Below are 72,089 nucleotides of genomic sequence, written 5' to 3' on the forward strand. Positions count from 1 at the left end.
GAATGGGTTGGTCAATCTTAATGCGGCTACCCCTCCGGTGCCAGCTGCGGACTCAAGGCTGGAGCCGATCAAAACAATCCCAGATAAGGACTGTGTTTAGATTGTTCCTCCCCATTCTAAGGCCACCTGGGTTGGCTGGCAGACTGTTTACTTAGCCTGGCAGGGCGAAGGACACTGTCTCCGCTGAACTATGGACACGCACACACATACACTTACACTGATAACCACACACTTATCCCCCTCCCTTTCCAACGCCTTCGATGCTTGTTTCCTGTGGGGGAACACGGCGGGTCTACGTGCCGCGCTGGATAAGATAGCGCTGTGCGAGGCGGCTGCTGGGTTTGCTTCACATTGCTCCTTACCCATCACCCTACCATGTGGCTTGTTATGTCTTCCCAATGTTGTGTTACATTTATGTGCTTTTTTTTGTGCAGAGGAGTTTTTTTGTTTCCTGTTCTCGTGCTGTCCTACCATGGAGGCACAGCATGAGAAGAGGTCTCTTTTTTTCCTCTTGTACTTTCCCATTGTAATGTACATTTCAATGTTTTTCTCTCCAATGCTACCAATCTCCGACTTGTATCCCCATGTGATGTCTGTGTGTCTATGTAAGGTCGGGGGGGGGGGGTCCCATTTCACTGCAGGGCCCCCCTGCATGTGACGAATAAAGCCTTGATTGATTGATTGATTGAAATTTTTTTCTCATCCTACTCCACAAATAAAAGGGGCGTTATCACTCTTATACACAAAAATCTTCCCTTCAATGTTACAGCCACTCACAAGGACAATGAAGTAAGATATATATTGGTTAAAGGGATGTTACATGGGGAAACTGTTCTCCTAGGTAATATATATGCGCCGAATGCACAGGATGAAGAGTTTTGCACAGTATTATTTAGTCAATTAGTGGACATGGACTGTGCTAATATAATATTAGCGGGTGACTTTAACTGTGTTCTATGTCCCAAAATGGATAAATATCCCCCACAATCTATTCTGACAAAAAATTCCAAAGCCCTCTGGCAAATTATAAATGAGCTTGACCTTATAGATGTCTGGCGACACTATAATCCAGTATCTAAAGAATATACTTTCTACTCTAACCCTCACTTGTCAGCATCTCGTATATATTATATTTTTATGTCCAAGTGTATCAGTCAGTTAGTCCAGCAGGTAAATATTGGTCATATAGGTCTCTCTGACCACGCTCCTGTGGTCCTAACCATTCAACCCATGAGACATATTGAGCACTCCATGTTTTGGAAGATGAGTACGCTGTCTCTTTTGGATGAGAAATTTATACATTTCATAACAGAGCAAACAACATTATTTTTAGAAATAAATGATAAAGGGGAGATAGACACGAGAACTTTATGGGATAGCTATAAGGCTTACATGAGAGGGATGATTATTTCATATACAAGTCATAAAAGAAAACAACGATTAACAAGGCAGAGATCGAGAATAATATAAAAAAGCTGGAGAAACAATATTATGTAATAAAATCAGCTGAAACATTAAGTGAGCTTAATATAGCCAGGGCATCTTTGCATAATTTGATAATGCAAAAGGCTGAAAGAGACGTCCTTCTTGCCAGACGACGGCTTTTTGAATCAGCTAATAAGCCTAACCGCTTTTTGGCTCGTCTTGCAAGGAATACTCCATCAAGTTCTTTTATTACAGCTATTGTGGATGTGAATGGTGAAAGGCAAGTAGGAAACAGTCAGATTAATGAGTGTTTTAGAGAATTCTATACAAACTTATATCAGTCTGAGATAGAGCTGGGCGATAGAACGATAACGATATGTATTGCGAAATAACTTTTTCTCGATAGAAAAATTAAACTATTGCGATAGGCCTCATCTCTCAGGTCCTCTTAAAAAAAAAAAAAGAACAGCCAATCCAAATTAAGTAGCGCAGAGCCGAACCAATCACAGCCGCAGCGTCACGTCACGTGACTTGTGTTACGGGTTCAAAATATTGGGGATGGATACAAGAGGAAAGCCAAAATAACAACACTGGTCCGGCCGGGCCAAGTCAAACGATGATTTTAATGCACACGTGTGGGAGACGAATACTGCACGCAGACAGCAAAACTCTCTCCCTGAAAACCACACAACAATAGTTTATATATGAAATCAGGGTATTAGCACGCCCCCTCATGCGTCAAGTAGGTACAATACAATCAATGTTGACAACTTTTAACACATTGGAAGAACATCTTCTTCTTCCCGAGGCCAGATCCTTCCCAGTAATCTTCCACTCTGCTTATCCCCTGGAGCAAACCGTCTCTCCTGCAAGCATAATCAAACAGCTACAAGGCCTTGCAAACTGTTTTCTAAATATTTGAACTCTCCCCTTCACATGAGTTTAACTACTGCTTGTGTGTGTGCGTGTGCCTAGGCCTCAGCACTCACCCTGTCTATAAGGACAAAGGCCAACTCTTCATGTGTGCAATAACCTAACTGAAACCATACATGTGATATGTTGAATAAATGTTCTAATCAAATGCCACTATTCAAAGCTTAATAAAATAATATAAATGAATGAAGGATAATGATATCTGACATAGTATATGTGTTTTGTAAGCGTGTTCCTTCCATAGCTCAAGGTCCATAACACAATAGATTGTTCGGTCCTCGCGCCGAACAAAGTTTCCGACCCTCCACTAGTTGATCGAGCCCCCTCATTGGCAAGCACAAAAATACAATGCATGTATATAAAAATGATTATCACTGCTCCTGTAATAGAAAATGTTAATATAGGATTATGACGATACCTGTAATAGGAGTTGTAACATAAGACCGACAGCCTAAAGAAATTCTTTAATGAGCTAACAATTAATGATGATGATTAAATGAAATAATGATTAATTATTGCCAATACACACTACTTAAAGGTTAACAAAAGATATAACTAAATAAAAGATCATAAAACAACATGATGTAAGTGTCGTGTAAGCATGTGCGGCCTTCCAGCTCGAAGTCGCTTCACTCAATAGATCAGCCAGACATCACGCTGACTGTAGCTTTTAACCCTTACTGACTTGAGCACAACTCCATAATAAGCACCAAGCAGCAATATGTATAAAGATGATCATGGTTACACCTGCAATGAAAGATCGTATGATTATACCAACACCTGTGAATAGAAGATTAACATGAGGTTATAACAATCACTGTCATCAGAATCAGAATACTTTATTGATCCCTGGGGAAATTCTTTGTTACAGTGCTCCATTATACACCAACATTAACAAAACAGACAACACGCTAACTAAGAATAGTACAATCTATCTATCTATCTATCTATCTATCTATCTATCTATATATATATATATATATATATATATATATATATATATATATATATATATATATATATATATATATATATATATATATATATAAGTCACACAATAATAAATAGCAGGAAAGAAACATAAGTCACACAATAATAAATAGCAGGAAAGAAACATAAGTCACACAATAATAAATAGCAGGAAAGAAACACAAGTCACACAATGATAAATAGCTGGAAAGAAACATAAGTCACACAATAATAAATAGCTGGAAAGAACCGTGTGGTTGTAGCAGTAACCAGTATGTTAAGCAGATGCATTATACAGGGAGATGGCCACAGGCAGGAATGATTTCCTGTGACGTTCAGTGGTGCTTTTCGGCAATCTCAGTCTCTCACTGAACGTGCTCCTGTGACTGACCAGCATGTCATGGAGTGGGTGGGAGGTGTTATCCAACATTGTCTTTATTTTGGACAACATCCGCCTCTCCGACACCACCTTGAGGGAGTCCAGCTCCATCCCAACAACATTGCTGGCCTTACGGATCAGTTAATTGAGTCTGTTGGCATCTGCGACCCTCAGCCTGCTCCCCCAGCATGCCACAGCATAGAGGATCACACTGGCCACAACAGACTTGTAGAAAATCCAAACTTTAATGTAATGTCAATAGCTTCAATACATGCTTTAATGCAATGCTTATTATATGATTCTGATGCAATGATAAAATAACAGTAAAATATATCTTCTCACTTGTTACTTGTGCCAAGGCACACATGTGTATTTGTTTTTGCAGCCAGGCTGCCCAGGGGTCCGTTCTTCGTACCTCGCTAAGTAAGCTAGCCGGATTTGATTGTTGACGATTTCGCGTGATCTTGGATCGTTCGGTTCTCCGAAGCTCATCCGGGACTTGCTGTCATAGCAACAGATCCGTAAGCGTAAACCTGCTCGGGAGCAGGCTTACTTTATGTAAACAGGATTAGATCGCGGCCACTCAGGTATGTCCGCTTCATTCATATGAAATCAACAGCGATATTTCTCCACTGTTTTTCCATAAATAAATATTATCAATGTAACTAAAGATAATGCAGTATTTGATTCTTTTATTGATTTCATACAGATACATACAGATCATTTCCTTAAAAAAGGGAAATGTACTATTAAGCATTCTATTACATGTATTTGATTATTTCAGATGTAATTCATGTTTTAGGGTAGTAATAGTAAATTACTTCGTGTAATCAAGATGAGGGACCACGGCTATAAAAGCGAAGGTGGATTTGGGAAGTCTGTCGCAGCCATGTCCTACCCGTTTGTATGCGAGCAACCCATTGCGGAAGGTGTAAGATTGATAAGGAGAGTTCTCAGAATTCAGCGTATATTGCGGGATAGACAGGATCCTTTAGCTCAGCGCGACAGTGTGCTCATAGAGAGATATCGATTTTCCCGTGAGGGTATTATGTACTTAACCAACTTGTTGGATCCCTATGTTAAGAGTTCCACTCACCGTAGTCGTTTCTGCGTTTCTTTGCGAGTGGCACGTTTCAGGAACAGGTAAAAGTGATGGAGTGTCATGTGAAACTACACACAAAAACACACAATGCCAATAAATTACACAGTACCAAAAGCATTTTAATTAAGGCAACAACCAAATATTTTATATTGTACAAATAGAATTATGAGCTCATTTACCAGTTATGAAGGTGCTGCTACTGCCCCGGCTGCTGGTCTAAGGAAGAGCTGCCCCCAGGGATGCCCTCCACAATGGGTCTGGTGGCATTCAACCCTAGGGCCAGCTCCTCTGCCGGGGTGTGACGAGGGGGTGCAGGACCACCACCTGTCTTTATTTGCTCTGCCTTTTTCTTGGTTGCTGTTATAAACAAACAAACAGATTATTTCAGGGTCTCTTTTCAAGAGACTAAAAGCAATATAAGTGATAAATATTACCATTCTGTAGAATATTCTTATATTTCACTTTTACTTGTTCCCATGTTCTAGTGGGTCCTGTTGTGGCTGTAATGTGAAAGAGGATATAATATGATATAATATAATATGATATCATGTAATATAATATAATAAATTACGAGTTTAATTTGTCAGCAACTTTCTGCCAGCCCTCTCTCCTTGCTTTTGCAGCCTTTGCAGTGTTCCCTTGCGTTTTAATTAAACTCTGAAACTCCTGACATCCCTCAATCAAGAGTTCTTGCTCTGCTGCCGTAAAATACTGAGCGCGCTCCTACGACATCTTCGCCGACCAATCACAGGGTTGCCGATCAATGTTTCTACTATCGATACATAGCCCCTTTTAAGCCACCCAGTGATCTCACATTACTTCATCCAGCTATACTAATCGTCAACAACAGGTGTGTTCGGAGAACCGGATTAGCGAGCTCAAAGTTAGCGTGATGATTTGATCTTGGATGTGTCATTTGATCTTGGATGTAGTAAGCGAGGTACGAAGAACGGACCCCAGGTAATGGAGGAAATGAGTGTGCCGACTAGAGAAAAATCAACCGAGAGCGTGAGCGAAGGTTACCGAAGAAAAAACCGATGATGGTTCCAATTCCGGAGAGCTTGTTGAACGGAAGGGCCATAGAAGTTCCGTAGTGTGAAGGTATTTCGGCTATTTCAAGTCTGACAAAAAACAGAGTAGCGCGCACTGTAAATTGTGCCGAAAGCAAGTCTGGAAAGACAATAAACCGGTGCATGCTCAATCTCTGACTGAAAGCTCTAATTCGTCATTCGGCTTTTGTCAGACTAAAGTAACCGTTAAAACTGTTTGAAAAGCTAAGCTATACAACAAGGAGAGATTGAGAATTTCCTTTTAGTTCTCAGTTTATTTGATATTGACAAAAGTTAGTCAGTTTTGTCTGTTCTTCTGTAAAACAAACGAAGATTTATTTTTAGAATTAAAATTTTGTTTCTAAGTGGAATTGACAATTTAGTAGTCTGTTTTATTTGTTCTATTTTGAAACTTAAACACTTTAGCGGCTGAGTTTTGTGTAGTTTGCAATATTTGCCTTTATTTATCTGAAACTGAAGTCTCATGTTCCTTAAGTACATCTACCCTGTTGAACTTATTATGGGAAATAAATATTTAAATCAAAACAAGCTGCAGATTATTTCACATTTTACTTGTGAGCAACGGCACATTTAAATCTTACAAATATAGTTATTTGGCTTATATCGTGATATATATCGTTATCGCCTGAAATGAAAAAAACATATCGTGATATGAAAAAATCTTATATCGCCCAGCTCTAGTCTGAGATGGACATAACAAGGCTTAACTCAGGCTTTTTCCTAAATGACTTAGCATTCCCTCAGCTCTCTGAAGAACAGGTTAGCCTGCTGGAGTCACCCATAACATTGATAGAGGTGGATAAAGCTATATCTGCACTCCAGTCAGGGAAATGTCCCGGGGCAGATGGCTTTCCAGTAGAATTTTTTAAGGTAATGAAAGAGAAGTTAAATAGTTTATTATTAAGGGTTTTTAATAAAGCATTTGAAGAATCGAAACTCCCAGAATCTATGTACCGGGCTAATATAACATTGATAGCTAAAAAAGATAAAAATCCGGAGTCATGCTCATCTTACAGGCCTATTAGCCTTCTTGGTGTTGATAATAAGATACTTTCAAAGATATTGGCTCTTAGGCTAGAAAAAGTAATGTGCTCTATTGTGCATGCTGACCAGACAGGCTTTATTAAGGGGAGGAATTCTTACAATAATACCCACGTTTATTTAATATTATTCACTTTTTAAATTTTCATCAGATCTCTGGGGTTGTTCTTTCTATGGATGCCGAAAAGGCATTTGATAGAATTGAATGGGAATATATGTTTGAAATACTGAGAAGATTTGGGTTTGGAAAAAACTTTCTGGGGTGGATCAAAATTATATACAAATCACCAATAGCATCAGTGTTAACTAACGGCTTGTTATCCTCCCCAATTACATTGAGCAGAGGTACAGCACAAGGTAGTCCATTGTCACCATTACTATTTGCTTTGGCCATTGGGCCTTTGGCCATGGCCATTAGACAAAATTCGAGTGTTCCTGGAGTTAAAATTGGGGATAGACAACATAAAATTCTGCTTTATGCAGACGATATTCTTCTGACACTGACTGACCCTGCTAACTCTCTACCTGTTCTTACTAGGTGTATCAAGGACTTTGGTCTTATATCTGGATACAAGGTAAATTTTGATAAATCTGTTATAATGACTTTGCGTAGTGGAAGGGACATTGAACCTTCATATGTTAAACCTTTTCACTGGGCACCATCAGGTTTTGTATATTTGGGAGTTAAAGTTACACTAAATGTTGGTCACTTATATAGAGAAAATATTAATGGAATGGTTCAAGATCTTCGAGAGATGCTGACAAGATGGAGGGCACTCCCGATATCATTTTTGGGAAGAATAAATCTCATTAAGATGGTAATCCTACCGAAAATACTATATCCCACAGGCATGTTGTTTGCAATTTTGAAATCAGAAGATATTAAAGCAATTAATAAGGCTATGGTGGATTTTATTTGGGCAGGAAGAAAACCCAAAATTAAATTGGAGACACTACAGTTACCGAAAGATCTGGGCGGGTGGGGAGTGCCAAACATAGAAAATTATGTTCTCTCAATACAAGCGAGGATTATCTCTTCCTGGATACATGAATATTCTGACCTGCCATGGCTAAATATTGAGGAAGTATTATGAGCCCCCGCATCCTCAGGACCTTCTATCGCTGTGCCATTGAGAGCATCCTCACTGGATGCATCACCACCTGGTACGGCAACAGCACCGCTCACAACCGCAAAGCTCTCCAGAGAGTAGTGCGGTGTGCTGAACGGATAATTGGAGGTGAGCTTCCCTCCCTCCAAGACATCTACAGGAAGCGGTGCCTGAGGAAAGCGGGGAGGATCATCAAGGACTCCAGTCACCCCAGCCACAAACTGTTCAGACTACTACCATCAGGAAGGAGGTTCTGCAGCATCCGGTCCCGTACCAGCAGACTGAGAGACAGCTTTTTCCATCAGGCCATCAGACTGCTGAACACTTCATAGACACCTCACCCTCACTACTGGAACTTCAACATTATGCACTCCATACTGTATATAAATACCACTGTTTTGCACATACCAACCTCTGTATATTTTATATATCTTATTTTATTGTTTACTTTATTTCATTTGTAAAACATGTATATACATACTATATACACACTCAAACACACACACGTAGAAAAACATATTTAGTATACACATTCAGTAATGTATATACCTTTACATATTGTACATATATTTATTACTTTTTAGATTAGCCATTTTTATATTTTGCTTGTTTTACATTATTGTATTTTGCACAACTCTGTTGCTTGTGAAGCTCGCACACAAGAATTTCACTCACATGTACTGTACCAGTGTACCTGCACATGTGATGTGACAATAAAAGTGATTTGATTTGATTTGATTTGATTTGTAAACCATCCTCACCTGTTAACTTTTTAGGGAAACGTCTAAATGACTTACCTCACGTAATAAAGTATAACCCAGTAATATATAATGCTTAGTGGACGTGGGGAAAACTGAGAAAACTTTTTAACAGTAGTCTTCCGTTTAATATTTTGTCAACGTTTATAAATAATCCAGACCGTCTGCCGCAAAACATAGGGTCGAGCTTTGTGGGATGGCATAAAGTAGGTGTAAAGAGGTTTTATGACCTCTTTTATGACATGGTGAGTTTAAATCATTTGAATCCTTTAAGTCCCAGTATTCTATGTCAAAGACTGAGTTTTATAAGTATTTGCAATTGAGAAATTATGTGTTTAAAAAATGCTAAATCATTACAAATCTCAACAGCCTCTTTTCGGTTGGAGAAATTCTTTTTGGATAATAAGGAGCATAAACATTTTGTATCAAAGTTTTATTCAGAGATTTATGCCCTAATTGTGGATAAACTGGCATGGTTGAGAAAATCTTGGGGGACGTTGCTTAAATGTGAAATAGATATACAGGCATGGAACAAAATCCTGCTCCTTCCATCTAAAATCTCTGTGTGTAACCGATTTAAAGAACTGCAGTACAAAATTTTGCACAATGTATATATTTCTCCGTATATTTATAATAAGTATAATATGGGAACATCTCCAAATTGTCTCAAGTGTAAGGTCAGAGTGGGCACTAGATTCCATTGTTTGTGGGAATGTGCTATTATTCAATCATTTTGGAAAGAGGTCTGTGCCAATATTAGTACAGCCATTGGTCATCAGGTGACAGAAAACCCATTAATGTGCTTATTGGGATATATCCCTGTCTCACTGGTACAAGATGAGCATGTAATTCAGTCACTGTTAATGTTGGCCAGGAAAAGCAGGGCTCTAGAGTGCGACCAATTTGGTCGCAAATGCGACCAAATTTTTCAGTGGTGCGACTAAAAAAAAATATTTGGTCGCACCGGTGCGACCAAATATTTTCAGGTAACAAAAAAAAAAAAAAAAAAAAAATCCCTGCAACCTTCCGTGTGGTCGACAACAGACACACATTATGCCCTATCGTGGACTAAACCAATCAGAGAGGACCTCTCTGATTGGCCGTGGTCCAGTTGAAAGTGCAGGTGGAAGAGAGAGGTGAGTAGCTTGAATAAAGCGATATCAATTCATTAACGGATTCCACACAAAGACGTAAACGCAGAGCGGACCCGACGCATCAGAATCAGCTTTGTCTTTCTCGGCTTTCTCACCCCACGGCCCGAACACGGACACGCTGTCGGAGCTTAGCGGTTCTGATGCATCGGGTCCGCGCTGTGTTTCCGTCTTTTTTGTGCTGATTCTGAGCTGCAGGTTTTGTCTCTCCAACCAAAATCGGCCGAGCCAGCAGCAAAAGAAGCAGCAAACTACGCTTTACATTTGATCAATGTCGTCATGAATTCCCTCTTACTTTTGCTGTTTTGCTTCCACCACGATAAAAATCACACTTCCTGCACAGCTCTCTCTCTCTCTGTACTTCAAGAACAGTTTCCCGTCTCAAATCTGTTTTCTGCCTTATTCATTCGCTTATTACCCACCAGTCTACCGTTGTTTACAGCGCTGTCGGCCGCTGTCTTTTTCTTTTCTTTTTCTTTTTTCACTTAAATGACCTCGGACAAGAAAGCCTAATTTCTGCTGTTCAATACTGAAAAAATTTAAACTTCTTAAAATTATGCAAAATTGCAGAATATTTTTAAGGTTATCTGCTATAAAAAACCAGACCAGGAAAATCTCCTTCATGTTTTTCTGTGTTTTATTCTCAGTTACTTTGACACAAAGGCCTCTGCTGTGATGTTCACAATTCTGATGAAGTCTCACATGTATCAGTGCTGATAAATGATCAGAATTATAATATTTCTGACTGTCTGAGGCTAAATTGAATCGAATCAGGACTTTGAGAACCGGAATCGAATGGATTATAGAAATCAGTGATGATACGCAGCCCTAGTGAGCAGCCTAGACCTGACAGAAGTGGATGTAGCTGTGGGTAATAAGAAAAGATGAAAAGAACTATTGATAACTTTTTTGTTAAGTTAAGGCCTGATCCGTCTGAAATTCATAGCCAGCTCTGACACGGTGCCATCAATCTTTGAATGCTGAAAAAGCACAGTGTATCCAGGAAACACATTATATGCTGCAATAAATGCACTGCCCAAGTGTCCCCTCTCCCCACTGCCATTCAGCAGCATGCAACAGCAAACAGGTCGTCAGAGGAGGCCAAGATGATGATTAAGTTTAATATTTTCTACAATATTGACAAAGCACTTTAAGCACAAGTTTGTTAGTTAATAATTTAGAAATGAATATTGTCTGTATGGACTTCCCCCCCAAAGAAAGTGCACATGTAAAACTGCGGTGTTAAGCAATGCGGTTGAAAAATTTGAGTGCGCCTAACTTTTGTGCCGGTACGCCTAAATTTTTCAAGTTAGGCGTACCGGTGCGCCCATGTCAAAAAGTTAGTCTAGAGCCCTGAAAAGTATTATGTTGAGATGGGTGGGGGCTGAGCCTCCCTCCATTTTTCTCTGGAAGTCGCTCATCATTGATGTTATGACTTTGATCAGGTTGGGACATTATATTGATGGGAGCTCCCGAATTTTTGTGGACAAATGGAAGAAACCACTGGAAGCAATGGGAGTAACTTGTAAACTGGACCCTAATGGACAATAATCTATGGACATAATGTTGTAATATTTTAGTGCTGTGCAGTGTTATTGTTATTATTTTGGACGTGGACCAGTCCTGTATTTGTTGGGGAAAAAAGTTAAATAAAAGTATATAATGAAACCAAACTGATTATCCAGAGAAGAGATGAACACACTAACTCTGTCAAACAAGATTCTTTCTAACACCTTAGATAAAATACTGGCTAGTGCAATCGGCCTGTAGTTATCCAAACAGCTCACTTTTGCAGCTTTGTCCTTTATAACTGGTACCAATAAAATACACAGCATTGAGTCTGGTAATATGCCATGAATCATAAACCCAGTGAAACAGAGTGCTAGAAGAGGAGCTAGCCTTAAACTAGCATGTTTTAAATGTTCTGCAGTGATGTGATCCAACCCAGAGGATTTGTTATCAGACAACCTATGAATGGCTTCATATACTTCATGTGTCCTTACACTTATTGTGTCATTACTCATGTCAAAATTGTCCTCATAGGGTTCACTTTTTATACAGTTAAACAACACACTATAATGCTGTCTCCATAATGCTGCGATGTTATCTGCCCCAGAAACACCTTCAAAAGTTGATGGTAGAGATGATTTACAGTTATTAAGAGCTTTCACCTCTTTCCAAAAACCTGCCATATTATTACACAGCATTTTCCTGGCCAAAGAATCTGCTCTCAGCATTTGCTCATTTTTAGTTATAAAGCGAACAGCGTACTTATATCTGGCATTCCCACATTTTTTCTGTTCAAATTCTGGGCCTTGTTTAGGTCTTCCAGCCATGGCCCAACATTTATAAGCTGTGCGAGCTTCATCATGGCACATGGATACATGTTCTTTCCAGCCAGGTCTGATGTTGGGTTTCTTATGCTTATATTGTTTATCAAGCAGTGTACCACTTTCATACAGAGCAGTCACTCTATCATCATACATGGAGCAGAGTAAATGTTTATGCACAGCATTCTTACAGTTGACATCCTTGCACAAAATAGCTTCTTTGGGCAAAGAAATGTTGTTCAGATGTATATCGGTATTACTATGATAAGCTAAGAGATCATCTTCACTACAGGCTGACCAGTCTAATTTTGCACTGTTAGCAATATTATTTCCAGTTGTTGCTGGCATGTGTTCCACATTCACAGTAAAACCAAAAGGTATATGGTCTGACACAGTTACCTCATACCTAATAGTTATGTCAGCTAAAGCTGCATGTCCATCAGCTGTACAGATACAGTGGTCCAGCCATGATGTACTATGCCAGGCTTCACTTATGTATGTATAGCTATCTGCAGGCAGTAGCACTTTGGTAGACAGGATAAGATTGTTCATTTCACAAAAGTGAGTTAAGTGGTGTAGAATTAAAGAGATTATTTTACTGCTACTGTTCAAGACCATCATCTTATCGTTGCATTAATTATCATTTCATCAAAGCATTTATTGAAGCTGTTGGCATTATGTTATAATTTGTATTACAGGGGTTATCATAATCAAATATTAACATGTTTATGACAGGTGCAGTTATAACCACTTTAAAATGATTGAGTTAAATATATATATCAAAACTCATATGCTGAGTATATTGTTACAAGTAAAATAGTAGCTGAGCAAAGGCCTGAATGTATTCAGCTTCTTGTTGCATTTGAGTTTGCCTAGCAACAGGTGACACAAGGAGGACAAGTCCATGGGGACCTCAAAGGCCTGAGATCATCACCATATTTGGATGGATGCCAGAAAGGGGAACTTCTGTGTCTGCAGTTATCTCTTAAAATACATGAATGTTCTCTACATGCAAATTATGTGCTTGTAAACGCAAGAGGGGGCGTTACAATACCCTGATGTTATAAAAGCAATCTAGAGTGTATTTTGGGTAGAGATGTACAACTGATGTTTTGCAGTTTACACCTCTCCACGCGGCGTGCATTCATTAAAATCAATTGTTTGACCGACCTCTTCTGGACTATCATTGTTTTACTCTCATCCTCAATTACGAACTCGTAACAGTGGTTAGCAAACCGAGAGCTGCTGTCTGTGAGATCAGCATTAAAATCACCCAAAACATATATACTGTAGGTATCATTGTCTTGAATAAATGCATTAATAAAAGCCAGCCTACTGAGGTATTCTTGCTCATTTTGACAAGATTCATAGGGAGTATAAATATTAAGAATGATAAAACTACTATTATTCTGTGTATATTGTATACCAATACACCAGTCTACATCCAGTCTAATGGGCTTTATCACAGGGTCTATTTTTTTGTCCCAGAGCACAGCAACCCCTCCAGGTATTCTGCCTCTGACTATTGCTGTGCTGAGATCAGTTGTTGATTCCCCCACTCCCAAAAAACTTGCATTTAGACAGTTAAGTTTTCCCAGGTCCTGTTTGGACAACCATGTCTCCTGCAAGCATAAAATGTCACATTCTGCAAGCAGACTGTCCACAACAATCCGTCGAGCTTTATCCCCTGCACTCTGTCCCAAACGTAGACCACGACAGTTGTAAGATAATACCCGAATAGACATCTTCATGTTGATACTTTGGTGCCAGAAGGCGCAGTTATCTCCCCTACTGGATCCCCTGAGCTTGGCACCACCGTACCGGGCTTACGAGGTTCATAAAAACGCTGGACCAGAGCCCCTTCAGGCCAAAGTTCAGGATTGTACATTTCACCTACATCATTACATTCAGCAGTAACCTTGAAAGAGCCGAACCTGCTACGTTTACTAGCAATTTTTTGACAGGTCACATCTCTTTTGAGTTTCTCTCTCAAATACAGCGCAAGAGTTTCTGCATCTACATCCAGAGCAAATTTAGTGGCAAACACGCTCACCAATTTAGTTTTCACAGTTCTGATAGTACTCACAGCGCCAGTGCCGATAATCGATACAGGTCCAGGCCTCTTATTATGTCCAGTGGTAGCAGCATGCATTCCAGAGCCCGAATTAACCTTCTCCAGCTTGTGAGGAGGCTTGCCATTTTTCATATATATTCTTCTTTTATAATTACCTTCTAGTCCTCTGGAATGATGCCTGTGTCTCCAACATCAATGTTCTCCCTCTGATCCATCAGCATTTTGATGTTGTTTACGTGTTTTTTAACTTCTAGTCCACTGCATGGACTTTTGAAAAGGACTGTTACACTTATAATTATGTCATCCATTTCTTTCAAGAGTCCGAATATGTGCCTGCCTAATTTCTAATTTTGGGGAATTCTATGTGAAATAAAGAATATAAACAATAAACATGTATAAACTTCATTATTTCACAAGATTTAAAGAAAATCTTTAAATCTTCGCACCAAGATACACAATACCAATGTCAAAGCAGTAATACTAAACACAAGTTACGTAGTGTAACAAAGTCGAATCATAAGCAGAAACAATAGAAATCAAACTGCAACTCAACCATAAACAAAAAGGACCAGAATCCTAAGACCATATATTTGTGCACTTAATATATATAAAAACTGAAAGCACACAAATAACACTCACACTCACAGACTGTAGCACACGTACCTGTTTTTGCAAAGATCATTGGCGTTCTTCATTATGTGGCTTAAACATTGGTGGAGAATGGGTTTATCAAAGTTGTCTCTGTCTAACTGTCCAGTGATAAGTTGAAAGTATCTCTCCAGAAGCTCTTCCAAAGTTGCTCTACAGAATGTCACTGAAATGGACTGTAGAAGCACAAGAGAGCCATCACATATAATCATCAAGAGCTTTTTGTTTGCCCTGCTTCCATACATTCTTGTAAGCTCTGTTTGAAAAGCTTGAAGAAAATAGGTTACAGAAGCAGTGGTGTGATCACATGTCACATATGTTGCTATTGGTAATGATGATGATCCCTTGAATGGATTTCTCACAATGACTTCATAGACTGTTACAACGCGGCTCAAGCCTGCAACATAAATAAGACGAATACCAGAGTGTTTGTGAGAAGAGGTTTTATCTTAAAATGGTATAGCAGGATGGCTAAAACGGATGGCGCCACCAAGGAGAATACTAGTGAGCTTCTTGAAAGCCTGCTTCAGGTATGCTTTTATCCACACCTGACTAGGTGTGGCCAATTAGCAACAGCTGAACACACTGAGGAGATTAGGGGCTGCAGACCGGCGTAACACAGATGGAGCAGCAGAAGCACTATCTTTACAGATAATGCTTCCTATGGCATCAAAATGAACGATGTCTTCTTTGCACCTCTGGTAAAAGACTGGAAGAGTGTTTTTGGACCACAACATTATCCCTTTAGGATGTCGGAGGACTCTCTGACGGACATTTGGAAGTCCTTGCTGTCTGTCTATCAACATTTGCAGACTTGCCATCTCATTTAAATGAGGTCTCTGTTTTTTGTGGGACCATGAAATATTTTTAAGGACATCTTTAGATGGTGCCTCATCCCAACACCCTGCTTCTAACACGTGTTGTGGAATTTTATTAAGATTTTATTAATTTTATTAAGAGAAGTATTAAATTCCGTTCTTTTGAATTCTTTTGGCGACAGAGAAAGACTGGACTCAGAGTGGTAAAGCTCAAAAAATAATCTTTATTTATTATTTCCGGAAATGGAGACCCGCAACACGTACACATATGCTCAGGTCTGAAAGCATTAGAAGCCAGCATGGTTATATAGTTCTGCTGCACGTCACACACACTAAGGCTGTGTCCCAATTCAGGGTATGCACGCTTGAAGTACGCATTTCAAGTGCGAATACGTCACCGCCACGCGACGACGGCTATCCCAATTCAAAGTGTACTTCAAATGCATACTCCAAATGCATACTCCAAATGAGCCGTCGATTTCCCCAAATATCAAGCGTGGTCCGGTGCACGCTTCGTGGTCCCATATATCCCACAATTCATAGCGCAGCGGTGGGTGTGGATAATTTTGCCGCAAAATACGGCAGAAGGGAGCGGCTGAAGAGTGAACTGGCAAAAGTAAGTACTGAATATTATGTCACTTATTTATGTGCGAATGTTTAATAATGAAGAACATTAAAACATTACTGTTGGCCACATGTCGGCAAAGTTATGTGACATTAGTGATGTTTGTACTTTCAGCGTCAGCTTGGTGTTAAAGCCTCTACTTCTAAATATATACATATAGCTGACCTTAATCTTACAGAGAATGTGATGATTTCATGGATAATTAAAGTCAGTCATATATCCGCAAACACAACAAGCTGAAAGTCAGTGATGCTGCTCGGTTTGCAGTCCTGAATATCACGGCACAAGCAGGATTCACTGCACTGTTGATGTTAGCTATGTTATATTGCTGCCTCTGTTCGGTGGTGTCGAGCCAAACGGACTTTAACGTGTGTTTGAACGAGCTGTCGGTTCACTCGTTAAGCTGAAAGAAAGATGCTTTAATCACAGGAGTCACACATGTGTCCACTGTACCATCTGGGAACTCTTCTTGTTCAGCACTCGTAATAACACAAACACTAAATCCTCCTTCTCTTGTGCTGTTTTGTAGCAGTGTATACACCTGAGACTGTCACCTGTCTGTCTGTCTGTCCTGAACTCTCTCTCTGTTTCTTTCTCTCTGATTGTAGAATAAAAGTATGAACATGTATTTATAAGTTACACTTGTGTTTGAATCCTGCAGCTTATCACATATTTGATTTCCATGTGTGACAACTGCAAGTGTCCAGAGTGAGGACAGACTGAGGGACCCACTGCTGCACATCATCTGTGAGGCTTTGCACCCCTGATGATCCACCAGGACAAACTCAGCAGTGTGTGAGGAAGAGGAGGAGGAAGAGCCAGCAGCAGCTGACAGATGGAGAGAATAGACAGACTGTTCCCTGTTTGTGAAGGACTGCTAGGAAAGTTTAGAATAACTAATTGTCTGTCCTGAATCAGTCTTATTAGGTAATGTTCAAATAATGTTATCATTCCAGTGTTTTCAGTGTGGGAGAAAGTACTCAGGGCCTTCAAGTTACACACTATGAAAGGCAGAAACAAGTTTAATATTCAGAAACCTAAAGTATGTATCAGCAGCAGAATGGAGCTAAAAATAAATGTTTGTTTCAGTTCTATGAAGCTTTGAGTATTTTGGATTAGTAGTACTGCTGTGTTTGTTGCATCATATTGCTGTAACTGTTTATATGCTTTATATATTCTGAGCTAAGTTGATCTATAGTGTTACATCATATTCTATAAGGATGTTATGTGTTTGTTTACTTTCTGCCCAGTTTGACCCATTTAGCAGAAGTCAGCCTGTTTAAGGCTCTGATATCTATTCTGTATGACTTAAAGCAGTTATGACATGGTCTGATTTTCTCACCCAATAAAGAAATATTTCATATATCAGTCTACTCTTCATTCTATCAGAAACAGTTATCACAGCTCGTACATTTGCTTTTTACACATATATGTAAGCATTGAGCCAAATTTAGTAATGCCAACATACTGAAGGAACAACATTTGTCTCTTATATATGATACATCTATATATGCACTGTCAAAGATACTTGTCTTTGAGTGAAGATTTAAGGTGATAGGACTTATAAATAACTGGAACTTGAATCTTTACTGAAGCTCATTATTAGACACAGAGTTCACTCACATGTGCTGTACCAGTGTACCTGCACATGTGATGTGACAATAGAAGTGATTTGATTTGAGACTTCAAACTCACTGCTGTAATAACTTATGATGATTAATATAATAACTATAATATTGGCCATATCATATTTACACTGACTTTAGTCTCATGCACAACATTAGCTAATTGTTATTTAGTAGCTAATCTTAAATGACTGTCCAGTACAGAAATGAAGGCCAACAATCATGTTTTACAGTCCTGTGGTCTCAGCCTCAGATACTTATTAAATCACACAAAGCTCATGTAGAAACAAACAAAAAAATGAAGGAAATATGTTCTTCTTCATTTCTGTCAACCACACATTTCCAGCTATCATGATTGCTAGGCAACCTGGGCAGTGTGACAGAGGCTGGACCATTCCATTTCACAAGCCTCGCACTTCCGGCCTTAGCGGTCTTTGAGTACGCGGCCCTTGAGGACCATTGAGGCTGCATAGTTTAATGCAGCCTCAACCCCTTAATTTGGGATACAGCCTATAAATACCCAGGCAGGAACATGAGGGAATGAGGAACAGGTGGGAACACAGCTGGGAGAAATTAGACTAAACGAGACAGAAGAAGCGAAACTAGAAATACTGACATAAGATATGAACCTTCACAATAAAACAGGAAATCCACAGACTGAACACAGATAACTCTGACCAAGAACAGGAGGACACTGTACAGGGGCCAGAGTTACATCAGGGGCAAAGGAACAAGCTAAGAAATATAGAACAGAAACCAAAACACCAGCAGTCATAAGCCAAGAACCAAAAGGAAAGCAAACCAATAAATAATAATATAGAATCAAAACACTGGGCCACAGGCCCAGGACCGTGACAGGCGGTTTCTTTCAGGGCAGGAGGCTGGGAAGACTTCGCGGTCTGGGATACAGCACGCAGTTTCACACACTCTAAATTCTGCACTTGATGGTGTTGTTGTAAATGCTGAAAATACTAGTAGTCCTCGAACCTTTGTTGGGACTCTTTCCCAAAATTCTCTACAGAATACATTATTCTGACACTTTGAATCCAAACCGTCTCCGAATAATAATAGTAATAATAATAGTAATAATAATAGTAATCTCCAAATGTTTTCTTTTTACAGACCAGCTCCTCTTTGATACTTGGTCTGTATCAAAGGAGTTGTGTTCAGTGAAGGAGAGAGGTGAGCCGCATAGAGACAAAAGTGGACGAAAGAGAGGCAAACTTGCGGCTCCACAACATATACTATATCAATATAAATGATAGTGTCACATCTCATATCTCATATAAAAATATATCGATATATTTAAAAGCTCGATATATCGCCCAGTCCTAGTGGTTAATCATCTAGTTAAGAGCAGCACTGTGAGTAAGAGGATGACCCATTGACAGTTTTTCATAAAGCTTTAATCTCTTTGCTCTGTGTTGTTTCCTTTTCCAGAACCATCTTTCACAGCTGAGTCTGGACAGGACATCACTCTGACATGTCGAGCTCCAAACAACAACATCACAGCTGTAAAGTGGAGCAGAGCTGACCTGGGAGATGAAAAAGTGCTTTTCTACCAGGATGGTCACTTCGATCCAGATCACCAGCATCCATCTTTTAAGAACCGGGTGAATCTGCAGGACAGACCGATGAAGGATGGAGACGTGTCTTTGATTCTGAAGGATGTGATGATTAATGACGCTGGAACATACGAGTGTCATTTATTTATGCATGAAACTCGCTCATGGATACACAGCATCATCAAACTGAGAGTTCTTCCTCCTCCAGGTGAGTGAGTAGAGTTGAGTGTGTGTGTGTGTGTGTGTGTGATCAGAGGTGAAGCTGCTTCCTGGTTGTTCATGTGTGTTTGTTGTATGAATGAGGTGGTGGATGTCAGAGGTAGACAGATGTTTCTCCAGCTGTTGTCTTTGTGGCTGGTAGTCTAAAGTTGTAGAGCAGCATTGTTTGGGTAAGGTTAGAGCAGAAACAAAGACATTTGTGAATCAGTCTCTTCTTCTCTTGCTCTCTAACTCGTCTGTAAACATGTGTGGGGAAACTCAATGTTAAAGCCTACAGCTGGAGGGGGAGGGGAGGGGTGAAGCTGGTGGTTGTAAGTTGTTACTCAGGAAGAGTAATCTATTACATGTATTATTCGTAACTTTCCTCTACAGTAATGTAGAGTTTTACTTAATTACTCACTGGAGAAAGTAACTCTTACTCTACTCGTTGTTACTTTCTCGTTACTCTGTAAAATGATTTGATATGCACTGTCACATAACCACCATGTAATAATATGAACTTCAGACTTGAGTCCCACAACAACACAAATCCCTACTGAATTACTGAAAAATGTAATATGATTACAGTAACGTGTTACAAAGTAACATATGAACACAAAGCTGTTACAAAGTAACATGTGACACCAACACTGGTGGAGACACAAAACATCCATCCAGTGCCAGCTCCGCCTCTCATGCCACACCAATCTGTCCCCTGTCTCTTAAGGGAGAGGCCAGCCAGCCCTCGGAGAAAGCTCTTATACGCCACTTGTATCCAAGATGTCGTTCTTTCGGTCACTTCCCAGAGCTCGCTGCAGCCACAGCCCCGAGCCGTCTGTCAGTCTCTCCCCTCATTAGTGAACAAGACCCAGAGATACTTAAACTCCTCCACTTGGAGCGGTAACTCCTTCACAAACAGGAGTGGGCACTTCACCCTTTTCAGGCTGAGGACCGTCTGCTTCACACTCAGCTGTGAACAGTGTGAGTTGGAGGTCTCCACCAGGTGGAGCCTAAAGAAGCACATCATGTGTGAGGAGCAGTGATGTAATCATGAGGTCATTTCAAACCAAAAAAACCCCACTGGGGCTAAAGAGGCAGGAAAGCAGACACACACCACATGTGTGCTATTTGTTGTGGTTTAATGTCAGTGTCATTGTCCTGGGTTTGTGTGTTTTACTGTTATTCATGGTTCAGTTTAGTCTTTTGTATTTCCTGGTTCGTAGGTTCTTCCTCATTTAGTCTGTTTCCTTTCGTGCTCTGGTTGTCTTGGTTTCGTCTGTGTTCTCACCAGCCACCAGCTGAAGGGTAACAATGGTGCCCACCAGTATTATTTTAATCAAAGATTCAAGAAAATCTACCAGGGTGGAAACTTTCACACTTTATTCACATGTTTTATCTATTTAGAGTGGAACCCCGACTTACGAATACCCCGTATGTGTATGTGTGTGAGAGTGACAATATATGTGTGTGAAAGAAGAATGTATGTGTGTGAGAGTGACAATATATGTGTGTGAAAGAAGAATGTATGTGTGTGAGAGTGACAATATATGTGTGTGAAAGAAGAATGTATGTGTGTGAGAGTGAAAGAATGAATTTTGGCTTGTACGGCCCCTCATAGTAATCTGACCAGGTAACGCAATAAACAGGACTGTCAGAACAGTCGGCGTTAAAGTCACCTTTGACAGTCCAGGATGGCGTTGGACATCCTCAGGGTGGAGAAAGGGTTGGTGTGACCAAGGTGTGGTTTGTCTTGTTGTATGTATACGTTTACACATACATAGATTATGATTAGAATAAGTCCCTGGGTCAGAGAGTCCTGAACATATATTCTAAACCAAATTTGCATCAGTAAAACAAACAGTAGATAACAACATCTGATTATCAAGGCTAGGCGGAGAGGTGTTTTGGTTTTCTGCCTTACAGAGAACGGAACAGACACCAGTCGAGGTCACAGAGATACGAGGATCCTTCGCAGCAGAGACAGACATAGAGTCTCCCAAGATAGCAACTAAGGTCAAGTGTCATGGCGTTTGGGCTCCGACTAGTGACTTCGGGAGGATGGATCCAATGAGCACAGCAATAACCATGAAGAGGTTGGCGAAATCCAGGATCACCAGGCCAACGAGGTTCGAGAGGCTCTTGGTAAAAAGGGGGACACGGCGGTGACCCCAGAATACACAGATCGCTGTTTGAGATAGGGGCAGAATAATCCCCTGATCTGTGCAACGACTGAAGGGTGGTCTAACCCCTGAGGTTAAAGAAAGAAGAGCAGAGAATCACCCGACTGGAAGACACTGGTAGCTGCAGCAATAAAATAAAGGTTAAAAGCTCCTTAGACAGAGGATCTAGTCTAAGTACATTTGAGGGTACAAGGTAGCACCAAGATGAGGTTGGGGAAACTGGAGCACCAAAATAAAGCTGTGGGAGAACTGGGGAGTGTCATCTGTAACTACTGTTGTTGTTGTAATCATAGTTTTTCTTGCATCTGAACTGCGCAAACACAGAGGTCGTCCCACATCTGGTCCACCCGTTAAAGGGGGACAGAGGGTCTTAGGACTAAGAAGAAGAAATGGACCTCGCAAAACTGGATTATGAGGTGTAAGTGATCTCTTTAAAAAGAGATCAAAGGGGGAATTGTTAGATTATTATTCTATCATATGTTATCCTATGCCTGTAATCGAAATGAGTGAATCATTATACTGCTGTAAGCCGCATCATACTTCTTATTATAGAGAGTATAATCATTATGTAGTTTTAGTTTGCATTATACTTCTGAATTAGAAGAAGGTGATAACTATTACATTTATTAAACTGATTTGTATTACATTAGACTGCTGATTTATTGTGAATGAATGATATTGTTTTATGATGCAGTATACTGCTGAGGTATAAGAAATACTGTTTTCAGAGAGTCATCACCTTATTTGTCTGATTAGAAAAGAACAGAACATACTGCATAGGAAGCCAAGGTCATAACTTAGGCTCACTGAGAGAGAAAGAATGTGAATGTTTAGGTTTCAGGACTAGGTGGAGGGGGGCTGAAGCTATAAGAATCTGAGGAACGCTCAGACACTTCGAGATCAGGCGGACACCCTCCCGCGCTCATCTCCCCTCCAGATGGTTTATGCTCAAAAGTGTTGTATGGAATAAAAGATTGTTGATTGAGCATTTATACACCGAGTATTGTCCTTCCTTCAGCCCAAAGATCAAAAGAATTGGGAGGTTTTAACAAGTGGTTATCTGTTTTCTCTTATTTTGTTCTAATACAGGAGACATTAATAGTTGAAGGTTATTGGCAATAACTGTTACGGCCCTGGCCGTTTAGAGTTTGTTTCTGTGCTGTGTCTTTAAGTATCTACAGGTCCTTCCTGATTGGAGAGCTGGCGGCGCGTTATTGGTCCCCTCATCATGTGGCTGTTTTTAAAACATCCCTCACCAGCAGCTGTTGGCGGCAGCAACTGACAGCAGCAGCAGAGCCATCCTTGGCCTCCAAACTTTATGATATTCGTGTGTGTGATTCTTGAGACCTACAGAGCTTTGTACATAGTGTGTAGACACATTTTCACTTGTAAATAGTAAACTGTAAATAGGCACTGAAGCAGAAGTGATGAGCTGCCTTAATATTCTCCTCTTTAATTCAGTTAGGGAGTTAGGTGTAGCATGTGTCTTTTGTTTCGTTTTTGTTTCACATAGGGTTTAGATAGCACCTCCTTTCCTGACTTAGCTTGTTCTTCTTTTTGTTTTTGTTTTGGGGGAGGGGGGGGCGGGGGGGGGGGGTATTTTGGGCTTTGTTCATCCCAGAGTTAAGTTTTTCAGTGTAGACACAAATAAACCACCGTTCACTTCAAAGATTGGCTTCTGAGTATGGTTTTTGGGACCAGGGCGGGGTCACTTCCTTTCTAACCCTTATGTTAGGTTTCTGTACCCCTAGACTGGGGTGTAACAATAACCTACAAATATGACTGATTGGTGCTCTAATTTGAGCCCTGCTAGCTGAAAGTCACCATATTTTCATCAATCAACAAAATGCAGTGAATGAACAAAAGATAAATCAAATCAATACTTGGTGTAAACACCTTTTGCCTTCAAAACAGCATCAATTCTTCTAGGTGCACTTGCACACAGTTTTTGAAGGAACTCGTCTGGTAGTTTGTTCCTACCAGCTTCCTCACATCTTTCTCTCTCTTCATGTAATCCCAGAAACACTCGATGATGTTCAGGGCTCTGTGGGGGGCTGTACCATCACTTCCAGTACTTCTTGTTCTTCCCTACACTGAAGATAGCTCTTAATGACTTTGGTTGTATGCTTGGGGTCATTCTCATGCTACAGAATAATTCAAATTCACCAAATCATCAGTAAAATGCATGATCCACAGTATCAAACGCAACTGTCAAATCTAAAAGCACAGGAACAACACAGTCCCCAGCGTCAGTAGCTAAAAATATGTCATTAAAAACTTTTAAAAGGGCTGATTCAGTGCTATGAAAGGGTTTAAAAAATTGGAAAACCTGTAAAACATATTGCTTTTCCAGGAAGGTCACTCATTGACTGTGAACTCTCTTTTCAAGAATTTTGGAAAGAAAAGGTAGTTTGGAGATAGGCCTGTAATTTGCAAGAATCATTGGATCAAGAACAGTTTTTTTTTAATCAGCGGTTTGACTACAGCATGTTTACAATCTTTAGGGACTACACCTGACATCAAACTATGGTTTAAACACAAAAAGGGGGAATTATTGAGATTTAAATTTATAATCTGAATACGTATTTGCTGGCCACATTACTTTATAGAAGAAAAGGTCTAACTTTGGGCCTAAAAGGTCTTGACAGGAAACACAGGCTTGTGCAGAGTATGCTTTGCAAAAGTGAAACTGAAAGCAGAGTCTGAGTGTAAGTATTTTGAGTAGGTTATGAACAATCAGGTTATTCTTTAGTATCTTTTATGTATCTATATCTTTTGATTAAGTTTTTAGTAGAGGTTCTTGATTAAAATATTTACTCAACATATTACATATATAGTTCCAATTAGGTTATTACATGTAAGGATGAGCCCCTGTTCTGGTGAGAGGTCAGAAGTGCAACGGGGGAGCTGAGAGGTGAAACAAAGTGCAAGCAGAGGCTGACACACACATACACACACATGCACACACATATTAGATAGACTCATTTATATAGGTAAAAGTTAATCATGTTTTGCTTGCGACTGCAAAATTGTGCGTGCGTATGTGATAGTTTGTGCAGAACGTGTGCCTGATGTTCCAGACAAATAAGCGAGCGTCCGGGGACAACAGGAAGACACCTGGATGGAGACGAGACGATGTTCTTATAAACTATGTTAAAAGTCATTGTGGTTTTGGATTGACGTAGGAGATATTGTGTCTGCCTGGCAACAGAAGGGGGGCTGTACTATTTCACCCCTATAAAGTCTTTGTTTTGACTATTGTAAGACAGTTCAATGCTGAATCTGCACAGTATTGGACTCCACGCGTGTAACCAATAAATCTTCGCTTTGATCATACCTTCTGGACCAGAGTGGTTATTTGGTTGTGAGCCCGCCGTACTCCTTTTCTCCAATTTTTGAATCTTAACATTTGCCAGCTGGGGAACCAAAGGTCCAACTGTAGGTAAAACCTCTTATAAGAGTCGAGGAGGGACAGCATCATTTGGAGACCCTGAAGGCTTAAAACGATCAACAGTCTCCTTTAAAGAGGACAAAGTCAACGGCTCAAACCCCTCAAAGACAGCAGAGCAGGAAGCAGAGACTGATGGTCTGAGCACAAGGAGAGATTTGAGCCCTGGAGGAGGAGACCTTCTCAATTAAAAAAGTGTAAAAAACTTTCACAGGGTGCAGAGAAGGGCTCGATACATTCAGTATGTGGTGCACTAAAAACAGAGTTAATAGCTTTAAATAAAACACGCGAGTTGTGACAGTTTGACAGAAAAATGTCAGATAAGTGTTTTCTTTTGGCATCTTTTACTGGTTTTTGATATTGACGCTAACATTCCTTTAGTATCTGGAATGACACTTATATTTGTCCTTTTTCCACTTGTGCTCAGCTCGACGGCACTCGTATCTGACAACTCGGGTTGTGTCGTTCAGCCGGGGCTCAGATTTAGTTTTAGACTGCCTGGATTTTAATGGAGCCATGTCCCAAACAGGCCAAAGATGTCTGGCAGGTGGAATAAAACCATGAGCTCAGTTCCTCGGTCTGGCTGCATAAAAACTCTGGGATTTTACAGGTCTGGTTAAAAACTGTTGAAAACTGCTCAGCAGTGGAGGAGTTAAAAACGTAACAGCGTCGAGCAGCAGCGTGAGGTATAACTGAGGTAAAGGCAAGAGGAACTTCAAACATCACAGGACTGTGGTCAGAAAACACAGCATCACAAATCTCTACATTAAAAACAGAAAAACATGAGATAAAACAAGATCAAGTGTGTGTCCACGTTCATGTGTGGGACCAGTCACACATTGCACCAGATTAAAAGAATAAACAAGGCTTAAAAAAGCCCTTTGCCATGGGTATATCAAGACAACACACATGAATATTAAAATCCCCAACAATAAGAACACAATCATATTTTGGCATGTATTCAGCCAAGATGTCAACAAAGTCATTCACAAAGTCCTTATTTTATTATGTATTTAATTTTATATGTTATAGAAGTGACAGATTTATAAAGTGAGGCAAATTATCGTGATGTCACAATTGCAGGATGATCTACTAACAGTGTGCTTTAATCTCTCTATGAAGAAGCCACTTCAGTAAAAATCAGCTTTCTGCTGAGAGCAGCAGCAATTAGTGGCTCAACAATACAGAGTAAGCTCTTGATTCATGCAAGTGTTTCTCTCTGAAAACAGCAGGGAAATTGGGATAAATCAGAGGAGGCTGAAGGAGAATCAAAATGCTTTTAATTTCAGAAATAACTGTTCTGATAGAAATCACTGAGCACTGTGCAAAGTGTTCTGAGGATCAGGACTCGGGTACAGATTTATCCAGAGGAGAGATGCATCAGTACAAACTGTTTCATCGTTTAAACATGAACTCTGTGAACAGCTGACTGTTCGATGTGCTAAAGAACATAAAACATTATTTCCCATCAGACCATGAGCAACATTTAGGCATGTAACACAGTAACACTTTTATTTTTTACATATTCAGCAGAGAGAGTTGGCTGTGTGCACTACTAAAAAAAGGCTGTTCCAATTCTCAGCACCGATCCTCTCTTTCCCTGAGTCCTTAGCAAATAGTGATGGGTCGTTCGCGAACGAAATGGCTCTTAGAGCCGGATCTTTGAAGTGAACGACGCGAGCCGGCTCCTTATCGCGAGCCGTGGGTTTTTTTTTCTTTCTCTCACCCTCTCTCTCTCTCGCACTATTTTCCCGCTTCACTCCGCACACGAGCCTTGTGCTTTGCGCTGGGTAGAGGGGGGAGGGGCGGAGGGAGCGGGAGGGAGAGACAGAGAAAGAGAGCCAGGGACAACAACGTCACATTAAAAAGGTATAATAATCATCCACAACTATTTTCAGTTGCAGATGATAAAGGATTCAGAAAGTTTATTCATGCAGGCCCATATGACAGAGTATATGCATCTTCTTTTTCATATCTTAATTTATATTTAATTGTGTTGTGGTTTGCAGCATTTTGTGTTGTTTCATTTTAAATTTGCTTAAAAGGAAAAGCTGAAAATTTAAATAGTTAAAAGTTGAACAGTGACTAGTTGGTTTTTGTATTATATGATTTATTTATTACATTTTATGTGGAGTGACTAAATAAAAGTATATTTACGGTGGCCCCTAGAGACAAAGCAGCAAGTACATACTCCAAAACACATAAAAACTCAGGCTACATCCACACGTACCTGGGTATTTTTGAAAACGGAGATTTCTAAAAATGTCTATTTTCGAAAACTCCGTTTTTGCATTTACGCGTGGATGAGGAAAACGGAGAAAACGCAGCGTCAAAGATGTGCGCCTTTTTTGACGTCACACTGTGCGCCACGTTTTGTTTCAGTGAAATGAATTTCTACAATACTGTTACTGTTAATTGTACTCTCTGCAGTGTTTAAATGCTTACATATACAGACACAGTTACTGTCCCTCCACACATACGACTCGGTTCTGCTTCTATGCCCAATCTTTGTTTACTATTTCCCACCGAGGCTTCTAGACTTCTGATTGGCCAACATTTCTACACGTTCAGGAATATATCGGTACCTGCTGCTTTGGCATAATCCTAGCAGCGTTTTCCTTCATTTCTGCATTTACATGTGGACGGGATCTTTTTTAAAACGAAAACGGAAAATCTCTGTTTTCAAAAATACCCGTGTACGTGTGGACGTAGGATCGAGTTCTGTGCAATCCCCAGCTTTTTGTTGGTTTGCTCTCCGCCTTTTCTTTACAGTGAGTTCTAAATTAATTCATATCAGTCTTAAAAGGCTTTTAGGGTTATTTTCAATGCGCTGAGGTCATAGATAATGAGATAAAACATGCTAATGTGTGATGCTGCAGAACCACGTCATGTCATCATGTCGACTGAGTAGCGTCGAAAAATCAGAGTACACGCTGATTTTGAAATAACACATCACGTGGATACCTTGTGACGCTGAGTCACGTGACCGCACAGCCACAAATCACAGCAGAGCCGGGAAAAAGGGGCGGAGCAAAGTGTGTGTGCAGGAGAGGAGTCGCGCAGAGAGAGCTGCTTTTTCACGAAATGGGAGTAAAGTAGTGAACTTACAGGAACAAATAACACTACCAACGTTTGGATCGATATCTGCATCGATCTGCACACCCTTGTCTCCTGGATTGTAGCTGAGATCAGCGTGAACCACGTGGGTCTCTGCTCCCTGATCTGTTTCCTGTCTTTGGAAAGACTTCCAGCTTCATCACGGAGTTTCTGTGGGCTCATCTAAAGGTAAGCATTAGCTAACTTTAATGTGGGTTCAGTTTATGTTGAGTTTAGCTCTGTTGAGAATAATAGATTGCTTGGTATACACTGGAGTTAGACAGACTGTAGAGTTTGTGATTGCTTGCAACATTATGAAATGGCGGTTGCTAGAGGGTAAGAATACATACAGAAAAATAGTCTTTGAATATGAACAAAGGGTGCAGGGCAGGAGAACAGCCAACCCCCACCCCCAGGAAAGGAAGCCACAGGTACAAGCCTGGGGGAGGGCAACCCCAGGGTGAATAATAGAGAGAGAGTAGCGGAAGCCTACTGAGCAGGGGTGCAAAGGGCTACCCCCGCCGCCCGTCCCCCCTTACGCTATAAAGGTGTGTGTGAGGAATGCTCCTCAGATCAGCCTTTAGAATAGGACTTCATAGGATGATCTCCAGATGCATCTGTATTTTATTTACTCCCAGCCAGGGGCGATTCTAGGATCAGAGCTTTGGGGGTGCTGTCAGTCCCTGCATCCTTAAATGTTGTTGCTGCAAAAGAAGAATGGATTGGAATAAAAAAAAAAAATACATATCCTAACCTTAATTACTGGGGGAGAATAATGAATGATACTCATAGTGAGTAAAAAGTAAACTGAGTGCATTTTTTGGACAGAGATTCACTTTTAATGTGTATAATGTATAATACAGAAACATTAAAAAACACTCCCAAAACAGAATAAATTATTACAAAATATTAAATAAAAACTATAAAAATGGAGGCAACTTTGCCTGTGGTAGAATGTATACAATGTATGAAAAAATCTTTACTACAGATACTAATTTAATAATAATAATTTTGTGTTGTAAGATTTATGAGTTTCATGCTTTCATAGGAGAGCTTGACATTTTTATCAGGTGCTACACACTGTAAAAAGTTTGAGAAACACTGATAAGTGTATGTGTGCTTTTGGAAAACATTTAAAGCTGCAGTACAGAATCTTTGGAACAAGCTTAAAACACTTTTAGAATATAAACAGAGCGCTCTGCTTCTCTTTACAGCTCCTCACTCCACCAGGGAACCGTTTGGCACTTTCTGATAGTGTGCAAATGTGATGTATGTACTGCAGCAGTCATACAGACAACTAGATGGTCCAAAAGTTGGCCTACCTATAACTGGCTGAGGTTTTAATAGAGTTGTGGCTGAACCACATAAAATATATCATTATTTTTAATCTCCCTAATCAATGATGATGTTATGTTGGAATGTTGGTAAAGAGGGTCAAAAATGTTTCAACCCAGTTTGTTTTGCAGATTCTGTATAGCAGCTTTAATATAGGGAGAACACAACTTCCAGATTGTATGATTAAAATCAGGTTTTTTCTCTTTTAAGTTTAACTGTTTTGCATGTCACTATTTCCTGTCTGTTTTCTTACCTGATTCTTCCTGACCTTGTACTTTCTCCTCACATTCCCCTCTTTCCTCTCTCCCTCTTTGGACTGACAATCATACACAAATAGATTGTATTCAATTAGATGAAAATTTATATTAATATGAAAAAATACTATTAAGATCACTAACAAAAAGTCCTCTCTCAGTATCCATTGCAAACAGGACAGTGGTAACAACAGTAGGCTACGGACAATCTTAAGTTTTAGATTTTAAATAGTCTATATAAATTTCAATGGGAGCAACAGGACGATTAGATGTTGCTGATTTTACTACAGAGTAGGACGGATTGTAGAGTTGCAAACATCGTCAGAAAAGACGTTTTCAACAGTGCAGGTTACCTGGGTGTGATGTTTTTCTGCTAAAAAGAAACATGGCCTGAGTCCTACCTAACTATATAAATAGTAACTGAATGTTAAATGCAGCTAACATGTCCCGTTTTAAGCCAGACACTCACACCTCCGCTCCGCTGCGTCTCAGCCGCCATCGCTCTGGCTGAAGCACCCCCAAAAATGGGCCAATATCGCGCCTGCTCCCAGAACAAATGAAGACGTCCGATTTTGGAAGTAAAAGTCTCCGCCTGATTGCTACCATCAAAAAGAATCGTACTTCAACAGCTCCTGGATGAGGTCTTCTGCTGCTCTCCTCGGTATCTGTTCACAGTTTATTGTGAAGACGTTGAGAGAAGAATGAGGCTGCGTCCACACTAGCCCGGATAGATTGGAAAACGGCGTTCTCTTCTAAAAACATTCCATGCCCACACTAGCATTTTCAGTCGTTTTCACAGCGTTGCGTGTCCACATTGAAACGGCCGAAAACGCTTACATGCCAGTACTGCGCATGGGTGAAACGCAAAAATATTTGACCTGCCTCATTTCTGTCTGCTGCTTAATTACTTTCTGGTGTTCTGACAAACCATCGTACTTTGGCAAAACGTCCTACCGTAAGTAGTTTATGCAGATTTCTGCTGTCACAGAGTAATTCCAGCACAAATTTAAGTAGGTATGACGGTTTGCCACTTAACTTTGCCCATCAGAGTATGCTTGTAGCTCATATTCAAAAAGCCAGGACAGTTTGCCACTTAATTTTACCCGTTAAAGTATGCTTGTAGGTAACATTCACAAAGGTATCATGGTTTGGCACTTAATTTTACCCATCAGAGTATGTTTCTAGCTGTTATTGACAAAGTTAGGATGGTTTGCCACTGAATTTTATCTGTTAAAGTATGCTTGTAGCTCAGATTAACAAAGGTAGGATGGTTTTGCGCATGTGCAGAAACAACGGGTAGGATGGTATGTTAGGTAGGATGGATTCCCAGAACACCGGCTCTTTGAAACGTGACAGCAAAATGTTGAGGAAAAGCACAGTCTTTTTAAATGGACTAACAATGAGGTGGACTTGTTGCTGTGAGTAACACAAAAGTAAAAAGTTGCAAAAGTGATTGAGAGTTAAATAATTTCAAGAAATCTGGAGCATGTACAGACTGATATTAATCTTTAGTAGGACTGTCAAAATTGAGAGCAAACAAAACAACTGCTGTGTAATGCCCTCCGCTATCTTAGTTTAATTGGTCACATGACTGCATCATAAGGTTAACATGCGTCATCGTTTTAGAAAGTTTCCGTTTTTGCTGTCCACACTGCAACGCAAATCCACGGTTTTCAGATGTATTTGTTTTCAAGAGTTTTTTCAAACCACTGCTCTTTCCATCAGCGAAAACGCCGTCTCAGTGTGGACCGGATGCCAAAATGGAGAGAAAACGATGCATTTTCAAACAAAAACGCGTTAGTGTTGACATAGCCTCAGGCTACACTCACACTATTCAGCTGGTATTTCCACTTCAATGTAGTCCACATCTATTCCATTAAAATATGCTCTACAAGTGTCAGTCCCATACTAAACACACTAATCTGGCTAATTGTGTTTTGCTCTTTCACAAAACCATCTTCACCTGTGTCTCTTTCTTCTCTCTGTACTAAAACTAGAACCTCTGTTGTAGGAGCTTTTGACATTCTCTTCTTCAACACTCAGTGTCTTCCGTGTTGGGTGATTCTCTGCGTTCTTTCTCCTCTTCTTGCTTCAATCTCAGGGGTAGACTGCGTTGAGATATGTTTTTCCACTGACTAGGGGATTATTCTGCCCCTGCAGTTGAGATTTGAGACGGACAGATACGACATTACGTATTGGTCCAATACTCACCTAAATTACTCGATCAGTTATCGAAAAGTCATACAAAATTTAATCCGATCCTTTAAATATCACAAAAGCACTTCACAAAAACTTGCAACATAGCGTAACCCAGCTCATAACCTTAGCACGTCAGCGCAGCATGCGTCACGTGATAGAGTGGCTGTGGCATAAGAGAGCTGTCGGTGGTCTGGTGGAGCATTTGGAGCCTCGCTATGAAACCAGCATTTCATCTAAGAGAAAGCTGTCCCGGAGAAAGCAAGAAAGCATTCCCACACTAAGCTTAACAACCGATATATGGAGCGACTGCCTTTTCTTCTCTCCCCCTCCCTCTCCTGTTGCTACTTAAATCATGAAACTAATCAATGATCAGCTGATTGGCTTTTCTGTTGTAGTCTTGGATCCTGGACCCGACCTCACGCATGCAAAACCAGTGTGCTGTGCTGTGCAGTTTCTCAACAATGACGTGCATTTTTGGAGATGTGTTCGGCAAATAAACAAAAATGTCATATTGCCAGAAATGTCATCACTAAAAACACTATGTCGAAAATCAAGCCTTTTATCATCACAGTCTTGGTCTGCCAATAAACAATGGCCTGGTTTTTATTGTTGTCTTTTGTAAAGACAGCATCTGTGAGGATCTCCTGTTGCTACTTCAATCATGAAACTGATCGAAGATCAGCTGATCGGCTGACTTTCATCCTAGATGACTTTTATATCTTGTCGGGACTGGATTTTATATTCCTGATGGAAACTTGACTTGGACGCGGTGAGTTTTCTTCTTTCTCTGAACTCCTTCCCCCCGATTGGTCTGGGGAGAGCTGAAAAATGAACAATGGTAGAGGTGGAGGGCTAGCTTCAGTATTTAAAAACGGTTTTCGCTGTTGGCAACTGCCACCTGTTTCATATGCCAGCTTTGAGGGGCAGCTTTTGGAAATGAACTGCGCTCCATCAGCTGTCTGCGCGGTGGTTTATCGTCCACCGAAATGCGTTAAGGATTTTAATCTCAATTTTGCTGACTTACTGGGGAATCTTATGTTAGGATATGGCCGTGTTTTAATTGCTGGTGATTTTAACATCCATGTATGCTATGAGACTGGACCACTAGTAAAAGATTTCCTTGCCCTTATTGACACTTTTAATCTCACTCAGTGGGTAAGTGATCCAACTCACAAGAAAGGTCATACACTTGATCTGGTGCTGGCATATGGTCTTGATGTCTGTATTACAGAAATCAAGGACTGCTCGCTTTTCCTCCGCTTTTACTAACTCGGTCCTCTGTGATACCAACCCCTGTGTGAAACTATCAGCTGATGACCTAGCTAACCTTTTTAACTCAATATGCTCCACTATCCTTGACTCTGTTGCTCCACTAAGGACTAAACACACCAAATCTTCACATCAACCTTGGCTGAATGAAACAACCCGCGCTCTCAGACGTGAATGTCGACGTGCAGAGAGAAAATGGAAAGAAAACAAGCTCCAGGTGTCTTTGGGCATCCTGCGTGACTGCTTAACAAAATATCAGAAAACTGTTAAAGCTGCAAAATCTGCTTTCCTATCCGGTGTAACTTCTACCAACTTTCATAAGCCCTGAGTTCTTTTTAATATTTTTAATTCTGTGATTAACCTCTGTGCCACTGTTCCTATGGAGGCTGCCTTTGCACTTTATGAAAACTTTTTGTATCACTTCATTAAAAAAATCTCAACCTTACGAACACTGTATTCCCAGGCAGTGTTAGACCTAGATCCACCTTGTAAATGCTCGACTGTTTTTCAGCAGTTTGAGCCTTTGACCTTTTCTGCACTGAAGGAAGTAATTGATCACTTAAGACCGTTTAATTCCCCACAAGATATTCTTCCTTCTTGCCTCCTTAAAAAAAACTCTTCATGCCATTGGGCCTAGTATTTTATTTTTATTAAATACTTCATTGTCAACAGGTTGTATACCAGCTGCTTTCAAACATGCTGTTGTGCAACCCATTACTAAGAAGAAAATTCTTGATCCAAATGTACTTTCTAACTTCAGGCCAATTTCTAAACTCTCTTGTAGTGCTGGGCGATATGGAAAAAATATTTATCACGATATGAATTATTTTATATCACGATAACGATATATATCACGATATACCACCTGACCTGTGGTCATCTGGAAAGTATGCAGTCTTTAAACAGCGAGTGGAGAGGGTGCAGTCTTTGTTTTGAGTTACTGTAAAGCATGTCGCAAATCCGGGTGCACGTAAAGCAGCACCATGTTGCAAACCATGTTGCGAAAAATATCATTTTTTTTATACTTTATTTTCTCTTGCATAAAGTTAAGAGTATGTATAGTGAGAAGACAACACTAATATATTTGCACAGGCTATTTAACCCTTTAAGACCTACCATAGAACCAAGTCCGCCAGAGCTCATCTTAACATTTATTTATTTTGAGTGTCTTCATAGTTTTATTTTTGAGATACACAAATTTTTATATACTACAGGAAAAATGAAAATAAATAAATGCAACTTTGCAAAAACACAGCATGTGCATCAAAATAAACTATTTACAACAGTGTAATTTGACTTCTAAGCATCCCAGAAACGATACAGAAGAGCATAAAGTCAAACATGACTTTTAAAAACACCAACATAGGCTTTGAAGCTTAAAAAACTACATTTTCCGGGAAAATGACGTCACTTCCGGTTTCGGACAGGTAATGGCGGACATGTTTTTGTTGCTGCAAGTGCTTTTCATGCAATTTTTGCAAAGCTATATGTGGAAGGAAACCGTGACCTAGGGCAAGCTAATGGAATAAGATGTAAGTACAACTCCTCCAGTTTCATATGCAAAAAAAAAAACCATTATTGCGCTATCTTACATGGTTACAGTTCTACAGGGATTTAAAAATAGTTAGGGAAAACGGAGTGTGCCTGCTCCGACCGCTAGTAAAGGGTTAATGATATATTTTATGTAATAATTTGTAAAATTTGGGTTAAAAACGATAGAAACGATAGAAGACAAATGGCACGATAGACACTTTTCTATCGTCCACACGATATATATCGTCATATCGCCCAGCACTACTCTCTTGAGTCCAAAACTTTGGAAAAGGTTGTTTTCAAGCAACTTCAGACCTTTTTAGACACTCATAGCATTCTTTTGGCTCTCAGCGAAGGCGGTCGCACTTTTCTCCTCTCCTCTCCCTTATCTTCCCTGCTTTGCTGCTTATGTCCTTGTCTTGTCTTGTGTTTTTTTTTCTTACTTCCCTGGAACACTCTCTCACAGTCTGTGTCTAAAACCTAAAAGAGAACTATGGATTTGATCAACTGGTCTCTGAATGCTATTGACACCCTCTTCTCAATGAGAAGTTTGGGCTCGGGAGAGCCCGAGTGCCCTGGAGGAACTTTCCCTGCTGGATACACGATGGATGGGTGGCAGAAATGGAGGATCGTGTGCCTGGCGGGACTGTCGATTGAGGATGCTGAAGATATCTACCTATTCGGAACCATGATAACAGGGTTCTTGCTGATCGGAGCTGGCTTGGCCCTGGCTTATCGGAGAATTAAGACGGCGGAACCGGCTGCTCAAAACCCCACAAAGCTGCCCGCTGAGATTGAATTGACGGGACGAGGCGCGGCTTCTCACAGACGGGGACATGGTCAAGAGCTTGGAGGCTATTGCGGCTGCAGTGAATACTCAGAATAACATCTCTGAGCGGTTACTGGGTCACATCAGGGAAGAATCAGCTCAAATCAACAACTATGGGCGGAAGCTGGGTTGGCTGGCAGACTGTTCACTTAGCCTGATAGGGCGGAGGACACTGTCTCAGCTGAACTCTGGACACGCATACACATACACTTACACTGATGAGCATGCACTCATCCCCCTCCCTTTCCAAACGCCTTCGATGCTTTTTTTCCTGTGGGGGAAGATGGCGGGTCTGCATGCCGCGCTGGAATGGTAGCGCTGTGCAGGACGACTGCTGTGTTTTCCTTCGGACTACTCCTCACCCCCTACCCAACCGTGTGGCTTGTCACGTGCTACAATGTTGTACTGTGGACATTTATGTGCTTTCTGTGCAGAGGAGTTTTTTTGTTTCCTGTTCTCATGCTGTCCTCCCATAGGTGCCCAGCATGAGTAGAGGTCTCTTTTTTTCCTCTTGTACTTTCCCCATTGTTGTGTACATTTTCAGTGTTTTTCTGTAACGCTGCCGATCTCCGACTTGTATTCCCATGTATTGTCTATGTTGTGTGTGTAAGTCGGGAAAGGGGGGGGGGGGGTTCTATTCCTCTGCGGGGCAACCTGCATATGGCCAATAAAGCATTCATTCATTCATTCATTCATTCATTTGTGAAGTGTTCCAGTCTGGTTTTAAATCTCTTCACAGTACTGAGACTGCGCTTTTACAAGTTTTTAATGCTCTTCTTTTAACCCTTTAAGACCTACCATAGAACCAAGTCCGCCAGAGCTTATATTATATTTTTACATGCTGTAGTGCCAATTTTGGGAGCATTTCAAGTTGATATACATCAATACAACCATTATAGCCCAAATTTTAATAATATGTATGCATTAAGTGCATAGTAATTACATAAATTGCAAAAAAGTGCAATAAACTACAAAAAAATTGAAAATCGTTTTTGTTTTTTTAACAAATATTTCTAGTTAGAGAAATTTAAGAGGCTTATCCCTCAAAACTGTAAATACAAAAAAGTTGCACAAACTAGTTTCCCACCACAGGAAATTTATTTGAAGTGTCTTCATAGTTTTACTTTTGAAATACACCAATTTTTATATACTGCAGGAAAAACGAAAATAAATATTATAGTGCAAATTTGCAAAAAAGCAGCATATGCATCAAAATAAACTATTTCCAGCAGTGCAATTAGAGTTCTAAGCATCCCAGAAACGACACAGAAAGTCATAAAGTCAAAGATAACTTTTAAAAACACCAGTATAGGCTCTGAGGCCCTGACAGTAAAAAAAACTACATTTCCGCGAAATGACGTCACTTCCGGTTTCGGGCAGGTAATGGCGGACATGCGAACGTTCGCGCTGACGTCTATTCCAACGTAGGAAGTGTTATGAACAGCTGATCGGATCGGCAAAACGTGTTTCTGGAATATTATGTTTTTGTTGCTGCAAGCGCTTTTTATGCAGTTTTTGCAAAGCTATATGTGGAAGAAAACCGTGACCTAGGACAAGCTGATGGCATAAGATGTAAGTACAACTTCTCCAGTTTCATATGTAAAAAAAATTATTGCTCTAGCTTACGTGGTTGCAGAGCTACCGAGATTTAAAAATAGTTACGCAAATCGGAGCGGGGGCGCTACGCTCGGCTCTAAAGGGTTAACTGTCGACTCAAGTTGCTCTGTTGTTTTAGTCCTTTTAGATTTGACTGCTGCCTTTGACACAGTTGATCACAGCATTCTTTTATCGAGACTTGAACATGTTGTTGGTCTAAAAGGCACGGTTTTGCCATGGTTTTATCATGGTTTAAAACCGTGCCGTGTCAGAGAGGTCTTTTTCTCTTCCTCCACCCCTGTGTGTTGTGGTGTGTTTTGGGTCCAACTCTGTTCTCCTTGTACATGCTGCCTTTGGGATCTATTTTTAGGAAATACAACATTCCCTTTCATTGTTATGCTAACTTTGCACTGTCCACTTTCTGCTGTAACAAAACGAATTTCCCATGTGTGGGACTAATAAAGGTTTTCTTATCTTACATTAGTGACTAACCTCGTATTGTGAATGGATTATCTCAGTTGTTCTCCCCTACTGAAATTTGGTCCATTTACAACGTATTTCCATGCGATTGCATTTGTCAAAAAAAACATCGTGAACTTTTATCGAGTAGAAAAAAGTTGGCATTCATCCTCCAGCCTCAATGTGATATGCTTTGTTATGCTAACATAGCTGTATGGCTAGCGATCACTAGCACAGCATTATATACCAGCTAGCCCAACTTCAGTAACCCTACAAAGTTCACTGTTGTGTATTTTTTAGTCTTCATTTATGTTGGAAGTGATAGCAGGGCTGTACGTTTTATTTTTTTCCAGAAATCTCTCAGTCCAAACATGATACATCATGTTTAGGTAACTAGCGAAACCATCAAGCTAACTTCCTGCTCATTTCCTGATAACTTCTAACTCCGTTAAATTTAATAAATTCTTTTTTACAGGTCGGAGATCGGTAGCGTTACAGAAAAAACACTGAAATATACACTACAATGGGAAAGTACAAGGAGAAAAAAGAGACCTCTACTCATGCTGGGCTCCTGGGAGGACCGCATGAGAACAGGAAAGAAAAAAAACTCCTCCGCACAAAAAAGAAGCACATGAATGTCCACAGCACAACATTATGGAACATGTGACAAGCCACAGGGTTGGGTAGAGGGTGAGGAATAGTCCGCAGCAACACAGCAGCCATCCTGCCCAGCGCTACCATTCCAGCGCGGGCTCAGACCTGTCGTATTCCCAGGGGAAGAAGGGAAGAAGCATCGAAGGCGTTTCGTGATGGTGATTTTTCTTTTCCGTGGTCTTGTCACTCTTTTGCTCACAGAGCAGATTCTGAGACCTCACAACTGCAGCCAACTGATCCGCGATGTAATCCAACTTCCGCCCAGAGTTGTTGTTTCGGGTAGATTCTTCCCCGATGTACCCCAATATACGCTCAGAATTGTTATTCTGAGTATTTACTGCAGCCGTAAGCGCCTCCAAGCTCTTAACCATGTTGCACTCAGTGAGCCCTTTCTGAGAAGCTGCACCTTGTCCCATCGATTCAATCCCAGCGGGCAGCCTTGTGGAGGTTTGAACAGCCGGTTCCGCTTTCTTAATTCTCCGATAAGCCAGGGCCAAGCCAGCTCCGATCAGCAAGAACCCTGTTATCATGGTTCCGAATAGGTAGATATCTTCAGCGTCCTCGATCGACAGTCCTGCCAGGCACACGATCCTCCATTTCTGCCACCCGTCCATCGTGTATCCGGCAGGGAAAGTCCCTCCAGGGCACTCGGGCTCTCCCGAGCCCAGACTTCTCATTGAGAAAAGGGTGTCAATAGCATTCAGAGACCAGTTGATCAAATCCATAATTCTCTTTTAGGCTTTTTAGACACAGACTGTGAGAGAGTGTTCTAGGGAAGTGAAGGGGAAAAAAAAGCACGAGACAAGACAAGGACATAAGATGCTAAGCAGGGAAGATAAGGGAGAGGAGAGGAGAAATTGCGACCGTCTTTCGCTGGGAGCCAAACGAGAAAAGCAGCAATGCTGATCATCTTATTAAAGATGAAAGAACTTAGTTTTTAACTCTGTGTTCGTTTGACCTTGGGACGTTAAGGGGACGTAGTTTTGGACCCAGATTACTATGAGTCGTGAGGCTCCTGACTACGGTAGCTGTAATGCTCTGACAATCCATCAAGCGTTGCGTCTTCGTAGCTTAGCAAAGTCTACTAAAATAGTTTTTGACAGATTTTTGAGCGCCATTGATAGGTTTGTCTAGCACAGATCTATTGCTGGAACGACAAGACAATTCCACTGCAATGGCAAAAGCAAGACGCAAGTCACCAGAGCTCTTTGTGTAATCTCATGCACGAGCAGTTAGCTCGTGCAATAAACCACTGCTGTTTATTGAGGTTACATGAATATGCATAGGTTCATTAACATATGACGTCTTACATAGGCATACATATGAACAAAGAGTACAGTCTGTGTGTGTGTGTGTGTGTGTGTGTGTGTGTGTGTGTGTGTGTGTGTGTGTGTGTTGGGGGGGGTCAAGATTTGACCCCGTGAAGACTCACTTAGACCTGCTGGCACCAGGAAGTCCAGCAGTTCACTTAAACAAAAGGCATTTCTACTTAAACAAATATAGGTGTGTTTGGTATACCATATATTAGAAAGAGAAGACTCAACCTCTGTCATGACCCTAGGAGATGTGTGATTAGGGATGGGTATCGAAAACCGGTTCTTGTTAAGAACCGGTTCCCACTGTTTCAATTCCTTGGAATTATTTGCCATTTTTGCAAACGATTCCCTTATCGATTCCAGTCGCCCCGAATGACGTCACCATGTTGCGGAGCATCATTTACCTGGCAAGAAAAATGGCGGCTCAAACGGTCAAAAGTTTGGTCATACTGTACGAGAACGGATGACAACAGGGCAACTTGCAATACTTGCAAAGTAGATATTTCATTTAAAGGAGGAAACACTATGAATATGCAAAGCATTTGCTCACAAAACACGCGATAACCTCAAATGAGTGTCGTGTTTTTAATTCCACTCCGGACTCGTGAATCTCTACCCAGCAGCAGCTGTAACGTTTGTATGTCCTCTCCCGTTAATGCGGCAGGTAAATAACCAACTAACAGTGCATATTATGTTAGAGCGATCTTCCTTATTACAAAACCTGCCATTACTGTGCGCTGCACTTAGGTGACCATGATGAGAGAGACAGACAGAGTCTGGCTGGCGCTCGCTGGCAGTTGTCGCTGCAGTCTGCAGCGACAACTGTAGCGTCTCCTTTCTGGCCGGGATAGACGAATGTCACCGAGCAGTGACTAAGTTTGTGGTAAAAGCCTTGCACCCATTTGCCACAGCAGATGTCCTCGATTTTCGGTAAGTGAATGTGTTTAATCGTAGGCAGGGACATTACTGGATATTCTTGTGTAATTGCTACAGAATAATTTATGTTATACTTTGTTATTGCTACAGAAGAATATTTATTTTGTTATTTTACATTTACAATTTTTTTCCCCGAGGACACTGTGACACCCCATTGAAGAGCCATAGGCTGTGGATCTCTTAAGATCTCACTGTTGGGTTTGTAAGGCCATGTTACTCCTAAATTTCTTGTTCAAAGAGAAGATATAAAACAAAGTTCTAAGCTAATCGACTGTAGTGTTCTCCTTTTTTTAAAAAAGAATCGATAAGAGAAACGATAAAGGATCGAATCGTTAAACAGAATCGAAAATGGAATCGGAATGGTGAAAATCTTATCAATACCCATCCCTATGTGTGATTAATGCCAGAACATTCAGATAGAGGAGTAAACGTACTCCTCTTTTCACGGTGCACAGAGTTACTGCAGACCTCCTAGGATGAGACATTCATCCAATCTACAAACGATTGTATACTTCTAAGCACATATAAGTATATGTTTCTAAGCATAAATGGCAATATAAACCTAACAATCGGTTTGAGGTCCGTAAACACAGCCAGAATTCATACATAAGGTGCACTAGATTATAAAGCGCACTGATGATTTTTGAGAAAATTGAAGGATTTTAAGTGCGCCTTTTAGTGCAAAAAATACGGTAGATTACATCAATTAAGCATTATAAGGCGGAGGGTGGGGGTAGTTTCCTATTATTTTTGCTAGGAGTTTGCAACCATATTAGTTAGGTTGTTTAATATTTCTGCTAAGTACTGTTTAGAATACCAGAATAGGGAGGATGGTGTAGGTTTAAGTAAATTAGATTGATCAGTAGTGCTGAACTATGAAATATTTTGGGTGTAGTGCATACAGGTATAACAGAATAGCTTTAGTGTTTTATTTTGTTTTTAAACTTGAGTATGAACTTATACAAAATGCAGCAAGATATTTAAAAAAAAACAGTTTTGTTGATTATTAAAGGAACTATATCGGATTCATATCATTAACGGCAGATATCCAAATTCATGAGATCGGTATTGGACATAAAAAAAGTGGTATCGTGCGATCTCTACTTGAGATCTGGGATTTTTCTGTCTCAGTCGAGTCAGGACTTTGGACTCTGCTTGGTCAGATCCTTGTAGATCTCCGCAATGCTTCTTCCAGGCTCCTCAACTGCTGCGCACTGGCTCCAGTGAGGTGAGACATCCTCTCCACCACCTCAAACCAGTCCAACAAACCATACACTAGAACACCCAACTTGTTGAGCTTCTAAGATCCTCCACTTACCACTGCAACAAGAGTACCCACTAGAATACCCAAACTCATTGAGTTTCTAGGAACCTGCACCCAATAATTGCAGCAATAAGGAAGCAAGGCTTTCCCCATTGGTCCGGTTGAAAATCCTCCCGAATCAAAAACAGCTCACCATTGCAAATTCTTTGCAGTCTCTCTCTCTTGGTTTGTTAAAACGTCCTGCATGTGTGAGTTGATGAAGCATATGTCGCGGTTCCCCCCTTTAGAAAACAAAAGAATGATGGGACTGAGGCAATTTTCCCTCAGGATGGCCAGGCATCGCATGCCGGTGATTTAGCAAAACTCACCTGAGGAATCCTGCTTGACAACGCCACATTTTTATGGAAAATTTCAAAATTGGCTGCAACACACCCTGTGAGCTGGATTTGAAGTGGCTTTAATAAACACATTACAATTTGAATGGAAACATGCCAGCCAACACAAGGATCATCTCGGAAATTCGGCCACCACCCTTACATCTTATATACACCATCACAGACACTCTCAAACAAAGAACATTACACAGCACATCATGCATACCTAAAGCTTCAGTCCAGCTCATTCTTGACCTTCTCCCACGCTAAGAAACATTATGACCACCCGTCACCTCCCTTAAAGCAGGATGTCTGGAGATCTTCCGGTCTACGATGGGTCCACTGTGAAGGTGCAATAACATGGGGCCCACTTGTGATAACATTCTACATGCATGCATACAACTGGTGAACACTAAAGTGAGGAGGAGAAGCTCACTTTACAATCATTTTCCAGCAACACTGTTGTATAGCACTTTTAGTTCTGATGTCTGTAATCAATTTGATTTTGGTTGGAAGTGTGTTCCACAAATTGCAAGCCTTTATGGAAAACTGGCCAACTGACCAATTTTAGATCTGCGATATGATATCTTGCAGTTTCCGTTCACCATGCTTCTAGTAATACGATTACAATCTTTTCTCTGGATGTATCTATTAAGACACTCTGGGGCTATCCTATTTATACATTTAAAGACTAATTTAAGAAAACACAAATGATTAAAACTCTGGTGTATACACACTTTCCCACAGTTATCTCAATGAGCACCACAAGGTAGTGAATAACACCCCTGATAGATGCACAGACACAGAAAGTGGCATTTAAAAGGTTAAACCTCGAATGTTGCTGTCATCTTTCTGCTCCTGTAAAAAGAAACACACATAGATTCATCTGCACCTTTGTCAGGTGGGGATTAACTTCACACAGTGATATCAGTCAGTCTGTCAGCTTCTGTCAGCTTTTACCAATAAGTCAGTTTTTTTTCTTTTCTCTCTTCCACTCATTCATTCATTCTTTCTTTGCTGATAGTGGAACCTATCGTCGCATTTAGTTTCCCCTCTCAGCAAAATGACGTCATTTCAAAAAGAAAAGGAAGAACTTTAGATCGGATTACCTCGCTGAATCCTTTTTGGGCAGGGACCTATTTTCTAATTGTCCCAAGAAGTGACTTCCTCATTGTAATTGTGGAGAAACTCACTTGCAACAGTTTTCTCGACATGTCGTATAGCGCTTCTGTTGTAATCGTGCAGATCTGCTCCAAACGAGATCATCAAACAAAACTTTCAGTGCACTGTGAAAGTATCAAAATAAAAAAAGGCCTCGTTAAGTCATGACACATGCTCCTCATCTCAGGAGGGTAAATCATACCATTAGCATGATAGGGTGGGGCCAGGTTTCACAATAAGCTCACACGAAACCCTGGCTGATTGGGACCCATGCCCACTTTCACACCTTGGCTCATGTGATTAGGTAGAGGATCATCAGGGGGTCCTTTGTCCCTCCGGGGGGAAACACCCACCGGGTTTAAATCTGGGACTCTCCACCATTGACCCTTAGAACTGAAGAAGCTTTTCGGATGAGAGGTGAAACGTCTTCAAGCAACTTAAAGAAATCCAGACCCTTTTCTTTCGAAGCTCCTTAGACTACGATGACCTGGATGACTGAGAACCTTCACAGACATTTTGAACAGTATTCCTTCCGTGTGTAAGGTGATGAGAGAGGTAGGTAATAGCTATGTTTCTTAAAATGTAAACCACAATTATCAACAAAATATAATGCTGAGTTTGGCTGGACCATAAGTCTGTCGTTGCCGTGAAATGTTGTACTGCTTGTAATTCCGTCTCCACCCTTGCCCGACACTGCGTGTATAGAGCAGGTAGTGCAACATTTGAAAAATAGTTGCAAGACGGCACTGTGTAGCATTTGTCTAGGGTGTTGATCATTTTCCTAAATCCCTCGTTTTGCACAGTGTTGATGGGAACCATATCTTTAGCCAGGTGATAAGTGATAGCTTTCTTAATTTCTTTGTGCCTGCGGGAGTTTGACGGGTATGGGGAAACGCTGTATAAGGTTCCCGTTATTGATGTTTGGGTGGTTGACCGGGACGGATTTTCTCCTGTCACTTTCTTGGCCTTTACAGCTTCGTCATATTGCACTTTATGGTGACGTTTAAGTTGGTTACAAATTCATAGTGTTGGCTTGCGGTGCTGCTACTATGGCAAAACACAGCTTGCAAATGATATCTTTTTGACTCTCATCATTTTCTTTGAAACCAAAAAACTTCCACACGGAGGAACGAGAACCTTTTCTTGGAATTAATGTTACAGTGGGGTTGTCATTCTCACCGCCATCAGCGAGCTTTTCCTCTGCACTCATTGTGGTTTCTCCCCTCCGGCAGTTTCTCTCACGTGCTCTCCGTTGTTTTTTCCCTGCCAATTTTAGCATCGCACAGCTTCTGTATCACGTGGTGTAAGGCTCCGCCCTTGTCATTTGTTGAGCAGGAAGAGTGAACACTTGTTTTCATGCAGATTATGTCCCGGATCAAAACGCGGTACAATCGTTTTGTTTTTTCCACATCGTTGTCATTTGGAAATGAGATCGCACATAAGTATGAATGGAGATGGCGATTTTCTAGCGTTTAATTGTGCAGCCCTAAATGATGCTATCGAACAGATTTTTTTATCCATTATTTTTAAAGATTGGTTATATAAGGATACCACAGGCTGAATTGTAGGTGGTGCTGCTCGGGTCCAAACTGTCATACAATATGAAAAATGAGAATATCATGGAATGCTGTCACAGTCTGGCAGACACAGACTCTATGGAGTGATGTAGAGGACCCAAAATGCAGACAAAATGGGACGTGGAACAAAACTTGAATTAACAAAAAGTGAGCTGTTTAATAAGGCTGGTTTTTAAAAAAAAAAAAAAGGTACAACAAAGGGCAAGGCAAACTGAAGTAAAACTACCATTAACCTAAACTGGAAGAACTAAACAACATTAAAAACTTTGACATGGAAAACATGGCGTGAACAACAGACGACCTGACACAGAGGCTGTGTCCCAATTCAGTGTCTGCACGCTTGAAGTACGCACACTACGCATACTACGGACGGTGCGTATTATATGTACGGGAAGTGCGGAAGTGAGAGGCTTGTGAAATGGGACGGTCTAGCCTTCGTCGCGCTGTTCAGGTTGCCTAGCAACAATGATACTAACTGCGAGAAACGTGTCATACAGCTTTGTGTGACAGAAATGAAGGAGAAAAAATGTTTTGTTGGTCATTCATTTTCTTCATGATATCACTTTGATTAGTTCAGTATCTGAGGCTAAACATCAAAAATGAACTAGAACTCAAAACACCGTCTTAGCAATCTTACTTACGTGCTTGTCAAATTTAAGACGTAAATCAAAAATTATTCCTAAAAACTTAAAATCTTTGACCTTCTTCGTTCTTTAACTGGATTTGTTTATCTGTTTATCTGTTCATCAGGAACAAGAAACTAAGAATCTGTTAGTCTCACTCATTTAAACCCTCTGCTGCATTCTGTTCACTCTTGCTATCATTCAATCATCTTTCCTAATATAATATTTGTCCACTAGTTCATATATCGTTTCTCATCTCACTAAGTGAACCGAACAAGATGATAAAATCAGAAACACAGGCCTAAAATACCATCTGGTATTCACGAGCTTCATTGCATGTGTGTGTATGTGTTAGTAGGATTTAAACATTCTGTGCTTATGTATGTCGTTTTAATTACTTTCCTCTTTTTCTGAAACAAATCTCTGTTTACTACACCTTTTTTCAGAAACATCTAAAGAAGAAAGTCTCTATTGTAGTCAGGCACAGCTAAATTCTGCTTGTGAGTTAACCTAGCCAACCACACTGTGTGTTGTTAACACCTTCAACATGTACCCCCTCGTGATGTGTGCCACTTCCTCTATGTCCTCTATTTGTACCACCATATGGAGAACTACAATAGCCACACACATCGAAATACAGAATTCTTAGATGCTTAGATGATGAATTGTAGAATAAATTCTCCATTTGTAAAAAAAATTTAGAATTCCACATTAACAAAGTGAGTTTCGAAATGTTTTTTAAAAACCTCATTACCATCCTAGGGGAGCTAGGATGGTAATGAGGTGCTTGAAATGTTGTAGGTGGCTGAGTTTATACTGCTACCATTGAGACAGGACTCCGTCTTTGTGGATCTATGGAAGTCCATATATACAGGGTGTAGCATCCCCTGGGTAAAGGCGGTGATATGCAGGGGGTCAGTGGTTTTTCCCTTTCAAGTTCTTGTAGGCAACTGATGACTTTCTATTTGTAGTTGCTTCTGGGGTTTCACCTTGAAGCTTCATAGGTATTGTTGTCACTGAGGAGTTTAGTCATGTTTATTTGCTCTGCTTCTTTTTGTCAGGGATAAAATACATATATATACTTTTTGTGTTCCAGCTGAGTAACAGGAGGAGAAGAGTCTGCTGGTGCAGCAGAGGAACAATTTCAGTCATTTGGACTGAAATCAGCCACTACAGAGGAATCAATGACTTCAACACAAAAAGTGAAAAAAACATCACAGTTACACTGTTATTGAAACTGTGTGTACAGCTGGTTGGTTTTCAAAAACGTGTTAACAGCAGCTTTATCTTTTCCATCCTGGGCTCCTCCATATATACAGAATCTGCATTCACAACCAAAAACCACAGAAGTTCTTCAATAATGTCATTTTCATTACAACTCTCATTGTAGCACATCATTGTAATGTGATACTATCACCAGAAGGTGGTGGTAACACACCTACAATGTATTTTTTTGACATGTTTGATTACACCAATGGAGGGAGTTTCAGTTTGTTCCACGACTGCATTTCACTCACTGCCTCTGTTTGTATCTCTGTCACTGCAGGACCAACATGGAGCAAGAAGTCAGGGCTCTCAGGAGGCCGACAAACCTCACAGAAGGAAGGGAGAGAAAACCTTCAGCTGTGATGAGTGTGGGAAGGATTTTACTCGGAATGACAGCCTAAAAGCTCACCAAGTCATCCACAGTGGAGTTAAACCTTACAACTGTGACTTGTGTGGAAAGTCTTTTACCCTGGCTCAAAGCCTAAAAACACACCAACTCATCCACAGTGGAGTTAAAGCGTACAGTTGTGACTTGTGTGGGAAGGATTTTACCCAAGCTGGAAACTTAAAAACTCACCAACTCATCCACAGTGGAGTTAAAGCGTACAGTTGTGACTTGTGTGGGAAGGATTTTACCCAGGCTGGACACTTAAAAACACACCAACTCATCCACAGTGGAGTTAAAGCGTACAGTTGTGACTTGTGTGGAAAGTCTTTCACCCTGGCTCAAAACCTAAAAACACACCAACTCATCCACAGTGGAGTTAAACCTTACAACTGTGACCTGTGTGGAAAGTCTTTTACCCAGGCTGGAGACTTAAAAAGACACCAACTCATCCACAGTGGAGTTAAAGCGTACAACTGTGACTTGTGTGGGAAGGATTTTACCCAGGCTGGAAACTTAAAAACACACCAACTCATCCACAGTGGATTTAAACCTTACAGCTGTGACTTGTGTGGAAAGTCTTTTACCCAGGCTGGAGACTTAAAAGCACACCAACTCATCCACAGTGGATTTAAACCTTACAGCTGTGACTTGTGTGGAAAGTCTTTTACCCTGGCTCAAACTTTAAAAACACACCAACTCATCCACAATGGATTTAAAGCCTACAACTGTGACTTGTGTGGAAAGTCTTTTACCCTGGCTCAAAGCCTAAAAAAACACCAAGTCATCCACAGTGGAGTTAAAGCGTACAGCTGTGACCTGTGTGGAAAGTCTTTTACCCAGACTGGACACTTAAAAACTCACCAACTCATCCACAGTGGAGTTAAAGCGTACAGTTGTGACTTGTGTGGAAAGTCTTTTACCCAGGCTGGAAACTTAAAAGCACACCAACTCATTCACAGTGGAGTTCAACCTTACAGCTGTGACTTGTGTGGAAAGTCTTTTACCCTGGCTGGACACTTAAAAACTCACCAACTCATCCACAGTGGAGTTAAAGCTGGAGATAAAGCCTAAGACCCGAACTCTTCCACGGCATGCATTTTTAATTTCTCTTTGATATTTGGGCATATTGGGGCCCGATGAATGTAAAAACAAAGATTTACCAGATTTTTTTTACCTTATTTTTGTTTTTATGAAAAATCAAAGCCACATATGAGGATATTCGTTTAAAATTTTGATAGAACAGTAGCAGTATAATGTCCTCATAAGTGGATATAAGGCACTTGTAGAGCAAAATTGATTATTTTGGTCTAAATAACCCAAAATGTGATGTCCACATATGTGGACGCCAGGTCCTAGGAGGTTAAAGCACACAGCTGTGAGTTGTGTGGTAAGGCTTTTGCTCAAAATAGCGACTTACAGAGGCATCTAGTTACCCAGTCTGGAATTAAGGCCTACAGCTGCGACTTTTGTGGAAAAAGTTTCAGCGACAAACAGTACCGTAATATTCACCAACAGATCCACACTGGAAATGATGTTTCCTGCTGTGATCAGTGTGGGATACTGTTTACAACAGATGCACAGTTACAACAACACATGTTTAACCACACTGAGGAGAGACCTTATAAATGTGACATGTGTGAGAAGACTTTTAAAGCTCCAAATCAGCTGAATGAACACCAACAGAGCAACACAAGAAAGTAACTCTACAAGTGCAGTTACTGTGAGGATGTATTTATTTTTATCTTGTAATTTTAACCTGATAGTTTGGAACAAGTCTGATCAGTAAACTTATGGAGTTATACTGAATGAACTGTTTGGAAAAATGAAGAATCATTTTCACTCACTAAGCTGAGTGTTATAATGTAAACAGTAAAATGTAATTGGACGTTGGCAGAGATGCTTTTTATTTCAGGCGACGTTCAGGATAAAAATGTTGAAGGAATTCCCTGACTCACACTGTCTTTGTTTAGAAGTGGAGCAAAGCACATGGATCCAGTTCTCAACCCTGTCGTCACTGTGGTGGTTTGAAAGAGTTTCTCTGTGACCTTTGTGGAAAAACTTCCAATCATCAACGGGACCAAAAAACCTCATCAACGTAGACACACTGGAGACAAAATGAACGACTGCAAAGAATGTGGGAGAGGCTTCCACACACCAAGTACATTAAAATACATGAACACTTCCACAGTGGAGTCAAAAAGCACATCTGTGACCAGTGTGGGTCATCCTTCACCACTGGACATGAGCTCAATGAAAAAGCATAAGCAAATCCACACAGTAGAGACACCATACAAGTGCAGACACTGTGACAAAAGCTTCTCACAATCAGGTCATCATAACAAACATGAACGTACACACATGGAAGTGAACTTCAGCTGTGACCAGTGTGATAAGAGCTTCAGGAATCTCAGTTCATATTCCGAACACAAACGATTCCACGCTGTAAATAAACTGTTTCACTGTTACCAATGTGCAAAAACATTCACTTCATTATCTGCTCTGTGCAAACATCAGCCTGATCATGCAGGACTGAAATCACTGAATCACAATGAATCTGAAGAGAGAGAAAGATCCTCTTCTGGTTTCAGGGTCGGACTTAAAAACCTTGAGATCAGGCTCCACAGAGTTCAGATGGAATCTCCTGTAAAGAGTGTCAGCTGATGTCACACTTGGATCTGATGAGGTAGCTCTGATTTCTGGAGCTGCAGTGAATAATCCTGAATGTTACATTTAGGAAGCTGCATGTATAGATATGCATATCAAGTTTATTTTCTTTTTCCTTTGAGGGATTTTAATTCTCTAAAATGTTATCCCTGTTACATTTTGATCTTTGTTCCCTTAGGACACAGTAGTGTTTAGTAGTTGTATTCATTTTATGTGTTACCTAAGTTAAATTTCAATCCTTCATTCATATTTAATCTTTTGCTGTTGGTAATCCCTTCTCTTAAATCATTTTCTCCCAAAACTGCAAATGTTTTCCAAAATGAACTAAATCTGTCCACCAGCTTTGAAACAACACCTGCTGTGACTTTATGTCCAGAAAAAAGAAACTCAAGCTAAACTGGTTTTGGGCTAACTTTCCATATAATACCAGTTTGTACCAGAAGATGAAGCAGTGAGTCAGTGTAACCTTTATTTAATTGGGCAAAGAACACATTCGTATTCACAGTGGCAGCAAAGAAATGTTAAAAGGTCAAAACAGCAGCACACATCAGGACCATTTTAAAGATCACTGGTGACTACTTTTACTTAATTCAAATTCCTTCAAATTTTGGCTCCTCCTTTCACTTTAGTGTATTTACTGTATCCTTGAAGTCCACGTGTTGTTTTTTAATGAATTCATTTTGATCCACATGTTCTGCAGCTGTTTTCCTGTTGATTTGAAGTTTGTATTATGAAATCCTGATAATGTTAAAGTGTTAGTTATATTTGATGAACTCTGTGTAACGTTTGTCTTATTAAACACTTTGGTGTGAAAAATGAAGAATTGGTCTCAGAACAAGTAGTTTGAGCCATGATTTCAGAATCAAACTAATTTAACTGTTTTCAGTGGTGCATGTGGAGGTTTATCAGAGGAGGAGACTTGGCTGCATATGCTGTTTCCTACCTGGATGATGTTGTTATTCATAGTGATACCTCGGTGGAGAATGTGCAGTGGTTGGTCACAGTCCCGGTTTCCCTGAGGCAGGCAGGGCTGATGGCAAACCCGAAGAAGTGTGTGGTTGGATGGAGGGAGGTACAGAGTTTTTTGGTACAATTTTGAGACCCCATTTGAAGGCTGATTACACCACAGCGACGTGATGAAGGCTGTCCCAATTCCAAATGCGCCCTTCATTTCCCCGGACTTGAAGGATGAGTCGGGTGTATCATTCGTGGCCCAACATATCCCAGAATTCATAGTGCAGCTTTGACTGTGGCATTTTTTTTTTTTGTTGAAAAAACAAAGCGTGGTGGCCGAAGAGTAAACTTTTAAAAGTATTGAATTTTTCAACCTCATCAGTTAACGCTGTCCATGCAGATATTATAGATTTGTAAATGATTACCTAACAATCTTGTCAACACAAAGTTCTTTATTGAGAGGCAGTGGGGAGAGGGGACACTTGGGCAGTGCATTTACTGCATATAATGTATTATCAACCTTTTCATCTTTTCTCATTACCCACAGCTACATCCACTTCTGTTGGGCTTAGGCTACTCACTAGGGCTGGGTATCGTCACTGATTTCTATAATCGATTTGATTAAATTCAATTTTGACTCAGTAACTGTGTCAAAGTAACTGAGGATAAAACACAGAAAAACAGCAAGCTAAGCGTTTTTCAATTCGGCATAATTAGAAAACAAATGTATTAAACAGCAAAAATGAAGCTTTCTTTTGGTCGGAGAGGAACAAAAGCTGCAGCTCAGAATCAGTGAGATGTTGACTTTCTGCCCCGACGGCGTGTCCGTGTTTGTGCTGTCGGGTGAGAAAGACGACATCTCACTGATGCATCGGGTCCGCGCTTTGTGTTCACGTCTTTGTGTGGAATCTGTTCACTTTCTCTCATTTATTGTTTTAGCTGTTTGTTATTATGTTTTGTTTGTTTGTATTATAGTTTCTCAACAGTACTTGTTTCTTTTAATTTGTTTACTGGTTTGCATGCACTTTTTATTTTTATTGATTTCTCTAAAAAATAAATTTGAAAAGAATTCATAACTGTAAACCACCATGGCAGACCCAATGTCATTTTCATGCTTCGCAGCATCATTCATTCTTACAAGTCATCCGGCTTGTAAGAATAAAGGCTTTGCACCCCTGATGATCCACCAGGACAAACTCAGCAGTGTGTGAGGAAGAGGAGGAGGAAAAGCCAGCAGCAGCTGACAGATGGAGAGAATAGACAGACTGTTTCCTGTTTGTGAAGGACTGCTAGAAATGTTTAACATAACTAATTGTCTGTCCTGAATCAGTCTTATTAGGTAATGTTCAAATAATGTTATCATTCCAGTGTTTTCAGTGTGGGAGAAAGTACTCAGGGCCTTCAAGTTACACACTATGAAAGGCAGCAACAAGTTTAATATTCAGAAACCTAAAGTATGTATCAGCAGCAGAATGGACCTAAAAATAAATGTTTGTTTCAGTTTAATGAAGCTTTGAGTATTGCTGTGTTTGTTGTATCATATTGCTGTAATTGTTTATATGCTTTATATATTTTGAGGTACGTTGTACTTAAATTTGTAAACCTTGTCTTAAACTGCAGGTACATAACATGTAAAGGTTCTGCTTTCCTTATTTAGTAAGGAATGTTTACTTCCTGCCATTTATGGGCTCACCTGTGCTTGTATATGGTGGACCGTTAAGGGGGTTAGGTTAGGCCAGCCTAGCTCCAGACACCAAGAACCACCAACGCGCCGATGCCTGAGGGAATCAGCCACCGGCAGGGAGTGTGGTGAGAGGAGATGGGCCTCCATATCTCGGGGGGCCTGAGATGTTCCCAGAGAGGTGGAGTCTAAGACCTGACCTGACATATAGACACAGACGTACAGACACACACAGACACAAACGTGTATTCCCACCCTCATGCACACATAAACAAATACTGAACACTCACCCAATGTGGAGACAGACACAAATGGACACTCTACACACAGTGTCACACTCCCCAAACATACTCTATACCCCAGGTCCAGGTACCCTCGCCCCCAGAGGGGGAAACAGCACCTAGACCCAGGAGATGTTACCCTTTTCCCTGGGGTGTAGACAAGCAGACGTCCCCTGGCGTCACAGCAGCAGGGAGGACCCTCATCCCAGACCCCAACTACTCTGCTACAACACACGTAGTCTGACTGTTGTCTCATGATTTCATGTTTTGTGACTATTGAGTGAATTACTGAGATTGCTCTAATATAGTTTAGTACTATAGTATAGTTTAGGGGCTGCACGGTGGTTAGCACTGTTGCCGAACATCAAGAAGGTCCTGAGTTCAATTCCACCATCAGTCCGGGGTCTTTCTATGTGGAGTTTGCATGTTCTACCCGTGTTTGCGTGGGTTCTCTCCGGGTACTCCGGCTTCCTCCCACAGTCCAAAGGTCCAAAGGTCTAAACTGCCCATAGGTGTGAATGTGAACACGAATGGTTGTCTGTCTCTGTGTGTTAGCCCTGCGACAAACTGGTGACGTGTCCAGGCTGTACCCCGCCTCTCGCCCTATGACAGCTGGGATAGGCTCCAGCACCCTCCACGACCCTGAAAAGGATAAGTACAGCGAATAGATGGATGGATGCATAGTTTAGTACTTCATAGTTCAGCTCTTATTCATTGTGTCCCACTTGAATATTGAATCTTGTTACTCTGAGTTTCTTGCTTGCCATAGTGTGGGTTAATTTTCAGTTTCTTAGTCCCCTGAGTTTGTAGCATCGTGTGTTAGTGTTAGTGTATGGGTTTGAGCAATTCCAGAGTATAGATTCATTGGCCTCACTGTCACAGGGCGGCCCTTAGCGGCTGGAAACACAGTGAGATGGACCAAGGCAAGTGTAGTGGACCAAAAGTATTTATTTGCTATACAGCTCTCCTTACAACAATTAACTTGTCAAGCCTCTTCACAGCACAAAATCCCCCTCTAATAGTGATGGCCCGCTTGAAGCTGAAGCTCCGGTGCGTGTGTCAACAAAATCAACACACTGCTTCAGAAGCACTGTGTCGAAGCTTGATTCGGTTGCCCAGAGTCACGTGATCAGTGACGTCCGAAGCTTCATTTAGAACCTAACTACTTCGGTATCTGATTCAATGGTTTATAAGGAAGTGAATCATTCACGGGATTTGTGGAGTGTTTTGATGGTCACAGATATTGAAAACTGATCATTCCACTGAGAGATTTGGAGCCAGCGAGGAATAGAGGAGGTTCTGTTGTGTGGGAGTATTTTGAGTTGATTCTGGTCAATCGGGTGGCTTTTCCAGCTTTGTGTTCAGGCCGTTTGCTTTTGTTTTGTGCGTGTTTATTATATCTGAAAACGGGAAAAAGGTAAAATGTCAAAAATCTGCTTCCATAATATTAATATCATTAAATAACTTTAGAAAAACTTCCACTTGACTCTTCACATGTAATGTTGTAAAAATATATATTTTATTGTTTAATTAAATCTGAAAATGTTAGTCTGCCAAATGTGCAGCAATTGAATTCATTTATTTTCTTTATCTGATAGTTTATGGGGCCCAGGTAGACTGTATAACTGCATCTCTACCAGTTTTTCTGCACTCCAGCCTCTTCTGTGCCATGTGAACGGATTTTCCTTAAGGCAGGAGAAATTATCTCCACGAAAAGGAACAGGTTTGGCCATCGCACAGTGGAACAAATTCTCTTCTTAAATAAAAATGAAAAAGGGCTACTTTTCCAGACAGAAGCAGAGCAAATCAGGAAGTCTCAGCCACCCTCTCCAGTGCGAAAGTCCCTCCATCTAACCTTACATTACAAGAAAAGAAGGCCGTCGCTTCCCTGAGCAAAGACCACAACATCACTATATTACCAGCGGATAAGGGAAGGTGCACCGTGGTCCTAAACACAACAGATTACCACACAAAGATCGCTACTCTCCTCAGTGACAACAACACCTACGAAGCTTTAAAGCGAGACCCCACAAGCAGCTACAAAAAGAAAGTTATAGCTTGCCTTCAAGTCCTTGAAAAGGACAAAATCATTGACCGCATTACATATCACCGGCTTTATCCAGGGGATGCCATACCCTGCATTTATGGACTTCCTAAAATCCACAAGGAAGGGGTCCCACTCAGACCCATAGTCAGTAGCATAAACTCAGCCACTTATAACATTGCGAAACACCTGGCTACCATCCTTGCACCTCTCGTGGGGAACACCCCACACCACATCAAGAACTCCACCGACTTCACCGACAAGGTCCAGAAACTTACCCTGGATCCAGATGAAACTATGGTGTCCTTTGATGTAGTCTCTCTCTTCACTTGCATACCCACCACGGAAGCAGTGGAGACTGTCAGAAAACGACTACAAGAAGACAGCTCCTTGGAAGACAGGACCAACTTCACACCCGATCAGATCTGCACACTGTTAGACCTCTGCCTCACCACAACATACTTCAAATACAACGAAGGCTTCTACAGACAAAAACATGGCTGTGCCATGGGCTCCCCCGTGTAACCTATTGTAGCCAACCTTTACATGGAGGAAGTGGAAAGGAAGGCTCTTGGCTCTTTCAAAGGAAGAGTACCCAGCCACTGGTACAGATATGTAGATGACACCTGGGTCAAAATCAAGACACAAGAAGTGGAATCCTTCACTGCGCACATTAACGCCGTGGATAAAAACATCAAGTTCACCAGGGAAGACACAAAGGATAACTGTTTGCCTTTCCTGGACTGCGCTGTGCACATTGAAGAGAATGGCAACCTCAACAGCGAAGTTTACCGGAAGCCCACACACACGGACCAGTACCTCCTCTTTGACTCCCATCACCCTCTGGAACACAAACTTGGAGTAATCAGGACCCTACGCCACCGGGCAGAACATGTTCCCTCCAAGCCTGAGGGAAAAAAGAAGGAACACACACACGTAAAGGAAGCACTCAAAACATGTGGTTATCCTAACTGGGCGTTCATAAAGTCAGCAAAGAGGCACAGAAAAGAAGATCAGACACCAGCGAGGGAGGATAAGAAAGACAGACGCAACAACGTTGTCATCCCCTATGTAGCCGGTGTATTAGAGAAACTCAGGAGAGTCTTCTCCAAGCACGACATCCCAGTGTACTTCAGACCCAGCAACACACTCAGACAGAAACTGGTTCACCCAAAAGACAAAACTCCAAAACACAGACTGAACAACGTGGTGTATGCTGTACAGTGCAGCGAGGAATGCCCAGACCTCTACATTGGAGAGACCAAACAGCCACTTCACAAGCGCATGGCACAACATAGAAGAGCCACCTCCACAGGACAAGACTCAGCAGTCCATCTGCATCTTAAGGATAAAGGTCACTCTTTTGAGGATGCCAACGTTCACATTTTGAACAGAGAGGACAGATGGTTTGAAAGAGGAGTGAAAGAGGCCATCTATGTCCACTGTGAGTGACCATCTTTGAACAGAGGCGGTGGTTTACGACATCAACTGTCTGCCATTTATAACCCAGTTTTGAGTTCCCTCCCCAGACGCCTTAATGCCCACTCACATCTTGGGCCATCTGACCTCAGGAATTCACATGACAAGGTGGGGCCAGGTTTCACAATGAGCTCACCCGAAACCCTGGCTGATTAGGTCCCACACCCACTTTCACACCTTGGCTCATGTGATTAGAGGATCACCAGGGGTCCTTTGTCCCTCTTTGGGGGGATACTCCCACTTGGTTTAAATCTGGGACTCTCGGCCATTTGACGTTAGAACTGAAGAAGCTTCTCGGATGAGAGGTGAAACGTCTTCAAGCAACTTAAAGAAGTCCAGACGCTTTTCTTTGCAACTCCTTTGACAATGAAGCAGTTGGTTTTATTTTGTGGATTCAATCTGCTCTTCATACTGTTGGCCACCAGATGTCACCAGAGAGGACTTTGTTGAAAAGCTTCGAGTAATGAACCGTTTTTCAATACAAGCTTCATTGCTTCAGAAAGCTTCATTTGGCCATCACTACCCCCTAATGACAACCGGCAGCCTAAAATATGTTCAGGTGTCACAGACTAACCCATTCTTCCACTCTCAAGTAAATTCTTAAATCCCAACCTTCCACCACATACGGAAGAGGATTAGGGCTGCTGGAAAGAAAAAAAAAAAGAATTCTGACTTTTTTCTCAGAATTCTGCCTTTAATCTCAGAATTCTGACTTTTTTCTCAGAATTCTGAGAATAAAGTCAGAATTCTGAGATTAAAGTCAGAATTCTTTTTTTTTCTTTCCAGTGGCCCTAATCCTTTTCCGTAACCACAGTATACAATATATCAATTAGAATAAATAAATACATTTCACATTTTCATATTACTAAATAGTTCACACTTTAATGTTACACCAAACCCAATATTATAAAAACCCAGAAACCCAAGCACAAAAAGATTCACCACACTCTCTTAACCAATGGGCTCTCCCGGAACCTTTAAATGGTGTCTGGACCCCCGGGGAAACATTTGCCCAAACACCTTGAAGAGGACACAGGCAAGAAAGGTGAGTAATAATTATCTTACAAACACTTATTTGCACCACTTTTTTGACAGAACCTGAAGTTGTCTGATGTTCATGCTGATGAATATGGCTACACTGACACATATTTCCTTTCAATTTGGTTTTCAACTTGATTTCTATCTTTTTATTTAATTAACTGATTTTAATTCTCAGATTTTGCCACCTAATTCATTATTTCCAAAGATATGCACGTGGCACAGTAACAGTATCTTTAGTAGTAGCTCAGGACCTGACGGTAAATGTTTACTTTCTCTTTCTGAGATTTACTGATAGAACCCTTTGCAGAGAGAACAACAGTATGAACAGTCTTCTCACAGGTACTGATAAAGAAACAAATATAGAGTTTCTCTTAATTCTGCTTCAGTTTGTTTTCTGTAATCTTGAACTTCAGGGTTTTAACTGAGGAAGCTCAACAAAGCCAGTCCTTCTTTGTATTAATTGACTTGACAAAACCAAAAAACCCAGGTGAGAGATAAAGGGTATCACAACAGTGGTTATCTGTTTTCTCTTATTTTGTTCTAATACAGGAGACATTAAAGTCACTTTAGCAAAATGTATTTTAATAGTTGAAGGTTATTGGCAATAACTGTTACGGCCCTGGCCATCTAGAGTTTGTTTCTGTGCTGTGTCTTTAAGTATCTACAGATCCTTCCTGATTGGAGAGCTGGCGGTGGGTTATTGGTCCCCTCATCATGTGGCTGTTTTTTTTTTATTCATATTTTGGATGGACAAAAACATTAACAAAAATACAACAGGAATAATCATACTGTCAGTTCTCTGTCCATTTCTTAAAAATGAGCCCAATAAGGGCTAACAATAACTAAAGAAAACCAACCAAACAAACAAACAAACAAAACAAAAACAAAAAAACAAACAAAAAAAAAAAAACACCAGGAGAGACAAAATGAGAAACCGCCTCCTGGGAAACATCAGCAAAAACATCATGTGGCTGTTTTTAAAACATCCCTCACTCGCAGTTGTTGGCGGCAGCAACTGACAGCAGCAGCAGACCCATCCTTGGCCTCCAAACTTCATGATATTTGTGTGTGTGATTCTTGAGACCTACAGAGCTTTGTACATAGTGTGTAGACACATTTTCACTTGTAAATAGTAAACTTTAAATAGGCACTGAAGCAGAAGGGGTGAGCTGCCTTAATATTCTCCTCTTTAATTCAGTTAGGGAGTTAAGTGTAGCATGTGTCTTTTGTTTGGTTTTTGTTTCACATAGGGTTTAGATAGCACCTCCTTTCCTGACTTAGCTTGTTTTGTTTTTGTTTTGTTTTGTTTTGTTTTTTTGGGGTGGGGGTCGTTGTTATTTTGGGCTTTGTTCATCCCAGAGTTAAGTTTTTCAGTGTAGACACAAATAAACCACCGTTCACTTCAAAGATTGGCTTCTGAGTATGGTTTTTGGGACCAGGGCGGGGTCACTTCCTTTCTAACCCTTATGTTAGGTTTCTGTACCCCTAGACTGGGGCGTAACAATAACCTACAAATATGACTGATTGGTGCTCTAATTTGAGGCCTGCTAGCTGAAAGTCACCATATTTTCATCAATCAACAAAATGCAGTGAATGAACAAAAGATAAATCAAATCAGTACTTGGTGTAAACACCTTTTGCCTTCAGCATCAATTTTTCTAGCTGCACTTGCACACAGTTTTTGAAGGAACTCGGCTGGTAGTTTGTTCTTCACATCCTTCTCTCTCTTCATGTAATCCCAGACACACTCGATGATGTTCAGGGCTCTGTGGGGGGCTGTACCATCACTTCCAGTACTTCTTGTTCTTCTCTACACTGAAGATAGTTCTTAATGACTTTGGCTGTATGCTTGGGGTCATTCTCCTGCTGCAGAATAATTCAAATTCAAATTCACTGAATCATCATTTGAATAGATACAAATACATTCTTACCGCTCAATTGCAGCTGCGGGTAACATGGGAAATTGTTACCTGCAGAAAGTAGTGTCCTTTGGTGTATTGCAGTCCTTAGGATGACGTTTTACTTCAGTACAGTTCAGTGATGGATGGAGGGAATTTTATTGTAGTCACAGAGATCCATAACAGGGAGCAGGAAAAGAGATTTACCTAAGAGATGACGGTGGCACAAGACACTGAATGTGTCAGCTGTCACATCTTGTCGGTTGGGAGATGAAGAGAGATGATGGGAAGCGAATTGTTTCATTCACTCTTTTTCTTCAAGAGAAGCATCGTCATCACCCACAGTATCATGTGGCCGCCTAGAGAGGCCATCTGCATCTTGATTGCTCTTACCAGCACAATACTTAATATTAAAGTCGAAGGTGGAGTGAGCGGCCAACCAGCGATAGCTGGCACCATCAAGCTTGGCTGACTTCAAAACATAGGTCAATGGGTTGTTGTCTGTTAAAACCGTGAATGTGTTCCCGTAGAGATAATCTTGGAACTTCTCTACAATGGACCACTTTAATGCAAGAAATTCCAGTTTTTGAGCTGGATACCGCTTTTCACTGGGTGAAAGTCCTCTACTCGCGTAGGCAATAACCCTGACTTCACCATCCTGTTCTTGATACAAGGCTGCCCCTAGTCCAGAAGTGCTTGCATCAGTATGGAGAATGTATGGTAATTTTGGGTTAGCATATCCAAGCACTGGAGCTGACGTCAGTTTCTCTATGATTACCTCAAAAGCTTCCTGACAAGCAGGGGTCCAATGGCTGGAAAGAGGCTCTTTAGGGTTCAAGTACCCGCTAGGACCAGGTGTCACCTTTCCGCCCTTCCTGTATGGTGGGTAGCCTTTGGTAAGATCATTCAGGGGTATAACAATTTTTGAATAGTCCTTCACAAACCGTCGATAGTACCCCACAAAGCCTAGAAAAGACTTGAGGTCACTGAGCGTCTGGGGTCTTGGCCAGGTTTTGAGAGCTCTGACCTTCTCAGGATCAGTCTCTACACCTTTGGTAGACACGATGTGTCCTAGGTATCGCACTGAACTTTGGAAAAAGGAGCACTTTTTGGGAGAAAGTTTCAACCCATATTCTCTCAGTTGCTGAAGGACACGTAGAAGCCTGGTTTGATGTTCCTCCAAAGTGCTGGAGAACACGATGATGTCATCTAAGAACACCAGAACTTCTTTCAGATTGAGGCTGCCCATACACCGTTCCATTAAGCGCTGGAATGTGCTGGGAGCATTGGTGATCCGCTGGGGCATACGGTTAAACTCGTAAAATCCCAAAGGGCACACAAAAGCTGTCTTGGGCTTGTAGCTTTGCAAGTTTCCTTTCTATCTTATGTGCATCAAAAGACACTGGCCTATCATTAACAGCTGATACGTCTGTATCATCAGTGACATACTCTCCTACTTCAAGGGAGTTTAAATGCGCCTTAGGCTTAGAAATGCCTAAGTGCTGTTTCATTCGGCTGGACTTTGCCGCATGCCGGTCCTCCTCAGTGCGTAGCAAGAGGAGCAACTCTGGAAATGAAGGTGGCTTGTCCTTCTTCTGCTCAAGCTGCAAGGTTGTGATCAAGCTGTTGTTCCAGCAACCACTACAAAACTGTTTAAGCAGTTGGCGATCTGAATCATTTGTAGTGATGCCACCTCTTTTAATGACTTTACTCAGGGTTATCTGCAACCGCTGTAAATAGGCAGAAGGCTTTTCACCTGAGTTCTGGTTTGTGCTCAGGAATTTGGCAAAAAGCTCATCCCCATCATCAACAGTACCATACGCTGAGTCAAGAAGGTTGATATAGTCATGGGGAGAAGCGTTAGGACCAAGGTGCTTTACAATGTTAGCAGCTGGTGGAAGAAGGCTCTCTTTTCCTTACCATATGTTTGTCAGATATGGTACTATCTGTGAGGTGGAATTCAACATTGTTGCGCCACGTATCATAATCAGCTTCGAAAGTAGAGCAAGGGGTTTTCCCCGAGAAGGGCCTGAGCTTTGCATGACCTTGAGAAGGCATTTCATTGTTCTTAATGACGTGCTCAACTACTACTCTCTGTATATCAGGTGTAGTGAGCTTTTCAGGTGGTAAGTAGATAGTATTTTTTCTGTGCGAGGGAGTCACCTCTACACTTGGAGAGGATGAGTGAGAGTCATGCTCGGACAAGTGGGTTAAATCACTTCCCAGTTTAATAGGACTTTGATTCTCTATGATGGCTGGTTCATCTTGGTCTGTGTCACTAGTGAGCTGCAGGTTCTGATTAGGCACTGTTACATTTGGTCCAACTGTGGGGTTACTCTCAGTGGACTTCTTCATTCTGGCCAGCTCATCTAGCAAAACCTTCTCAAAATCTGCACCACTCAATTTAGCAAGACCTTTCAGTTCAGTTAGGTAAGAATGGGTTAAACATGAACCTCTGTCTGCAGCATACAGCGCAGACAGAAGCTGGATATGATGAACAACATTTGGGTTACAGCTTTGTCTTTTGCAAGGCAGGCTATCCTTAAGGAACTGGACTGGTTGACCTGATTGGAACTCCACAATGGCTGTGTTTTTAAACTGTGCCTCTGTGCTAGTTACTTTGATTACGTTTTGTGTAGCGCCTCTACTCAGGACCAGTACACTTTCACTTCAAATAGAGACCCCAGACATCTTACTAGGTTCAGAAAGAGGTTTTGTTTTGGAGACTCACAAAAGGAGTTGGCTTGGAAGTGAATAACTGGGACCTTTATTGCCTCAGTACCATTCATAAACATATAAAAAACAATAAACCAAATTGAATAGAAGAATAGAATAGAATAATCCTTTAATTGTCCCACAAGGGGAAATTTGGTTGTAACAGCAGCCAGAAAGACACATATACAAACAAACAGTACACAGGACACAGAACAGAAACATACACAATTTTTTCTTACATATTTACAATGGACAATGGTTACTATAAACAGAGTACTGTACAGTTTTTAAATTAAATATAAATAACTACAGATAAGAGGTAAACCAGGTTGTAATTTGTAAATTGCACACTAATAGTGCATTTTAAAGGTAAATAAATGTAAAATAAAACAAAATAAAGACATTTAAATGGAAGACTTAAAAAGATTAAAGTGTTCCCGTTGTGAAGTTTGAATTGTCCAGTCTGAATTGTCCTTCAAAGTCGTTGAAACCCAAACAGGTGTACTGTAGGGGAATTGTCAGTGTGCAGACCCTATTATCCGGGTAGGAAAAGTAGTGCATAGGGCTTATCTGAAATCCAGGGTTGCTTGAATCAGTTTCTCAGGCAAATCCCACAATCCGATCGCATGGCTGGCCACACCATTTCACGATCATCCAGGATCTCATTTGGGCTGTTCTCGCTGTCAGTGGTTCTCCAGAATCCTTCTAGTAGTTGAAAAAACCAATCTACACAAACAGTGCAGAACAATGGATTTCTTTTCCACCTTGTGTTCTTAACATGAGCACATTAACTTCTTTTCCAAATGTATTAATAACAAATGGCATTCCCTTTAGCTTTACCAAGTTACAAGAGTTATAGTAACTTGTTTGTACCAGTATCACCTATTTTATCAAAATTATATCACAACAAAGAACATCAGCAGCTTAAACAGTAATATAAACAGTCATAGCAATGAAAGTGACATTCATCCTTAAGGCTTACAAGCAAATGTGACTTAATTCACAATGCAAATACTATTAAACTTGAAATATGCTCATATCTATTAAGACATAACCATTCTAATATATACAGAGCTAGTGCTTCTATTTGAATCGTGGCTCAAGAGTTGGGCGTTCGCCTTGTAATTGGAAGGTTGCCAGTTTGAGCCCTGGCTTGGACAGTCTCGGTTGTTGTGTCCTTGGGCAAGACACTTCACCCGTTGCCTACTGGTGGTGGTCAGAGGGCCCGGTGGCGCCAGTGTCCGGCAGCCTCGCCTCTGTCAGTGCGCCCCAGGGTGGCTGTGGCTACAATGTAGCTTACCATCACCAGTGTGTGAATGTGTGTGTGAATGGGTGGATGACTGGATATGTAAAGCGCTTTGGGGTCCTTAGGGACCAGTAAAGCGCTATATAAATACAGGCCATTTACCATTTACCATGAATACCTCCCCGATCGGAATATGGCTTCGGGCCGTGGGGTGGCTAACAGCTATTAGCAGCTAGCATCGGCAGTAAAACATCGTTAGCTCAAAGCATTCAACACTTATAACACACTGTAAAGAACGACAAGATAAGTAAAACAACATGCCAGATTCTCATAGCTCCCGATTGGTTTTTGTTCAAAGGTTTCTGAGCTGAATCGGCTAGTGAAATACATTATCCAACTTAACAGGTAACTAACAAAAGCACGTGACTCACCGGGTTTTTTCAACACAAATAACTCGACAGACATTATTCCCTTTGTAGTCAGAGTTCGGGGCCTAATAGAAGAGTAGCTTATAAGAATTTATACATAAAACAATCTGGTCAAAGTGCCTTTGTGAAAGAATTGGCTTTATTTTAGCTTGCTGCCTGAGCTGAAAGAAGCTTGATTTTACCACTGCTTTGATTTAACTGTCAAGTTTCAGATCACAGTCCACTTTGACCAGCAGGTTTGTGACAGTTGGCTTGACATACTGGGCCAAGGTATCTAAATATACATTTGGTGTCTCAGTGGGGCTGCCAAAAACCATCACCTCAGTCTTTTTATCATTGAATTTTACAAGGTTAAGAGACATCAAAGCCTTAATGTCATCAAGACACTGAAGTAATGGCCGCATGAAATATGTGCCTTTTTTCTTTAGAGGGACATAGATCTGACAGTCATCAGCATAGAAGTGAAATGCAATGCTGTGTTTTCTCAGTATAGATCCAAGAGAGAGCAGATACAAAGAAAAGAGGAGGGGGCCTAGAACTGAGCTCTGTGGGACACCACACAAGAGAGGAGTGGAGGACGAAACATGGTCAGAGACTGACGCAAAAAGTTTGTCCCGCCAAGTAGGAACTGAACCACTCCAGTGCTGTGCCCACCCAGTGCTCCAAAAGAGAGAGTAACATGCATGATCCACTGTATCAAATGCAGGACTGACTGGAGAGTTTTAGGACAGAGCCAAACTTTTGGAACTGAAATAACAACTTTGAGCGGATCAGAAACTTGTTTTGATAACATCTCCCCCTAAAACAATAAACTGTCCTCACTATCACAAACACAGCAGGAACTGTACTTCTTCTTCTTCTTCTTCTTTTTAAACACTGTTTAGTCTTAATGTTTATTATGTATTATACACAAATGCAATAAGCAGCAGGTGCTATAGGCATCTGGAAGCAACTGTATATAAAATTCTAACATGTGATTAACTATTAGTTACTCAGTGTCACCCTTTCTATGCAAAACTAAGCAACTGGAAATAATCAATACCGCCTTAACACTAGGTTTACTATCCTGCGCAAATTTGCGTAACTTCCCTAAACCCAACACCCCCTAGAATTACTGGCTTTTTTATTTTCTGGTGCAAGTCCCGAGGTGTTAAGCACCCCTGCTGAGATTTTCACAGGTCGTCAGCTTGTTTCTCCTACAGCTTTTGTTGTGCAAACCACCCATTATCCTTGAGGCCTGGCACATTTGCATTTGCTCACTCAGAGTTGCTCAGATCCAAGGCAGGCCAAACCTCTGTGTTACAACCTTCAGAAATGCCTGGTAGAAATGCTTCAACTTACTCATGAGATTTTGACCACATTTCTTGCGGAAGTCACAGCTATACTGAATGCACGACCGTTGTTGCCAGCTGCAAGAAATGCTTGGTAGGGAACAGCTGTTCCCTACCAAGGTTCGTTGTCCATTCACACAGTATATCGCAACCAAGCCAGACAAATTTGGGATCAAGTTCTGGATGGCCACGGATTTGGACACCAAATATGTCTGCAGTGCATCTCCTTACTTGGGAAAGGACCCCAGTCGTCAGAAGGGAGAGAGGCTGGCAAAGAACGTGGTCATGAAACTGATGGAGCCGTTTTTGGATGATGGGAGAAATGTCACAACGGACAATTTCTTTACTTCACTGTCTCTGTCACACAGACTGCTGCAGTGCAAAACAACGTTACTGGGCACGGTGAATAAAGTCCGGCGTGAACTTCCTCAACTTGCAAAAGATACTGCAAAGCGAGAGGTATTCTCCACTTCAGTGCTTAGAAGTGGCAGTGTGTCCTTGACAATTTATGCACCTAAAAAAAAACAAGACTGTGTGTGTTCTAAGTTCCATGCACCAAGACGTGACGATCGGTGATGGCAGAAAGAGGAAACCCAACACGATAACAGACTATAACCACATGAAGGTATGTGAATGTGTGTACAATTTTACACCAGTGCTACAATGTTTTCTGATGTGTGCTATACAGCCTATAGAAAAAAACATATACTCATGACTCTCTCTCTCTGCTTACAGTGTGGTGTAGACGTGTTGGACCAAATGGCACGGATGTATTCTGTAAGATCAGCAACACGCAGGTGGCCAGTAGCGGTTTTCTACAATATGCTGGACCTGGCGGCAGTGAATGCCTACATTTTGTACAAGGCATGTACAGGGTGGACAGGCAAACGAAGATTGTTTCTGAGTCTTCTAGCTCAGCAACTTCGTTGCCGATTCATGCAGCAGAAGGAAATATTAGCTCCTGCAGCTGCTGTGCCGGGGACTGTAAAGACAACGCAGTGCCAGGTGCAAGAGAGCTGCAACAGGAATCGCAGCAGGTTTACCTGTGCAACATGTCAGAAATTCACCTGTGCCAAATGCAGGGATGATGGACACTGGGTCTGCAAACGCTGTAAAGTTTGAAACACTTTGAAATAAAACAGACTTGTGTACCCATATATTGTGAATGTGTGTCTTTTGTATGTAGGTTGTGACACAGAGGTTTGGCCTGCCTTGGATCTGAGTAAACAAATGCCAATGTTGCACACACACACACACACACACACAGAAAATCTGCATTTATTTGTCCCACAAGTGGAAAATCTGCATTGTCATTGCAAAAAAGTGGACAGAGCACGGTATAGAAAGTGCACTATACAAACAATCTGGAAACATATATATGGACACGAGTATTCAAAAATATTGGTGTATGTATACACACACACACACACACACACACACACATCTATCTATCTATCTATCTATCTATCTATCTATCTATCTATCTATCTATCTATCTGTGTGTGTGTGTGTGTGTATATATATATATATATATATATATATATACATATGATATAGATGTGTGTATAACTAGACTTTATGCATATTATATAAGGTGTGGCTATATAAATATATAAATATATGTACAACTCTGTGTATATATGTTTATGGCCAGGCATCCATTGTAGTGACAAGGATTGACAAGAACTAATATTGCATATGAGAAATATTGCACATAGAAACTACCATGGTGTATAGTACGCTGCAGGTAAGGAAGGAAAGTAGCCTTGCAGGGAAGGAAAGACTTGAATCTCTCATGGTTAGGGGTTGGGGGAGGGTGTGTTTGCACAACAAAAGCAGGACAACAATGGAGCTGAAGACCTGTGAAAATCTCAGCGGGGTGCCAAGAGGTGTTAAGGTCGGGGGGAATTTACGCAAATCTGCGCAGGCTAGTAAATCTAGTAGTAGGGACTTGCACCAGGGAAAAAAGGCTCAGTAATTCTAGTGTTAAAAGTGCACATATGTAATTTATATAATTACGTCACCACATCTGATTAGAGTAACATTAAGCGGTTTTATATTACACAGAACAACCGTAACAGAGCTCTACAATTAATAACATCTAATTGCAGTAACTCTGACAATGATCTGAACATCACTAATCATTACTGGTGCTTTTTTTGAGTGTCTCTGCTTTCCTCTCAATTTCTGTACATTATTTAAAACTCTTAATAAAGTGACCTTTCTCTATATTGGCAATGTGCATCTCTGTTTCAAGGCTATACATTTTTTTAATGTCTTCTCACAGTTTTCTCACATTAGAGAAAACCAATTGACTGTGTCCCCAAGCAGTGATCTCCTTCAACATGAAGAACAATTGCAGAAGGCTGGTGTACTCCCATACACAAATGTGAAGACTGCAACATGTTCTAAGGAAGATGAGAAAGCACTTGAAGCTCTTGAACGGTGCACTACCAGAGTGCAGGTGTAGGGAGTGACAAGATATGCAATGCCCCTCCTCCGTCGCAAAGACAGTCCTCGCCTTTGGGCACCCAGGCTGGCCTTGCTACCCAGGTACGGAGTACTGAACGTCGGATAGCGAGAGACCCAGAGCAGGGTGAAACCTACTGTCAAGAAGTGCATAAGCTGGAGGTGGCAGGCTATGCTGAGAAACTATTGCCTGAGAAGGCAGATTGTTCGAGCGAGTCATGGTAGCGACCACAACATGTAGTTCACCACAACAGACCAGCGAAAGAAGGAGGATGCAAACGTTGAGAACAAAGTGAAAAAAACATTGTCGATTGATAATTGAAATTAAACTGAAAACTGAAATTTGAGGAGTCGTTCTGCAGGATGTGTAACCAGATTCAAGTAGTTAACCGAAATATCAGTTACCCTGGTAACAGTGAACATAATCTCCTGTTTTGAGCTTTGCTGCTGGATCGCGCTGAACCCGGGTATGACGTCAGTCGCTGGTCGGACTTCCGATGTTCTTGAATGCACCAAAAACCGCAGAGTCCGAGTGTGCCCCTGAAAGTAAGATCTGTTCTTCAAAGCAGACTTTCAGCTTTATTTCAAGCTTAAATGTAACCTGATATAGTCAGTATTGAAAGTCAGGCTCTGTTCTTGACTGAAAACTCAGAGACTCAGACATTTCGAACAAACTAAGAGTCGGATAAGCACAAATACTGACACAGAGATGACTGCTGGCACTGCGCTGCTCTGCTGCACTTTGCTGTTTGTCCTTGTCTTCGTCTCGGCAGGTGAGATTGAACTAAACTGAGTTTCTCTCTGAGACAACAAGAAGTTCAGGAGGATTATTTTCATCTGGATTCAGTTTGTCTGTGTGTGTGAAGGAGACACGAGTCTGGGTGGACACTTGCTTTCTCTCACACATTATGTTCACTTATTATCAGCACATGCTGTTGTTCTGTGGAAGCTAACATCTTGTAGTTTCTGACACTTTGCATGTTTAGCATGAGGCTAAAATTCCCCCTCAGTGGGTCACTGGTGACCTGCTGGATGTTCAGAGGTTCATTAAATCCAACATGACTAAAAACTCAAATGTCAAAGGAAATAGGTGTAACCTGGTCTCAAATATCTATTTAAGACTCTACAGGTTAAAAGGATATAAATATTGTCATGTAGAGACTTTATTGTAAATATTTCATATATTTGTTTAAAAAGACAAAAAAGAGTTCAAATGCATTAAAAACGTGTTTAAAATCACACGAAATAGAAGTCAATCATAATTTAAGTGTTCATGGAGTCAAAAGTTGTGAGAAAACCAAAGGTTTGTTATCTAATGTGAAACAAGGAAAACTTTGTATTGTTTCAAGTTGTTTTACAAGTTCATTTTAGGTTGTCAATCTTGTATTTTCCTCTATCCCATTGGTTGATGTAAACCTATTGTCCAATCAGACGTAAGGAAGGCGGGATCTAAGTGAGGCGAAGGAAAAAACACTAACTAAGCTAGTGAGAGTCGGCAGCAGCACGTTACCGGAGGAGGTTGTGTACCAGAGCTAACGGGAGAATAGTAAAATAATAGCCGTGGATGCAGAGTCTACGTTCTACGTTTATGGACTGTTTTACCCTGTGATGAGTGAGTACTGAATGTAGAGTTAATATTGAGCTTAAACGGAATGTATAAGTACTTAAAATGTATGATGCTAATCGCGAGTTAGCATGTTAGCATTTTAGCGCCAGTAATAGCTATGTATGCCGAGTATGTAAGCTACAGATTACTCTATGGAACTAAATAGTAATTTCTAATGCACAGTGGACCGAGAGGAATTCTCTGGACCCTTCTGCTGTGGATAGGATTTCCGTGTGTTTGTCCCAGTGTGCTCAGCAGCCCGGGTATACCGCTAATTCCAACCACGTTGCCGAGTGGAGGCCGCATGGTCACCAACCGAGCCTGCCCCTCAGCTTGCCCTCGCACTTAGGCCAAAGGATTTGTGAGTAGACCTGAGCACGTGCGTTTTGTTTTCTGCTTGTTTAACAAGTGAAGCGGCCATTTGTGTGTTTTCTGGTCCAACGAGCCCGAGCAACGATCAGGCCTGCAACGGTTTCAGTGAATGAGCTCACAAAGGTTACAAAATTTGAACTGAACTTAAAGGGAATATTTTGGATAAATGTGTTTCTAAAACATTGACTGTGAATTGTGAAGATGAAAAAACCTTCAATTGAATTGTAAGGAAACACTTCAATACTTGGAATATTGTATTTTTTTTATTTATTTAAATCATATTTTATTTTGACTAAATCTTACAATTTGAATTTAAAGTTTTGTGTTGTGTGATAATTATTACTTACAGAGTTTATAAGTGATAAGGGTTACTAAAAAGGTAAAAAAGAGGTTTAACATGTTAGATAAAATCATTATTCTTGGTGAAGATTAAACAGAACTCATTATTTTCACTAAGTGGAGGCACCGTCAACATTAAGATTTCTAAGTACTAAGGTTAAAACTGGTTAGTTATTGTTTCTCCTGTTTACCAGTAAAATTAAGTAACGTACCCAGGGCCCCGCTCATAGTACTATCACCACTTTAACCGAGGGTTAATTCAGAGCTACTTGAGTTGGGTGCTACATAAACAAAATATTTAAAATCAATCATTCTGATCATAATTGTACTTTGACCTTTAACCTCTCTGCTCTGTGTTGTTTCCTCTTCAGAGCAGAAAATCATCACAGCTGAGTCTGGACAGAAGAACGTCACTCTGACATGTCGAGCTCCAAGCAACAACATCATAGTTGTAGAGTGGTGCAGAGAAGACCTGGGAGATAAATATGTGTTTGTTTATTGGGATGGGCGATTAGTTCCAGACAACCAGCATCTATCTTTTAAGAACCGGGTGGATCTGCGGGACAGACAGATGAAGGATGGAGACGTGTCTTTGATTCTGAAGGATGTGACGATTAATGATGAAGGAGCATACGAGTGTGGTGTTGTCCAGGGAGTGGGAGGACATATAACTCTAATCAACAGCACCAACCTCGTAGTTGTTCCTCCAGGTGAGTGAGTACAGTTCAGAGTGTGTATCGAGCTGTGCATTGTGATTAACCGGTTTGATGTGTTGTGGAACAGACTCGAACACTAGTCGCTAGGGATGGGTATTGATAAGATTTTCACGATTCCGATTCCAATTTCGATTTTGTTTAACGATTAGATTCTTTATCGATTCTTTTTAAAAAAGGAGAACACTAAGGTCGATTAGCTTAAAACTTTGTTTTATATCTTCTCTTTGAACGAAATAGAAATTTAGGAGTAACATGGCCTTACAAACATAACCGGCTCTTCCATGGGGTGTCACAGGGTCCCCAGGAATAAAAATTGTAAATGTAAAATAATAAAATAAATATTCTTCTGTCACAATTACACAAGAATATCCAGTAATGTCCCTGCTTACAATTAAAAACATTCACTTACCGAAAATCGGGGGCATCTGCTGTGGCAAATGGGTGCAAGCCTTTGACCACAAACTTAGTCACTGCTGGGTGACATTTGTCTATCCTGGCCTGAAAGGAGAAGCTACCGGTAGACTGCAGAGACAACTGCCAGCATCTGAGCCAGCCAGACTCATGGTCACCTAAATGCACAGTAATGGCAGGTTTTGTAATAAGGCAGATCGCTCTAACATAATATGCACTGTTAGTTGATTATTTACCTGCCGCATTAACGGGAAAGGACGTACGTTTAGGCACCGTGTTTCCTGCCAGGTAAATGACGCTCCGCAACGTGGTGATGTCATTCGGGGCGACTGGAGTTGATGAGGGAATCGTTTGCAAAAATGGCAAACAATTCCAAGGAATTGAAACAGTGGGAACCAGTTCTCAACAAGAACCGCTTTTCAATACCCATCCCTACTAATCGCCCTCCAAATAACATGACAGTGCCAGCAGTGGCCCCCAGCTCATTTGAGTTTGACATCCCTGTTCTACAGCCAGTTAACCTCACCTCACTAACTGCACATCTCTGGACTTTGGAGAGAGTCACAAACACACACACACAGAAAGACTGGCCAGATATTGGATTGACCTTTAAACTCTCTGCTCTGTGTTTCTGTTCTTTCAGACCAGAAAATCGTCACAGCTGAGTCTGGACAGGATGTCACTCTGACATGTCGAGCTCCAAACAACAACATCATAGTTGTAAAGTGGAGCAGAGCTGACCTGGAAGATGAATATGTCCTTGTGTATCGGGATGGGCAGTCTGATCCAGATGAGCAGCATCCATCTTTTAAGAACCGGGTGGATCTGCAGGACAGA

General features: G+C 41.0%; 1 protein-coding gene across 1 annotated transcript; it reads left to right on the forward strand.

The window, feature by feature from the left end:
* Positions 1-15,456: 15,456 nt before the first annotated feature.
* LOC134623907 (zinc finger protein ZFP2-like) lies at positions 15,457-52,679 on the forward strand. Its single transcript, XM_065470036.1, has 5 exons — positions 15,457-15,493; positions 19,498-19,830; positions 20,548-20,657; positions 28,641-28,733; positions 47,470-52,679. The coding sequence occupies exons 1-5, from the start codon at positions 15,457-15,459 to the stop codon at positions 48,646-48,648; spliced, it is 1,752 nt and encodes a 583-aa protein (XP_065326108.1). The 3' UTR covers positions 48,649-52,679.
* Positions 52,680-72,089: the final 19,410 nt, after the last annotated feature.

Source organism: Pelmatolapia mariae, linkage group LG3_W (assembly GCF_036321145.2).
Source record: "Pelmatolapia mariae isolate MD_Pm_ZW linkage group LG3_W, Pm_UMD_F_2, whole genome shotgun sequence".
Lineage (NCBI taxonomy): Eukaryota > Metazoa > Chordata > Actinopteri > Cichliformes > Cichlidae > Pelmatolapia > Pelmatolapia mariae.

What these genes read in the sequence shown, in the direction of transcription:
- LOC134623907 (XM_065470036.1), top strand. Translation starts at nt 15,457, where the DNA reads ATGGCTAAAACGGATGGCGCCACCAAGGAGAATACTA. An exon ending in GAGAGTTCTTCCTCCTCCAG is followed by an intron (nt 19,831 to 20,547) that starts GTGAGTGAGTAG and finishes CTGTCTCTTAAG; the next exon opens with GGAGAGGCCAGCCAGCCCTC. An exon ending in GCCACAGCCCCGAGCCGTCT is followed by an intron (nt 20,658 to 28,640) that starts GTCAGTCTCTCC and finishes AGCTGAGATCAG; the next exon opens with CGTGAACCACGTGGGTCTCT.